At 53.0% G+C, this 70740-nt stretch overlaps 2 protein-coding genes and 1 pseudogene across 2 annotated transcripts; 1 reads left to right on the top strand and 2 right to left on the bottom strand.

The window, feature by feature from the left end:
- Nucleotides 1-14575: 14575 nt before the first annotated feature.
- Nucleotides 14576-15511, bottom strand: LOC141936109 (olfactory receptor 14A16-like). The gene has a single exon (XM_074852835.1). The coding sequence runs from the start codon at nucleotides 15509-15511 to the stop codon at nucleotides 14576-14578; it is 936 nt and encodes a 311-aa protein (XP_074708936.1).
- Nucleotides 15512-37298: 21787 nt separating this feature from the next.
- LOC141936053 (olfactory receptor 14A16-like) lies at nucleotides 37299-38252 on the top strand. The gene has a single exon (XM_074852777.1). It carries the CDS (start codon nucleotides 37299-37301, stop codon nucleotides 38250-38252), a length of 954 nt encoding a protein of 317 aa, XP_074708878.1.
- Nucleotides 38253-54740: 16488 nt separating this feature from the next.
- On the bottom strand, nucleotides 54741-66017 carry LOC141936052 (scavenger receptor cysteine-rich domain-containing protein SCART1-like; annotated as a pseudogene).
- Nucleotides 66018-70740: the final 4723 nt, after the last annotated feature.

The following is a 70740-nucleotide window of genomic DNA, read 5'->3' as shown; positions in this document are numbered from 1 at the left end:
TGAGGGAATCTCAATAAGCATGTTCTGAATGGGTCCGACGGAGTAGCCATCGAAAGGCAGAAGGATTCTTGACCTGTCTCTTTAGCTATAGTTACCCATATGTCTGGTCAGGGAAACACTACTTTTGCTGGATGAGCATTAATCACTGTCGGAACCATCACAAGGCTTAGAATCACAACCTTGATCTCTTTTCCAAGATCGCACCCAGCAAGATGGAGCCCATCTAGTGCCGGTATCGGTAATAACGCAGGCATAGCCTCGACCCGTCATTGTTAGTTCCACAGGTCCTTTCTACTCTCCCTTAGCAATATCTTTGTACTGAGTAAAAGCACCATCTCCACACTGGTTTATACTGGATTTCAGACCCATACTTATGTATTACTACTGGTGGTTCCTCCCTATCACCTGTGAGCCGTAAGTAACTTAACACATACACCGCTTTTGCACGTCATTCTGCAACAGCCAAGACCTCTCCCCCTTTTTGTTTTTGCAAAAGCGCCTTTAAAGTTTTGGTGTGCTCTCTCCACTATGGTTTGCCCCGTAGGGGAATGTGGTATACCTGTGATGTGATGTATACCCCAGAGTTGACAAACAACAAAAAAAAAGAAGACCCAAATTTTTGAGAGGTATAGGCTGGTCCATTATAAGTTTCACGGGTCAGTTGAACTAATCTTCCATATTTTCTGGCTCATTCCACTCTACCGCGATGGTAACTTCTCACAGCTTAGTGCTTTTTCGTAGTTCAGTGTTGCAGCTGTCCGCTGTTTTTGCCCGCTACCTTGGCACAACTCAGCAGTTTCTTATCTATCTTCCAAGGCCTGTTCTTCTTAGCTATTGCTCAGAGGCTGTGTAAAGCTGCATCTGCAAGACTTATTTCGAGACTTCATCAATTAAGGGTTAGGCAAACTCCAAAACACAGCATACTTAAAAAGGTTTCACAGAATGGTAGAAACAATACAGCAGTTACAGTTACCAGAGTAAGGTAATTGCAGTACCCACAACTACGGGATATGAAGAAATACCACAAAAATAAACAGTAAAGAAAATACAGAATAGCAGACTTACTTAATGGAGTACTAACATTCAGATCCGCAATTGCTGGGGAACCCTGGATGCAGCGAGAATTTAGAGTGCCCTTCCTTGCAAACTGGAAATCCTACGCGATGCGTCCATCCGTAGGTGAGGCATCCAACATCGCTGCAAACAGGTCCAGCCTCATATATCTACATCAACAGGCCAAAATAACTGGCAATTTTCTTTGAGCGGAAACATCTGATCTCATCCTCCTGTTGGGTTCCACCCAGAGCCTGGCCACCACTCAAGGCGGAAAACCAAGGGAGTTTCTAATAAGGTTAAACACTTGAGTTCTTAATTCTTAATATTGCTAAACAAAGAAAGCTGAATACATACATTCTTATAGAATTTCATCCTTCATTTTGCTTAATTGATCAATTGAAGAAATCACAAACTGTTGGTATAGGGGCGTCCACAGCACCTGCGGCTGGTTCCTGAGTGTCTACGGCTGCAGCTGGGCTGCGTCTCACACACGCAGAACAATCATACAAAGAGGCCTCTTACACTTATCACTCACACAACATAAAATCACAAACACTACAGAGATCAAAACACCATTAAGAATATATAAAGTCATTGCTAGTTGATTATGTGGTGCGTCCAGAAAATTCCCCCTTGTTTTATAGCGTTCACCATGGTGCAACCACTTCATGCACTGCACCAGCATAGGCTGCAATATTAGAGTGTTGCATTCCTCGGTTGGTTAACTCAATCATATCAGCTACAGATGCTCCATGTGGGAGGGTCGCTAGCAGGCGCTGGGTAGATGGGTTAGCGTTTTCAAAGGCCATTAACTTGAACATCTTTTCTTTCATCTCTAGGGTCATGTCAGATTGTTGTTCTAGGGAGTGATAAAGGCGGTCTACATATTTTGAAAAAGGTTCATTTAGTCCCTGTTTTACTGTTACAAACTTGTCCTGTTTCTTGCCTTCTGTGTCAGGTACAGACAGTAGGGCCTGACAGGCTATTGACTGTGATAGCCGTAACACTTCATTAGAGAGATTGACCTGTAGATCTACTGCGGTGAAGGGCCCTGTACCTAATAGCATTTGTGCTTGGACAAGATGAAGGGGATCACCCTGTGGGCGCGGACGAACCTGTTCTTCATTAGCTAACTTCGACCATGCGCTTTCAAATAACATTTTCTGAGATGGAGTTAAAATAACTGCCGCTATTTGATCAATATCTTTTGGAATTAACAACGATGATGAGAATATATAGTGAATGATTTGTTTGGACAATTGGTGATGAAGACCATTTTGGATTACTGAAGCCCTAGCTTTTTCAAGCAATTTCCAACCTAAGGGATCCCACTCATTGGCGCCAGTAACAGTATTAAAGGAAACTGGAAATGCTTGTACGGTTTCTGGGATAAAAGACCCTTCTATTATAGCATCTTTAAGAATTCCTTTCCATCGGCGTGTAGCTGCAGAGGCACTCTGCACCTGTGAAGAAAAAAGATGCGAAGCTGCAGGGTGAGATGATGAGGGTGCAGTAGCAGACACAGGAACTGAATACTCGAGTGATGGATCAGGAGGAGCAGATGGCTGTGGTCTCGTATTTGACGAAAAGGTATATGGTTTCTGCTCCCTCTTCTCTGCCTGTGATACAGTTAAGTTATCAAGCTTGTCTACAATGTGCAGGAGTAAAGTTTTAATGTCTGCAGAGCCGGCTTGTGAGGCGGGGCTCTCTTCTCCCGAGGGGTTGTTCTGTGAGGGTGGGAGGGGCGGGCACAAATCCTCTGTACCCCCGCCCTCGCCTGGGTCCCGCCCACTACTGGCGTCTTTGGTCTGTTTCGGTTTCTCCTCAGTCGCTTTCCGGTTGGCATCAGACACCCTTCCGGTGCTTCCCGCCCCTGATGACGCAGTTTTGAATTTAGGTCCCGCCGCTCGCCGCGGCCCCGGCGGCACAATCGTTAAGTCAAACGGATTTTTCGGCTCACCCAGCGCGGCACGCGCTGCAAGCGGCATCGAGTCCCCCCCTCCCTCATCACCCCAGGGCGAGGGGGCTGAGGGGGGGGAAGGGGCCGGACCGTCCTTCCGGCCATGGTTGGGGCAGGGTGGTAGCGGCGGCAGCGGCGCCGTGGCTGATATATTAAGATTAGGGGCCGGACCGAGCGCTGCAGCGACATACGCCGCAGCCGTACGCTCACTACTCATCTCCTGTAACGCCTCTCGGATTAATTTCCATAGCACAGTGTAATTGTTAACTTCTCTTGCCGACTTTCCTCCATCACTGACCGAGTCCCATAGCTGTTTCCCTATGGCTTCCCAGGTAGAGGCTTCAAATACAAGCCCTGCACTGGGGATAAGTCCTTTCTCTCGGCTCCACTTTAACAAGCCTTCTAACGCGGACTTCTCATATTTTATCCCTCTCACAGAGAGGATAAGTTGGAGGAGTTTTACTACTGCTTGCTCGTCTCTAGTAAGCGTAGACCCCATTCCTCCCCGGCCGCCGCCTCTCGCGGATCGTTAGCCGCCTCTCGCGGCTCCCTATACTCAGCCGCCTCTCGCTGCTCCTTAAGGGTACAGCGCGCTGATTCTCACCTTCAGACACCGGGGCAGCGTCTGGCTGAATTTCGACCGGCTTTCCCGCGATAATACTTCACCAAGTCCCCTTTGGACTTGTGCTAATTTGATTTTGGTCCCTATTCGGGCGCCAGATGCAGAAGATTGGTGCGGGAGTTAAACGCATGCAAACCATCACACAGTGATTAAGCAATGCCTCTTTAATATGGTGGACAAGCCTTTTATCCTGAAGGTGAGAATCACAAGATACAATCACATGGTACAATTCTTTCTGATTTGACAGGTAGCTTTGCACATGCTCCTTAGGCTCTCTTCTGGTTGGATGAAAACTGCCACATCGACATTGTACAAACTTCTTCTCGTCCCAGGCCATCACCCTGAAGCTGTTTACCTTCCTGGGTTCTTCCTCATTCTTCCAGGGTCAGTCCCTCGTCACATCCTTGCTCATACACAGGATTGCTCACACGTCCATTTTCTTGCAGGGACTCCTTCTGAGTCCCCACAGTGGCACTTGTCTTTGTAGTGGAAAAAATCAGGAGAAAAGAAGAGTGACAGAAAGTGTGTTATGCCAGTGTACTGGGTCTGGCTGAGCCGGAATTGGTTTTCCCCTGTAGCAGCCCTCACGGTGCTGTGTTTTATGTCGGGAGCTGGCAGGGTGTTGATAGCACACTGGTGTTGTGGCTACTGCTGAGTGGTGCTTACACAACACCAAGGCTCTTTCCGACATTTCCCCCCCAGTGGGATGGGGTGGGCAAGATCTTGGGAGGGGACACAACCAGGACAGCTGACCCCAACTGACCAAAGGGATATTCCAGATCGTATGACGTCTGCTCAGTATAAAGCTGGGAAAAAGGAGGAAGGGGGTGGGGTTACCCTTGGTCATCCAAGGCAACCACTATGCATATTGGAGCCCTGCTTCTTGAGAAGGCCCGACATCGCCTGTTAATGAGAAGTAGAGAATAAATCTGGGGTTTTCTTCCTTTTGTTTCCGCATGCAGACCTTTGCTTTGCTTTGCTTATATTAAAACTGCTTTTGTTTTACCCCCAAGGGTTGGGGGTTTTTTAACTATGTTATTTTCTTTCCCCTCTTTGCCCTCTTGAGAAAAAAAGGGGGAAGGGGGGGAGGGTGATAGAGCGACTTGGTGGTTACCTGGCATTTAGCCAAGGTCAAACCATAACAGCGAGGTTGAGACTAGAAATGAGGAGAAAGAAATGTCACACCAAAGGCAGTGCTGTGGTGCAATAGGCCATCCAGAGGGAGTCTGGATCAGCCCATGGCCTTGTGTTTCAAGGAAGAGCCCGGGAGGACAGAGAGCTATCAGTGAGGGTAGTGAGATGTCAGAGTGAGAAGAGGTTTGGGTGTCCACAGTCTTCAATGAAACAGGTGCAGGCATGGGACACCGTAGGACAGACTGTGCTGGAGACAGCTGGGAGCTGTGGCAAGGCTGAAAGCCCACAACAGAACTGACCTATTCATCACCTCGTCTATGGCTGTTGTCTCTGCAAACGAGGCCTGCCAGTAGGTACCTTCACCTTATTCACCAAGACCTCATTCTGTCCTTGCCCCACCCAGGAGAGACGCAGAAGTACTACTCGTACTGTAGTCCTGCCCTTGGCATTGCCCATCCCCACATCACACTGCCCCAGGTAAAGCCCTGAGGAATGTGTGAGGGACAGGATCTCCCTTCCCAGGGGCTGGAGGCCAGGGCTTGGCCTTTTGACTTAAAGTACCACTTCCAGGTTTACTCAGCATCAGACCCACCTTGACATGGTCTTTGCCTACCTGTCATCACTGCCTGCAGTTTTGTGCTCTAACCAGCCCCTGGGGAGGCTTAGTCAGTAATGGTCCTCACTGGGACCCTTTAACACTCCAAGGAACTTTGGAGTTTACATGTGACTTGGACTTCTTTGAGAGGTTTCTTCAGTTTCCTCTCTCGTAATCCTACGGGATTACCCTAACAGATCAGTAGGTCTTTGAGGAACTTCATAAAGTTCCTTCAACTGCTCATTCAGATACAGAAATCTCAAGCTGCTCTTGGCCTGCCTCTCCCCTTCCTCTCTGTCCCTGTCTTGCCTCTGCTGGGATGAGCAGTTTTGCAATGAACGTTTTGTCCCCAGATTGCTGGGGCCAGCTGCTGGCCATTCAGAATCCTGTAACAGGAGTGGCCTCACAATCATCACAATTTGTGGTGCCTTTCCCTGTCTCTCCCCATCCACTCCCTTGACTCCTCATTGCTGCTGGATCCCACGTTCAACAGCCAAACCCAGCCCTGTGGGAGACATCGGCCTGTCAGCCCTGCACAGCCTCTGAATCAAAGCCAGGCTTTGGTGAGAAACAGGCCTTGGGAGAAAGATCAGAAACTGCCGAGCTGTGCCAAGGTGGCAGGGAAAAACAACGGCCAGCTGCAACACTGAGCTGTGGGAAAGTGCTGAGCTGTGAGAAGTTACCGCCGCGTGAACAGCGCGTGAACGAGAGGTGATTGGTCTGCACAGCATGTCTTAGAGTGATCTCATGCTGATAGGAGAAAAGGTTGCCCACATATCACAGTGGGCAGCAGGACAGTGGTGGCCATGACACTGTGGGGCCATGTCACAGTTGGCAGGATGTCAGTGGTGGCCATGTCACAGTGGGGGCCATGTCACAGTGGGCAGCAGGTCAGTGGTGGCCATGTCACTGTGGGGCCGTGTCACAGTGGGCAGTGGGTCAGTGGTGGACTTGTCACTGTGTGGCCATTTCACAGTGGGCAACAGGTCAGTGGTGACCATGTCACTGTGGGGACCATGTCAGAGTGGGCAGCAGGTGAGTGGTGGCCATGTCACTGTGGGTGCCATGTCACAGTGGGCAGCAGGTGAGTGGTGGCCATGTCACTGTGGGTGCCATGTCACAGTGGGTAGTGGGTCAGTGGTGGCCATATCACTGCGGCCATGTCACAGTGGGCAGCAGGTCAGTGGTGGCCATGTCACTGTGGGTGCCATGTCACAGTGGGCAGTGGTCAGTGGTGGCCATGTCATTGTGGGGGCCATGTCACAGTGGGCAGCAGGTCAGTGGTGGCCATGTCACTGTGGTGGCCATGTCACAGTGGGCAGCAGGTCAGTGGCCGCCATGTCACTGTGGGTCCGTGTCACAGTGGGCAGGAGGTGAGTGGTAGCCATGTCACAGTGGGGTCCATGTCACAGTGGGCAGCGTGTCAGTGGTGGCCGTGACACTGTGGGGGCCACGTCACAGTGGGCAGCAGGTCAGTGGTGGCCATGTCACTGTGGGTGCCATGTCACGGTGGGCAGGAGGTCAGTGGTGGCCATGTCACAGTGGGGCTATGTGACAGTGGGCAGCAGGTGAGTGGTGGCCATGTCAGTGTGGGGGCCATGTCACAGTGATTAGCATGTCAGTGGTGGTCATATCACTGTGGGGGCCATGTCACATGGCCACCACTGACCTGCTGCCAACCGTGGCACGGCCCCCACAGTGACATGGCCACCACTGACCCGCTTCCCACTGTGACATGGCCCCCACAGTGACATGGCCACCTCTGACCTGATGCCCACTGTAACTGTCTAATTGCTGATTTGTTAATTATGAAGTTAGAGGTTTGGTGAGAGCATAAGTATGTACTATTGGAAAAATAAACGGCTTTTCTTGATATAACTCTCATAGAGTTGTGCAGGTCCGATATCCTCCCACAACACTGCCCAACCCACCAAGACCTTTCCCACGGGGCTTCTCCCAGCCAGGCAGCCCCCAGCCGGTGCCATTGCCAGGGGGATGTCCTGCAGGGTCACACACTGGCACTTGTCCTTGCTGCATTTCCTGAGCTTCCTGCCAGTATGTGCTCTCCTGCTCCTTTAGCCCTTTCCCTGAGCACTGAGGCCTGGAGACCTTTTCAATGAAGACTCAGGCAAGGATGGCATTGAGTCCCCCAGCCCCACCTGTGTCTGTTGCTGTTCAATCACCCTCCCCATTCAGCACCAGCCCTGCATTTCCCCTGATCATTCTTGCTCTCTAATGAGCCACTGAAACTCATCTTTTTATTCTTGACATTCCTTACCACCACCGGCTCCAGGCAAGCTTTGCCTTCCTAAAACAATGAAGTCAATCTCTATAAATTTCTCCTTTGTAAACTGTCCTTGCTGTCACCTCCTGGCAGCTGCTTCCTGGCCCCTGTCAGAGCCAGCCCTGTCCCTGCACTGACCCAGCCTCCCTGCCCCACACAGGTTTATCGTCAAGGGAAGACCCGTGGTGCAGGGAAAAGTTTCTAGGTCAATCAAAACCACAGTCAGTGGAGAAAGGGAAACATGGGTGGGCTGTTGGTATGTTGTAATCTGTAAGATATGTACCTATAGAGACACACAGACTGTCGGGTACGACTTGAAGGACTCAGACAGAACAGCCTGTACTGCTCCGTTGTTCGAGGGGGACGTACTGGAACTTGTAGGCTACAAACCTTGGGAGGCCTGATAAAGGGAAGAGAAAAGCGCTGAGAAAAGTGCTGATATGGTGAAGAATTGCTAACCTGGGAGTCATGCTTGATAAAGGGCCGAAGACGGTGCAGACAGCAAGGAATTTAGAGTTTTTTACAGGAGTGGCTTAGTTGCTATTAGTCCAATTGTTGAAGGTTAAGTAGCTACCAATTAGCGCGTGCTGATAAGAATTCTGAAGCATAGCAACCAATCAATTTAACACACGCATCTTCTGATTTTCTATAAAAATGAGTGTTACATGTAATAAAGTGGAGAACTTTGCTTGCATCAAGCCTGTCTCCCGTCTCTCAAACGCAGCAACGTCCCGCTCCATTTCCCCTCCTCAGGAAGCTGTGGGACCAGATGGGTTACACCCAAGGGTGCTGAAAGAGTTCGCAGACGTGCTCACCAAGCCGCTTTCCATCATTTACCTGAAGTCATGAGTAACTGAGGAGTTCCCGTTGGACTGGAGGGTGGCAAATGTGACACCCATCTACAGGAGAGGCAGAAAGGAGGATTCTGGAAACTATAGACCTGTCAGTCTGACTTCGGTGCCAGGGAAGGTCATGGAGCAGGTCATCTCGAGTGCCATTAAAAGTCATATAATGGACAACCAGGGGATCAGGCCTAGTCAGCATGGGTTTATGAAAGGCAGGTCCTGCCTGACACATCTGATCACCTTCTATGACAAAATGACCCAGCTATTGGATGAGGGAAAGGCTGTGGATATTGTCTACCTGGATTTTCGAAAAGCATTCGCCACAGTTCCCCATAGAATTCTCATAGAAAAACTGGGAGCCGACAGCCTGGATGAGCGAACGGTCTGCTGGGTCAAGCACTGGCTGGATGGACGGTCCCAGAGAGTGGTGGTCAGTGGAGCTCAATCCAGCTGGCAGCCGGTCACAAGTGGTGTTCCTCAGGGCTCAGTGTTGGGACCATTTCTGTTCAACATCTTTATTGATGATCTCGATAAGGACATAGAGTGTGTCATCAGTAAGTTCGCAGATGACACCAACTTAAGCGGAAGTGTCGATCTGCATGAGGACAGGGAGGCTCTACAGAGAGACTTGGATAGATTGGATCGGTGGCCAACGTCAACAAGATGAGCTTCAAAAGGCCAAGTGCCAGGTCCTGCACTTGGGCCACAACAACCCCCGGCATGGCTACAGGCTTGGGGAGGTGTGGCTGGAGCTGTCTGGAAGAGAAGGATCTGGGGGTTCTAATTGACAAGCAGCTGAACATGAGCCAGCAGTGTGCCCAGGTGGCCAAGAAAGCCAACGGCATCCTGGCTTGGATTAGAAATAGTGTGACCAGCAGAAGCAGGGAGGTGACAGTCCCCCTGTACTCTGCACTGGTGAGGCCACACCTGGAGTGTTGTGTCCAGTTTTGGGCACCTCAATCCGAGAGAGATCTCGAGGTGCTGGAGTGAGTGCAGAGGAGGGCAACGAAGCTGGGGAAGGGCCTGGAGAATAAATCCTGTGAGGAGAGATTGAAGGAGCTGGGACTGTTTAGTGTGAGGAGGAGAAGGCTGAGGGGAGACCTCATCACTCTCTACAGCTCCCTGAAAGGACGTTGTAGAGAGGTTGGTGCTGGTCTCTTCTCACAGGTAATTAGCGATAGAACAAGAGGGAACGTCTTTAAACTGCAACAGGGGAGGTTCAGACTGGACATGAGGAAAAATTTTTTCACAGAAAGAGTGGTCAGAGAGTGGAATAGGCTGCCCAGGGAGGTGGTGGAGTCACCATCCCTGGGTGTGTTTTAAGGGTCATTTAGATGAGATGTTGGCGGATGTGGTGTACGGGAGAACTTTGTAGAGTAGGGCTGATGGTTGGACTCAATGATCCCAAGGGTCTTTTCCAATCTGAATGATTCTATGATTCTATGATTCTAAGTGCTCCCCAGACACACTTCCCTCTGCCCTGCCTACACAGATGGTGGTAAGAGACTTGAGGACCAGGGAGATCTGAGGGCAGATCAGGAGAAGAGGATTGGAAAACCTAGTGTTCCTCAGCCTTTTCAAAGTCTTTGTCATGACATGAGCCATGAGACTCTATTTTTGTCACCTGACTCCTTGTTCTGTAGCGAACTTACAGAAGCCCTTCTGGTTACGCTCCCCATTCCTTGCTATTTCCACCCCCAGCTGAACTTTGGCTTTCCTGCCTCCACCCCTGTACCCCAAGGCCATGTCTGTATCCGCCTCCTGGACAACCTGTTCCTTATTCCACCCCTGTGCAATGCCTTCTGGTGTGTGAATGCTTCAGCCACAAGATCCCTGTCCATCCCCACCAGCATCCAGCTAGGGCCTGCTCAACTCCTAGAACTTCAGACTCAGGTGTTTCTGGGCTTTGATGTTGTTGTCCTCAAAGATCCAAGAGGGCTCCATGGATCTTGGCTCTCCAGGATCCTGCCAAGCAGATGCTGAACCATGTGAAATGTGCTGTGCTGCAGGCCAAGGCTGTCATTCTGCTCTTTGTCTTTTTCCTCTGCCATGGTCACTGCAGCCATGGCTGCCCTCAGCATTCACATCCTCATCCACTTCTGCCTTGTTCATGAGTATCAGAGTGCAGCCCCAGTCAGGTATCACCTGCCTGTGTCCAAAAAGGAAGGGGTGAGGCAGGGGAAAGGTCCCTGTCTGGGTGCTGTCTCTGAGGACACCTCTGTTCCAGCCCCCCAACCAGCTGCAGCAGGCAGGAGGGCAGGCCCCGCTCATGGACACCCTGCTCAGCCCTGTCTGCTCTGGAGCAGACCTGACACCAAGCAGCATCTCCCCTCAGAACCACAGCTGGGACTGCAACTTGGAGGGGGCTCACCTGGAAAGAAGTGCCCAGGAGTGAGCCAATACCCAGACTGTGTGAGGGCTGAGCAGGTGCCTGGACGCCAAGACAATGAAGGAACCAAGGAACTTAAATTTCTATGAGGATGACTTACAGTGGAAGAGGTTGAAGACCCACTGTCAAATGCAAGAGGAGCCTGTACGAGCAAGAGTGGACAGACAACCAAACAATAGTTGTCTAAAACAAGTGGAGAGAAATCCCAGGTGGAGTCCACGTGGCATGGGAATGCACCAGAAGGAGAAACTCCTTGCTGTCCATAAATGCCAGGAGCGTATTTCTGTCACATGTGGCATTCAGCTTCCCTGATTCCCAAAACCTACGAGTAGGAGCTTTAGGGTGCAGACCATGGCCTCTGGGGGTGTTAAAGCTGGATGCAGTGAGGTGCAGGGGTAATGTAGAGCTGTATGAGGCAGTGCCTCCCAGGCTTCTCCTTGCAGTCAGTGGAGTGGAGGATATGATCACCTGACTTGTCTTAGCTAGTCACATAAAACAAAAGAGGATCTGTGCAGCATAAACATCTGCACTTACTGGACAAGAGATCATAGGATAATAACATCACTGAGTAGACCCTTGGGAGGTCTGTGGGAAAACCCTCTGCTCAAAGCAGGGTCAGGTATATGGTGAGACTTGGCTTCTCAGGGCTTGGTCCATCTGGGTCTTGAAAACCTGCAAGGATGGAGGACTTCACAATCTCTCAGGGGGACCAACGCTTGTTCCAATGCTTGGCTAGCCTCATGGTGAAAAATGGGAGGCCCCCCCTGGCTGTGTGGTGCCCCTCAGGCATCCCTTCTCCAGGCTGAAGAAGCCTGTCAGTAGGAGCCCTTTCCCTGAGCAGAGGCCTGCGAGACCTTTTCAGGAAAGACTAAAGCAAAGGCACCGTTGAGTCCCTCATCCCCATCTGTCTTTGCTGCTGTGAAACCCCCTCCCCATTCAGCAGCAACTCGCATGGGCCTTGTTCAGCCTTTTACTGCAAACGCAGTGACTGAAGCTCTTCATTTTGCTCTGGATGTTGCCTGCAGCCCCCCTCAGTTCCAGGGGAACTTTGGCTTTCCTAAACACACGCCCTCAGCTCAGGTCATATTTCTAAATTCCTCCTTCATAGCCTGTCCTTGCTTCCACCTCCTGATTGCTGTGTCATGGCCCCCACGTGTGACCCATCCCTGCACCAGCCGCACTGCCCAACACATGCCCCCACGGCCCCTTCATCAAACACTGCCCAGGACGGGGTGTGTTTGGGGTGGGGAAATGTCCCCCACCAGAGCCCCCATGTCAGACCTCAGCATCCATCCCCACCAACTGTCCTGCTTTCACAGCTCACCAGAGTCTGGCCCCAGCCAGGCTGCAGCCTTTTCACATACAAGGGTTCCCAGACAGCCCTGCTCTGGGTTCTGCCAATTTCTGGGCAAGAAGAGAGGCTGGGGCAGGGCTGGCTCTTCCCCCAACACAGGCACTAAGACCAGCAGGAGGAAGGAAATGGGTACAGAAGAAAAACACTCATAAACTGGAGTGAGTGGGCAGTGCTGGAAATAGCTATTGAGAGAGGCTGGGGGGGATGATAAATGCTCTGGAACACCTTTTTGATCTGTCCTTGTCACCAAAGGCACAGACCAGCCTTTGCTGTCCTGCACCTGTATGTCTCGGCTTCCTTCCATGATATCTGGTTCTGCACCACACACCCACTGCAGCGTGTCCTCTCCCTGCGTGGTCATACAGCTCAGCTAACATTGGTGCTCTCCTCTGCCAGACACTTTCCAGCCCAGTCCAGCCTATCCCCAGCTCTTCTCATCTCCCCTGTCCCCTTCCCATCTCAGCCCCACGGAGAGGCCCAGTCTGGGCTGCAGGGTGCTGCAGAGCTCTGGGCACTCACCCCACAGCCCCAGGCCCTCTGAAGGGCACAGCAGCTGCTGGGGGACGATGGCATGAGGAAATGGAGGTCAGTGAAACTGCGGGACTCCCTGTCTCATGTCCAGATGGTCCTGGACCAAGTCACCAGAGACTGATTGTGCCCCCTCACTGTCGGCCCCTGTCCCCAGGCCAGCAAAAAATTCCAGGTCCAAAGACAGAGCATCCTGTCCCGAGGGGGTGCGTGCAGAAAGAGTTTTCTCTTTTTCATGGATTCTTCCCTGCAGGCACAGAAATGCTCCCTTGCTCTTCTCCAGTGACATCTCTGCTCCCCAGACACCCTTTCCTCACATAAGTGTGTCCATGATGGCCTGACCAGCTGTTCCTGGCTCTGTCCCCGTGCTCCCTGCAGGGCCCCAAGCTGGCAGTGCTGCTCTGCAGAGCAAGGGGACTATGGTGCCCTGGGATCATGGGGTAATCCTCCACTGGCCGTGGTGGTGGGGGTGAGGAGCAGACCCAGGCAGATGGGGTTCACTGCTTCTGAGGCCCTTTCCATCTTCCTGGATAGTTTAAGGACAAAGGACGGGATTGGGCAGGACCATGGGGTGTCTCCAATGGCACAAAAGGCAACGGAGGGCTGCAGTAGATCCAGCCCATGGGCTTTCCCAAAGGTTGTCCTGAACCACTCTCCAGTCTTGTGTGCCTTTGCCTCCTGGCTCCTCACAGCCTCTCCAGAAATTTCAGGGCTGTCATTACAGCGTGGTGTCAGCAGGTTCACCTTTGCCTCCAGGGGACTCTAACTTGGGTAATCACCCACATTATGAGGTTCCACTCACTGCCCCCCTAGACTCACACACTGTCCCTGGAGATCCCCTGAGCTCTCCTGGCAGGTCCTGATTCCTCTCCAGAATGGCATCTGCCATCAGCCCCACTGCAGGTGGGACAGTGCCAGGCAGGTACATCAAAGACCAGTTGCTGTCTGCATGGACATGTGTAACCAAGAAGGGAGGTCTTGGTCCAGCCCTTGGCCCCTAAATAGATCCCACTAGGTCTCTGCGCTTGTCCCTGTGAAACCATTAAGAACCACAAAGCAGCAAATGTCTTTTTGAGGGAGCAGATTCTTGAGTATATTCCCGACACCAGCTTTAGAAGAGGTGTCCAGCCTCCTGGTACTGCCCTGAGGAGCCCCTTTGGTGATGGTGGTGCTGACATGGAGGCCAGCTCTGACACCATGGTTCACATGGCCTGCTCCTGCCTGCAGCAACTGAGGACACAACAGCAACTATGGACACAATGGGACAGTCAAAAACTACATAAGAGCTTGGAAGTGAAACAAATGCAAGGGCACAGCAGGACAGTGTGGAAATGAGGTGACCCCAGCACTGAAAAGGCCACGTCCTGCTGCTGTCCTTGGCCGTGGCTCCAGGGAAACAGCAGCCCCAGCTCACAGGCAGCAGAGAGGCAGTGCCTGCCGAGGCAGCGAGGGGCAGCCCCGAGGGGCACTGAGGCTGCTCCTCCATGGGGCAGCTGGGCCCTTGGCTCCTGAATCCCTTTTGCCTGCTGGGGCTGGGCCCCCAGATCCAGAGGAGATCTAAGCGAATGGAGGAGAGGCAAATGATTATGGTCTGGCTTTTCCAGCTATGCAAAGAGCCTGGTTGCTTCTGTACATTAGGATTTGAAGACAGAAAAAAATTGGTTCTAAGATTAAGAAGAAGTTGTATGAATAATACATGATTACAATAATTATTATGTTTAACAAACACGATCTAAAGAAAAAGAATAACAGAAGATAGGCTGGGACTTTACTGTATTCCCAGGAGTTATATGAGGATGGTTGGCATCTTATTCATGGTGGAGTAATGTGCATTCATATAATTTCCTCAGGGCATCCTTGATATCCTGGTTCCTCATGCTGTAGATGAGGGGGTTCACTGCTGGAGGCACCACTGAGTACAAAAATGACACCACCAGGTCGAGGGATGGGGAGGAGATAGAGGGGGGTTTCAGGTAGGCAACCATGCCAGTGCTGATAAAGAGGGAGACCACAGCCAGGTGAGGGAGGCATGTGGAAAAGGCTTTGTGTCGGCCCTGCTCAGAGGGGATCCTCAGCACAGCCCTGAAGATCTTCACATAGGACACCACAATGAAAACAAAACACCCAAAACCTAAACAGGCACTAACCATGACAAGCCCAAGCTCCCTGAGGTAGGAGTGTGAGCAGGAGAGCTTGAGGATCTGGGGGATTTCACAGAAGAAGTGGTCCACAGCATTACCTTGGCGGAGTGGTAGTGAAAATGTGTTGGCTGTGTGCAGGAGAGAATTGAGGAACCCAGTGCCCCAGGCAGCTGCTGCCATGTGGACACAAGCTCTGCTGCCCAGGAGGGTCCCGTAGTGCAGGGGTTTGCAGATGGCAACGTAGCGGTCGTAGGCCATGATGGTGAGGAGAGAAAACTCTGCTGAGATAAAAAAGAGAAAGAAAAGGACTTGGCCAGCACATCCTGCATAGGAGATGTGCCTGTTGTCCCAGAGGGAATTGTCCATGGCTTTGGGGAGAGTGGTGGAGATGGAGCCCAGGTCGAGGAGGGAGAGGTTGAGGAGGAAGAAGTACATGGGGGTGTGCAGGTGGTGGTCACAGGCGATGGTGGTGATGATGAGGCCGTTGCCCAGGAGGGCAGCCAGGTAGATGCCCAGGAAGAGCCAGAAGTGCAAGAGCTGCAGCTCCCGTGTCTCTGTAAATGCCAGGAGGAGAAACTCAGTTACAAAACTTCTGTTGGACATTTGCTTCCTCTGGGTATGGAGGCCTGTCGAAAAAGAAAAAAGCAGTTCAGGGTACAACTGATTTTTTGTGCAAAACTTCCTTCCAGAAAGACCTTCCTGCAGCTCCCAGGCTGGAGCTCTGGTGTTTGCTGGCTGAGGGGGCAGTGGGGAGCAAGGGATTCTGCTGTGGGCTCTGCAGGAGTCAGTCCTGCTGTGCCCCAACAGGCAGAGAGGAACCCGCAGTCATCGCTGCTTAACTCCACTCCTGAAACCCAAGAGATTTCAGCCTTGTCCCTCCCAGGGCCCCCGGCTGCAGAGCAGAGCTGTGGGGCTTTGCTCTTCTGCCTTTGGCTCCTGTTGCCCTGTCCTACCTGAGGAGTGCGTTCTGAAGGCAGACAGCCTGGACATTGCTGCTGCGCTACAAGTGCTCCATGGAGAGTGCGGGGGTGCAAACGGGCAGAGCCTTAGTGCAGAGTGAGGAGAGCCAGGCTGTCCATCAGACTTGCTCTCAGCTGCCCTGGGCTTGCACCTCTGCAATCTGCAGGAGGCTCACACCCAGCTGTTCCCTTGACAGGAAATTGGATGCTGCTGTTGAGAGCAGAGGAATCCAGGGATAGGCTGTCTGGTAAAAATAGCCAGGTTTATCCCCATCCCATGGTCAGCATTGCCCAGAGACCCAGAGGCTCGAAGGGGGCTTGGGCACCTTGCTGCCATGGACACATCTGCATGGCAGGACCTGCAGGGCCAGTTGCTGAGCTGCAGCTGAAAGCCCCATCCCCAGAGAGCCTGAAAACAGGAGCAGCAGCAGCAGGGGCAGGTGGAGAACCAAGGAGCAATGCCCCAATGCTTCTGCCAAGGGAGGCAAGGCCAGGGAGGGACAGATGGGCACTGGGGAGAGTCTCCTCTGCTGCAGCTCTGGCTGCACAGGAGGCAGCTCCTGCCCTGGAGCCTGTGGCCTGGAAGGCAGAGGGTCTGCTGGGTGGGGGAGAAGACCAGGGGGGCTTGTTAGGTAAAAAGCACTTTCACTGAAGGGTAATAGGGAGGTGCCCAAATACCACCCCCGCCCAGATAGTGCTGTCAGCCTGTTTCATTCCCTGTGAATGACTCTGGTGCCTGGAGCTGTCCCTGCCTGGAGCTGTTTCTCTTTTCCCTTATCTCCTCCCTGTCAGTGCTCACAGCCCCCATCCCACCCGCTGTGTGCTCAGCTCTGCCCTGCAGACCCCTCCTGGCAGCAGGACCATGCCCAGAGGCATTTCTGTGTGTGCAGGGACTCAGGAGAGGCTCAGACATCTGCAAACAAGAAATGGGGTCTTAGAACCTGCTCCAGAAAGGAGAAATAGATTGCCATCTCCCACTGCCCACCCAGTAAAAAAGAGGACACTTACTGTGTTGTGAAGTTTTCTCCTCCAGTGAGCTCTCAGCATCCTGCCACTGCCGTCTGCCTTTCCCCTCTCTGTGCCCGGCTCCTGTGCCCTCAGTGCCTGCAGGCAGTGCCCTCAGCCCTGCTGCGCTTTGCAGAGGAGCTGCTCCTGGGCAGAGCTGTCTCTCTGCAGCGCTGACCACTTGCCCTCAGCTCCCTCTGTCCCAGGAGCCCGGCCCAGCTCCGCAGCAGAGGACCAGCCCAATGCATTTTAATGACCCCTCAGGTGGGTTTGGTGATGAGTCTCTGAACATCAGACACTGAGAAGCTGCTGAAGAAATCTCTGAGGAAGTCAAAGTTAGATTCAAACTGCAAAGTTTCTTGTGGCTTTAATGGGTCCCACTGAGGGACACTGTTGACAAAGCCTCCCCAGGCTCCACTTAGAGCAGAAATGTGGAGGCAGTGATGGCAGGTAGGGAAAAGCAAAGGAAAGGTGGCTCTGATGCTGAGGAAACCTGCATGTGTTTCATGAAGCCAAAGGGCCAAGCCCTGAGCCCATTAACCAAAGGGCCAAGCCATGACTTCCAGCCTCTTGGAAGGCAGATCCTGTCCCTCACCCATTGCTCAGGGCTCTTCCTGGGGCAGTGGGTGATGGAGATGTGCACCTGCCAGGCTCCTGAGTAGGGACAAGGGGGCAATGAGGCCCCAGTGCTGCAGGGGACTGTGCCTCCTCATAGGCATCAGTGGCAGAAACACCAGCTATGGCCAAAGTCAGGAGGAGGTTGACTCAGTTGGGGATTTTCAGCTTTTCTACAACCCTCTGTCACCTCCACCACAGGTGACAGTGCTATGGTGTTGCAGGCAAGGGTACAAACTCTTTCCCTGCAGGCTCTAGTCACCCACCCAGCTGTCCCACCTTGCTCTCACCTGAGCATCTTCCTTCCTTTACTGATATCTCACCATCTTCCCTGGGTCTTTCTTGAAATGTTGGGTCTTGGTTTTTGAAATCTTCCAAAAGCCTTGCACTGATCCAGACTCCTTCTGGGTGATCTGTTACACTGCAGCCCTGGCCTTGGAGCGAATACTTTTTCTCCCTGTGTACAGCCTGGACTTCCCCACCTGCCCTTTCTGGTGTTATTTCATTCTCACACTGGTTTCCAATATGAAGAAAAGCTCCACCATCTCTGAAACCTCTCTTCAAGCACTCTCACGTTACTCCTATTCTGTCCAGAGTCTCCACACCAGTGAGCCCGGAGTGTTCAGCCTCTCTATACTGGTCATGTGCTTGAGGCCTCCAAATGCCATCTTGGGAGATGTCTGGGCACTCTCCGAGGTGTTTGCAGATAAAAATGTAGTGGTCATAGTCCAGGAAAGACAGTGAGGCTTTGTACCATGGACTTTTTACCAAGGAGCTGGGACTGTTTAGTTTGAGGAGGAGAAGGCTGAGGGGAGACCTCATCACTCTCTACAGCTCCCTGAAAGGACGTTGTGGAGAGGTTGGTGCTGGTCTCTTCTCACAGGTAATTAGTGACAGAACAAGAGGAAATGGATTTAAACTCCAACCAGGGAGGTTCACACTGACATTAGGAAAAATTTTTCACAGAAAGAGTGGTCAGACAGTGGAACAGGCTTCCCAGGGAGGGGGTGGAGTCCCCATCCCTGGATGTGTTTAAGGGTCGTTTAGATGAGATGTTGGGGGATGTGGTGTACGGGAGAACTTTGTAGAGTAGGGCTGATGATTGGACTCGATGATCCCAAGGGTCTTTTCCAACCTGAATGATTCTGTGATTCTGTGACTTAGTGACATAACAAGGGGCAAAGGCCTTAAACTGAAAGAGAAAAAATTTATATTTGATATAAAGAAGAAATATTTTATGATGAGTGTGTTGAGATACTGAAACAGGCTGCCTAGGGAAGTTTCAGGGAGGGCGTATCCACAACTTCTCTGGGCAACCTGTGCCCGTGTCTCACCATCCTCACAGTAAAAAATTGATTCCTTATATCTCTTTTAAATCTACCCTATTCCATTTAAATCTGTTAACCCTCATCCCATCCCTACAATCCCTGATAGAGTCCCTCCCCAGCTTTCCTGTAGCCCCCTTGAAGTACTGGGAGGCCACTATAAGTCCTACCTGGAGACTTCTCTTCTAGAGGATGAACACCCCCAGTTCTCTCAGCCTGTCCTCACAGGGGAGGTGCTCCAGCCCTCTGATTATCTTTGTGGCCTCTTCTGGACCCGCTTGGGCAGGTCTGTGTCCTTCTTATGCTGGGAGCCCCAGAGCTGGACACAGCACTGCAGGTGGGGTCTCACAAGAGAGGAGTAGATGGACAGAATCCTGTCCCTTGACCTGCTGGCCACACTTCTCTTGATGCAGCCCAGGGCTCAGTTGGCTTTCTGGGCTGCAAGCACACATTGCTGGCTCACAGTCATTTTTCCATCTGCCAAACCCCCCAAGTCCTTCTGCACAGGGCTCTCAATCCACTCTTTGCCCAGTCTCTATTTGTGCTTAAGATTACCCCAATCCATGTGCAGGACCTTGTACTTGCCCTTGTTGAACTCCGTGAGGTTTGCACAGGCCCACCTCTCCAGCCTGTCCAGGTCCCTCTGGATGGCACATCCCTTCCCTCCAGCGTGTTGACCATACCACACAGCTTGATGTCATTGTCAGACTTGCTGAGGGTGCACTCGATCCCGCTGTCCATGTTGCCAACAAAGATGTAAAACAGTGCCAGTCCCAAGCCCAACCCCTGAGGACACAACTCATCACTGATCACGACTTGGACATTGAGCCACTGACCGCAACCCTTTGAGTGTCACCATTGTAGAAGAATTTTAAATATAACCTCTGGTATATCTGAAATAGATTTTAAGGCCTAGTGAAATGTGTTCAGGACTTAGCGATCTTGTAATATTACCAATGTAACCAGAATGCTGCTCCACAGGCCTGAAAAGTGTTCTTAGTCTGCTTCTTGTATAGTCCCAACCCAAAACTGGTTTAAAACCCAGTCAAGCTAATCACATAGACACAGACTGAACAAAGGATGATTAATTGACTCAACACAGGTGTTTTGCGAGATTAACAGAATTTAGTAGATAGAAAGTGCTTGCGCTACCTAAGCTTTTAATAGAACATCCTGAAGTCTTCCTCACAAGAGAACATCATAAGGCATTGCAGGGTGCTAAATCCCCTCTGCTGGAGAAACTGTGGGGTTCTGGGGGTCTGGTACTGATAAGGCCATGGGGATGGACCCAGAGTGGAAGTTGCGCTTTTTGGAGGAGAGCAGCAGGAACGTGTGGAGCTCTGCCTGGGGATGGAGGATGAGTCAGCTGAGAGCTGAAAGTTCATGGGCAAGACTGTTATAAAAAGCACTAGATTTAAAAGTAGTAGAGATAGAGTGTTAGAAGGTTGTGTGATGTGAAACTCAATCGTAGAAACTAGATGAGCTTTAGGAACCATATGTGTTGGTTATAATATTTATTTAGGTCTTAGGTAACTAAGGAAACTTGTTATGCACCAACAGTGCTGCTTGAAATCCCCTTACCTTCACTATCCTGATTTAGGGATCAAGAAATCAAATGAATAAATGTGATTAATGACAGTAATGAAGATAGATATTCATAAATATATATATATAAAATCAAATCAGTAATCAATACAGTAAAATAAAAGGTCTTTATAAAAAAAATTTTAAAGTAAAAATTGTAATTTAATCATCTTCTATATGTAGTAGTTAGTGGAAAATTTAAATTATGAAATACTTGTAACAGATTAACTTGGAGGTTTAAAAGAGAAGAGAAAAATGAATCTTAGTGGCAGATACTGGCTCAGGTGACCTGCGAGAAGAAAGAATTGTTCTGGACAGAACTGGTACGAGTTAAGCAAGAAGATGGGAATTAGCCAAGTAGAAATCGAGCATGTGCAAGGAAAAGGGTCAACCAGCGAGCACCGTGATGACTATCGGAGACCACCAGAGGGCCCCTGAAGACCACCTAAGATCTTAAGTGCGCATGCGAGAAGGACATTTACATCTATTAATGAGTTCCAGGAAAAGTGTTGAATATGTTAACAATTTCTCAGAATCATGTTGAATACGGATGATTGGTTACTATATATGTTTTTGCTTTGGAGACAATTGTCGCCCACACTTCAGGAGGAGCTCTCCCCTGTGCACTCTGTGCTGAAATAAAGAGTGCTGCTTTCTAAAACTCACATTGAGTCTTAGAGGGTTTTCTCATACCAGCTTTATGGCCACAACACTGTGGTGGGTGGATGTCTGCTGTAGACCCCCTGATGAGGAAGAGGAAGTAGATGAAGAAGCTTCATTCAACGGGAATGAGCCCTGGTCCTCATGGCAGACCAAAACTATCCCGATATTTGCTGAAGGGGCAACATAACAAAGTGAAAGTCATCCAGGAGGTTCTGGAGTTGGCAACATCGTCCTGACAAGTGTGAGAGAGGAGCCAGTGAGGGGAGGTGTCCTGCAGGAAATCATACTTAGGAACAAGGAGGAACTGGTCAGGGATGTAACAGTCAGGAGTGAGAAAGTAGAGCTGAGGCTCCTGAGAGAAGGGAAGAAGACCAAGAGCAGGACTTCAGTAGAGCAGGCTCTGGCCTGCTGAGGAAGCCGCTTGGAAGAATCCCAGGGGATACGACACTGAAGAGAAGAGGGGAGAGCTGTTTGAGCGTCAAGGGTCTCCTCTTCAAGCTCTGGAACAGCACACCCAGACATGCAGGAAGTCAAGCAACATAGAAGGAGGCTGGTATGTATGAGGAAGAAGTTCCTGATAAAAATGAAGCTTGAAGAGGCAGCACAGAGAAGGTGGAAGCTGGCTGCCTTCCAGCCTCAGTGGTTCTGTGACTGTGCTGGAGAGAGATATTTGTGTCTTTGTGTGTTTGTGTGGGGGGGTACTGGAGGGATGAGGAGAACCCAGGGCCAGCTCCTGGACAGTTGGAGAGTCTAAGATTGGCTCCTGGAGAGATCACTACTGGACATGTGTCTATAGAGACACTATAGACTTTTTTTCCACTCCCACAGCCCAGCATACAAACAGTCCAAACCTCGTTTCTCCTTTCTCCACTCACAGTGGTTGTGCTTGGCCTACAGACCTCCCGAGGTCCCTTCCAGGATGGGTGATGGTGCATTTCCTTCCACCACAGCTCTTTCCTTGATGATGATTGGGAGAGCGCTCACGTTCCCCCTGACCATGGAAGGGAGCAGACATAAGTTTGGAGTGATCAGATGTGGCTTTTTGTCCCATTGAAGTCACTGGCACAGGGCTGCTCGGCAGGGAACCTCTGATGCAGGCATCATCATGTCTGAGCTTAACCTTTGCTTTTCTTTTTCCTTCTTTTCCCTCCCATGTTCTTCTCATTGATCACCCTCATACATTCCTCTACAAACAGCCCAACTCTGCTTTTTCCCCACTGCCTCTGGCTTTGCTGGTTTTCTGCCGTCCTGGAGTGTTTCTAAGAGGCCTGTCGTGTTGATTCCTCCCTTGGTCAGTACAAAAGCAGCAACTCCTTCTATTAGCTGTGGTGTCCCGCAGTTTCTTATCCTGTGATCTTGTGTTGATGCCTCACCACAATCGGGGTGAGCCACCTGCACACAAACATGAACAGCTCGCAAGATGGAGCTTCAGTCCAGGATCCTTTGAGAAACTCTGGGACTCAGCAAACTGAAGCTTCTGAAGTTTTTCAAGAAGTGACCAGTCCTGCATCAGGGGGAAGAATAACCTCTATTGATCCCCAGGTGTAAGAAATCAGACAAGGAAGGCAAGAGACCGGTATGGTTGAGTGGAGACCTGCTGGTTAAAGTAAAGGGCAAGAAGGAAATGCACAGGCAGTGGCAGCAGGGAGAGGTACCTGGGACGAGTAAAGAGACACTGCTGGGTTGTGTAGGGATGGTGTCAGGAAGGCCAAGGTGCAGCTGGAGCTGAACTTGGCAAAGGATGCAAAGAATAATAAGAAGGGCTTCTACAGGTACATCAGCCTGAAAAGGAAGATCAAAAAAACTGTATCCTCCTGATGAGCAAAACTGGCAAACTAGTAACAGTGGAGAAGGAGAAGTCTGAGGTACTCAACAATATTACTTTCTAAGTCTTCTCTGGCAGCGTCTCTTCCCACACCTCTCGAGTGGATGGACCACAAGGCAGGGACTGGGGGGGTAAAGTCCCTCCCACTGTAAGAGAAGATCAGGTTCAGGACCACCTGGGGAACTGAACATACATAAGTTTGTGGGACATGACGAGCTCCATCCCAGAGTCCTGAGGGAATTGGCTGATCTAGTTGCCAAGCCACTCTCCATGATATTTGAAAAGTTTTGGCAGTCAGGGGAAATCTCTGGTGCCTGGAAAAAGTGAACCATTGCACCCATTTTTTAGAAAGGTAGAAAGGAGGACCCTGGGAACTAGCAGCCTGTCAGCCTCCCCTCTATTGCTGGAAACATCACAGAAGAGAGTCAGCAGCAGCAAAGGAGGTGCTTTGCCCAATCCTATTTCTATTTTGCCCTGGGCTGTACAGAGTCGGTTCTCCTTGCTGTCATGTCCTTTGACCGCTACGTTGCTCTCTGCCAGCCTTTGTGTTACGCTGCCATCATGAAGCCTCAGCTCTGCATCCACCTGGCTGCTGCTGCTGAGTCATGGGCATCACACTCTCGAGTTACCGTCTGGTCCTCCTCTACCAGCTGACTTGCTGTGGCTCCAACAAGATCCACCATTTCTTTTCTGACAACTGACCCTTATTCAAACTGTCCTGCTCTGACAGCACCCTGCTGTGGAAAATAGACTCTGGTTTAATATCAGTTGGCCTACTGGCTTCCTTATGTTTAACTCTGGCATTTTACATGCGCATCCTTTTCTGTATTCTACACCTTCCAGCAGCCTCTGCGAGGAAAAAAGCTTTTCCTACGTGTTCTTCCCATCTCACCACCTTGGCCATTGCATATGGGAGCTGCATTGCTCTCTACGTGCGTCCTTCAGAAGATGTTTCCTTGGAGACAAACATATTTGTAGCTTTGCTGAACACTGTCCTGTACCCATTCTTAAATCCGCTCATCTACAGACTTAGAAACAAGACGGTGATCCTGGCCCTGAACGAAGCCATTGCCCGTGCGACACTACAGCTTTTCCCCTAATCATGGTGCATTTCTGGACAGCAATTCCAGTGATCTGCTCTCATCTGTTAAATAACACCAGTGCACAGGTGTGTCACCTCCAAATACAGATGCCTCAGGAGATTTCTGTTCTTGTTGGACTGTGTCAGGTGAAGTGAGAAGAAGCTCATCTGCACACACAGAGGTGGCACCAACAATGGCAGGAGGAGTAACTCAGTTACCACCCTGCCCCAGCTGCTCCCAGGCCCATCACAGCAGAGCCACCAGCTCATCAGAAGCCCATCTCCACAAACCGAGAAGAGCCCTGAGGCACAGGGGCAGGTGGGATCCCAATTTACAGGCTCCTGAGGAATGAACGTCTTGTCCCAGCTTTTTCCAGGGCTGCCCTGGGAGAGCCACCAGCCCCCTTGTCCAGGGGTGAAACCCGTCAGGATGAGCCACTGAGAGCAGCTCTGGGTCAGCATTTGGACTGAGGGGATTGTTGCCTAGGGGTGTGGGACACATGATGAGATGCAGGGCAAGAGCATTTTTGGATTGCACAGGACTTATTATGGGATGTTTAGGGGAGAACCCCAACAAGGGCAGCCTGTCCTGTCTTCTCATTACACTTAATTTCTAACAGTTTCTTGTGTAAGGGAATCTCTCTTCTGCGTGAACATGTGAGCATGGGGGTGTGAGTGCAGCAACTGGAGCAGGAGCAGGGGGTCAGACAGCCCATATGTCATTAGTGCCAGCAACTGAGAGATTGGAGTGAGTTAACTTAAGCGTCTGTGTGTGACTGGGGTGGTCTGTGCCAGCATCTGGAACGGGGCTCTGGCCTCGAGGGCTTGTATGTCCAGGTGCCTGCAACAGGGGAGGCTGGTATCCAGGGGCAGCTGCTGAGGAGAGTGAGTGTCCGAGCCCAGCTGCTGGAGGGATCCACCCTGTACAGGAATATAGGATAGGATAGGATAGGATAGGATAGGATAGGATAGGATAAGATAGGATAGGATAGGATAGGATAGGATAGGATAGGATAGGATAGGATAGGATAGGATAGGATAGTTCCGTTGGAACGACCTGCAATGACCATCTACTCCAAATACGGGACCACTTCAGGGTGGACCAAAAGCTAAATCATGTCATTAAGGGCATTGTCCAAATGCCTCTTAGACACTGACAGGCTTGGGGTATCAACCACCTCTCTAGGAAGCCTGTTCCAGTGTTCCACTGCCCTCTTGGTAAAGAAATGTTTCCTGATGCCAAGTTTGTACCTCCCCTGATGCAGCTTTGAACCATTCCCACACGTGCTGTCACTGGATACCATGACAAGAGCTCAGCACCTCCCTCTCCACATCCCCTCCTCAGGAAGCTGCAGAGAGCCATGAGGTCACCCCTAAACATCCTTTTCTCCAAACTAGACAAACACCAAGTCCTCAGCTGCTCCTCACAGGACATTCCTTCCAGCCCTTTCAGCGGTTTTGTTGCCCCCCTCTGGATTCATTCAAGGACTTTAACACCCTTCTTAAATTGTGGGGCCCAGAACTGCAGTTTTCTCCTTCCATTACTCTTTGTTCATTCAGACACCTCTCACCTGTGCTGCTGCTTTGAGCTTCAGGGACTCAAACCTTGCCTGTCTCTCAATAGTCTAATTGTCTCTTTAACCAAATCTTTCATTATGTTTATATCTACCTTTTTGTACCTATGTAGCTAAAATACTATCCCCCAAGATTATCCATTGTTGAAAGACGACCTCATTAGAGATATCGTGTACTTAGGATATGGTTGAGGAGTGTGATTTATTGTTTATAAAACTTGATCGTGCTTCACTGTTTTTTGCTTGCAAATAGGAAAAATTCTTCTGTGCCTGTGTGCAACCAGTTCTCTCAGGAGAGCAGGTGGGAGATGGTGCAATGGAGCTGTAACCTCCCGCTGCAGACTGCAGTGGAGAAGTCGGATGTAAGGAAAAGGGATGTAAATCCCAGCTGGCCAATGACAGAAATGGTGAGGCTGGGGAGGTGAGGAGCAAGGTTGTCCAGACAGTGCCAGACCTCAAGGGGCTGCTTCTGCTACCTGTGCAGAGCTCCTGAGGAGACCCTCTGGATCAATATCAATTGCAGAAGGCTTCTATCACCTCTTCTCTAATCTTAAAAGTAAATAAAAATAACCGTTAAAATAAAAAATAATTTTTATTAGATCCTCTTTGAAATATTCCTGCTTAACTACACTGTGAAATGACTCCAATTAGCTGTACAAGTCCTGAAGACTTGAAGAAAACTAAAGGAAGAGAAATAGCTCGTTAGGGTTTTCTTTATTTTAATGAGCCCCATCGTGTATTTGGCCCTGAGTCCATGAACCTCAGATACTGAGAGGAGACTGAGCAAAGTACTCAAGAAGTCAAAGTCAGCAGCAAAGCTCAAGTACCTTGAAGCACTGATTGGCCCCACTGAGGGCCACTACTGACAAAGCCTCTCCAGGGACTTGTTAGAGCAGATAATTGGAGGCTGTGATTGCAGGTAGGCAAAGGCACCCTGCAGGTGGCTGTAATGCTGAGAAACCCCTTGGTTTGTTTTATGAAGCAGAAAGGCCAAGCCCTGACCCTCAGGCCCTGGGAAGGAGATGCTGCCCCTCATGTGTGGCTCAGGGCTCTTCCTGGGGGTAGTGGGGTGTGAGGGTGAGCAATGCCAAGTGTAGGAAAACTGCACAACACCTCCCGGCTTCCCCAAGCAATGGTGAAGAGTAAATGAAGTCCAGAGCCTCAAAATAATTTTTTTCCTGTTAGGCCTCAGTGACAGAGTCAACTGCCATAGCCATGGGGAGAAAGACCTTGGTCCTGTTGGGCCTTTTAGCCTTGCCACAGCCCTTGGCCATCTCAACTGCAGGCTGTCCTACACTGTCCCATGCCTGCACCTCTTTCCCTCCAGGCTGCAGACACCCATCTTGCTTTCCCACCTAGCTCCTACCTCAGCATTTCCACACCTTCACTGATTTCTCTCCACCCTCACCGCCTGTTCCTTGAAAGACAAAGCCATGGGCTGATCCTGACTCCCTCAGGGTGATCTCTTGCACCAAAATGCTACCATTTGAGTGAGATAGCTTCTTCTTCAAATGCAGTCTGAACCTTCCAAGATACATTTTGTTGAGATTTCCTTCTCTTCCGACTACCAAGAAATGCTCCATCATCTCAGAAACCCCCCTTCAAGCAGTTTCAGGTTATTTGTACAGTGCCCTGAGGCTCCACCTCACCAGGCTAAAGAAGCCCAGGTTTCTCAGCCTCTCCACAAAGTCCCCAAACCCCGTCCTGGCAGATCTGCTCTGGAGCCTCTCCAGTTCCTCCTCATTCCTTCAGAACAGGCAGCCCCACACCCAGACACACTAGTCATGATGTGGCCACCACAGTGCTGATGATCACTCCCTTGTCTGAGTTGGCCACATGCCCCCTAACGCAGCCCCACAGGCAGCTGGCCTTACTCACGGTGACATGCACCTCTGCCTTGTATGGCATCCCTAGTGATGCCCAGGCCCTTCTCCTCGGGGTCACTCCTCTGCCAGTCAGGTCCCCGCATGCCCCATTCTATGAGGTTATTCTGTCCCCAAATGCAGGACTGGCCACTTGGCCTTGTAAAGCTTCATGAGGTTTCTACTGACTGAACCCCAGAGATTTTCAGGCTTCCCCAGGAATGAAGCTCCATTGGGCCAGCTGGTGATGTGTGCCTGCAGATGGCTCACCCTGACATGGGGTGACTTTGACACAATAGGAGCATAAGGAATTGCAGGACATAACAGATAATAACAGGAGGCACCTCTTCAATGATGCTGTTCACCAAGGTACACATTCCCATGGTGACAAGTTCAGAAACACCAAATGAAATTACAAAGGAAGCCAAACCAGGACCAAAGAGGAAAAGGTAAATAGAGATGGGCTATTTGCACTGGAGGGTGCAAGGATGGTCAAGGGGAAGAAATTTTGAGTAGGAAAAAGAGAAGAAAAGGTGAAGCAATGGAAATGATCAGGACTGTTTGGAGGTACCTGCCAAGCATGCCTGCATCAAAAAATTCACAGATCATCTGACCAAACTTTCTCATTGACTTCTGTGGCCACCAGGAACCTGAGTGATTTCCCTCCCATCATGAAGGAAAGATCCATGGTGGATCAAAATGCAGAATCATTCATGCTGGAAGGGACCTGAGGAGATCTCTAGTCCAACTTCCAGCTCAAGGTAGCGTCACCTCTGGGTCGTGGCAGGTTGCTCAGGGCTCCATTCATTTTCAGCTTGAAAAGCTCCAAGGATGGAGATGACACAAGCTCTCTGGGAAATCTGCTCCATGCTTGACCATCTTGATGAGGAGAAAATTTTTCCTCCCTTGTTTCAGCTGATGCCCATTGGCCCTCATCTTTTCACCATGCACAATAGTGAAGAGCCTGGCTGCATTTCCATGAGGACACCCAAGAAGATATGGGAAGGCTCTTATTAGGTCTCCCCAAAGCCGTCTCTTCTCCAGGCTTTGCACCTTTGCAGCAGAGGTGGCCAGTGGCTTTCTGGGCTGCATTAGGAAGAGCACTGCCAGCAGGTTGGTGGAGGTGATCCTTCCTCTCAGCACTGTTACAATTTCTCTTGTTGACTTCCCTCAGGGTTTTCAACCCTGCCACCTTCACTTGCACTGTAGCCACAGCTGCCCTCCACATCTTCCACCAGTCCTGCCCTGTCTTCTTGTGAAAAACAAGTCCAGGAGAGCATTCCCCCATGTTGGGTCGGGGATTATTTTCCACCCTCCCTTCAACCAAGGCCACCTAGCAGAGGTCCATGGTCTTCAAAGTCCCCACTGGTTGCCAGGGCCTAAATTTGTGTCCGTTCTCCAGCTGTCTAAAGGAGACTTCATCCTCCTGCTGTCCTTCATCAGGAGGTTCATTGATCCTGACCAGAAGATCACTGTGCATTGAGGAGTCAGTGATCCTCATAACAGTAAATCTGAGTAGACCCAGGCCTGGGCTGTGCTCCATGTACAGCCTGGGCTTCAGGTCCTGTTGGGCTGAGTGTATCCCTTGGTCATAAGTTAAATTTGATTGTAAAAGATAATCAAACCCTCACCCTTCCACTGGTGATCGGGCCATCTGCATGTCCTGACCTTCATACAAAACTGCAGCAACAAATGCCCGTGTGGACATGCTCTTTTCGACGCAGTAGAAGTGATGACTACAATTGTTTTCCTTGTAAGAAAACACTGAAAGAGCTCACAGGAGCAAAATGAAATAACACTTCAACAGGTGGGATCTGCACAGCTTGCTGCACCAGGATCAAAAGCACGGGTGACGGGATCAGAGTATGGGAACGAGGGCTTTGGAGGGTTAGGTGGTAAAGCCCAGGGTTTTACTGGGGCACACTGGATGCCCTGGAGTGTCCTGGCCATGGGAGGGGAGGGTCTGAGGCCAGCAGAAGTCATGGTACCTACCTTCTTAAATACACCCCGTTAGAAAGACCATGAGACCTCACCGGTCTCTGGGATGTCCCCAGTACCAGCAATGGATGGGAGGATCAAAGTGCCCTCCCCCAGACTGGATGCCCTCCAAGTCCAAACCACTACTTACCACCACGCCATAAGTTCCACTTAATCGAAGAATGCCTAGGGAAGAAGAGCAAAGGGGTGGTCTGGACTGGATCTTGGTGGGGCTGGGGGTGAGACACAGATTTCCCCAGTCCCTGCAGGCCCATGGCTTCCCCCTGGTCTGAGCAGGAAAATCCCTTCTGCTCTGCCTGGCCCCATTCCTCCAAGTATCACCTGGCATACCTGTCCATGCAAGGACTAGGGGTGGGGATGGAGACAAGGAGAGAGTGAGGATGGTGGGGGGAGACCCAAAGACAGGGCACTGGGGTGAATTAGTGGACACCAGGGTACTGGGCTGGGGGTATTGCAGGGACAGGACTGTGTCGAATGCAAGTGAGGATTAAAGGAATTCAAGTGGAGGGGACATGGAGACTTCAAGCACAGTGGCTGGTGGGGTCAGAAGGAAGAGGACCTCAGAGAACAAAAATGACAAGATTGGGAGAGTGTTTGGGAGTGGGGGTTCAAGGAAGGGGATCTGGGGACACTGCTGCAGTGGACAGGATGAAAAGCAAAAGACTGAGGGGAAAGACAGAAAGAAAGGCATTGGGAGGGATCAAAGGGAGGGGATTTGGGGACCCCACATAGGACATGAAAGAGATCCCAGAGATGAGATGTCTGAAGGGACCAAAACAATGGGATGGGGTTGCACAAAAGGGATGGAGGTGGTGTCATCAGGACAAGAAATCTGTGGGGACACTCCCAGGGAAGAGACGGGTCCATCCATTCCAACAGGAACTGAGGCTCTGGGCACAAGAACATTAATTGAGAGGGAAGGGGGGGGAAGAGATGGAATTGTGGAGGGGAGAAAGCTGCATTGCTGGGGGCTGGAGGTGCAGGGGAGCCTGCAGGAGCCCCTGGCTTGGGAAAGGGAGAGGCCAAGGCAAGGGGTTTCATGCTCCCCACTATGATTTGGTTCTGCATGAGAGCTGATGTTATGCAACCAAGACCCATCCCCAGCTTTGAGCACCTCCCCGTGGCACTGGGGACTCACTTGAGCATCTTCTAGGGTGCACAGCAGGATGGGGAAGAGCAGGGCCATGGTGAGCATTGCGACCTTCATCTTCCTCTGCAGTGTGGCGAGTGCTGGGTGAAGCTGGAAAAGGTGAAGGGCAGATTTATCCCTCCCAGGACTCCTCCTCGCGCACCCCCAGCACCCATGCCTAGAGCCCCCAGGGCAAAGCCAGGCTTGGCAGAGACACCAGCCCTGGTAGCAGAGTCACCCCTGCATCCGGCATGGATCCAACCACCTTCCTCGGCATCAGTCCAGCTTCCTGCATGGGGCAGTTGCACATGGAAGGGCCCAGGCACCTTGGGGTGGTGATGGAGGGTGGACAGAGCACCCCTGACAGCTGGACATGTTGTGGGGAACTGTGTCACAGGTTTTACAGAAGCTCAGCTAGATGACATCCATAGGTCTTCCCTTGCCCACTGATGTTGTCACTCCATCTTAGAAGGCCAAAAGGTTGGTCAGGCAAGGTGAAGCCACGCTATCTCAAATCACTTCCGTGTCCTCCAAGTGCCTCAGCACAGCTTCTAGGAGGATCATTTCCATGATTTTCCCAGGCACAGAGGTGAGGCTGACAGGTCGCTAGTTCCCACGGTCCTCCTTTCTATTCTTTTCAAAAAGGGGTGCAATGGTTCCCTTTTTTCAGGCACCGGGGATTTCCCCTGACTGCCAGGACTTCAAATATCCTCGAGAGTGGCTTGGTAACAGTATCAGCCAATTCCCTCAGGACTCTGGGATGCATCTTGTCAGGTCCCACAGACTTATGTATGTTCAGGTTCCCCAGGTGGTCCTGAATCTGACCTTCTCTTACAGTGGGAGGGACTTTGCTCCCCCAGTCCCTGCATTGTGGTCCATCCACTCGAGAGGTGTGGGAAGAGAGGTTGCAGTGAAGACTGAGGATAAAGTCTTGTTAAGTACCTCAGCCTTCTCCCTGCCCCTTATTTCTCATTTTCCAGTCTTGTTCATTGAATTGATACAAGTTTTTTGAACTTCCTTTTCAGGCTGATATACCTGTAGAAGCCCTTTTTCTTATTCTTTGCATCCTTTGACAAGTTCAGCTCCAGCTGTGTCTTGACCTTCCTGACCCCATCCCTACACAACCCAGCAGCATCCCTATACTTGTCCCAGGGTACCTGTCCCTGCTGCCACTGCCTGTGCATTTCCTTCTTGCCCTTTACTTTGACCAACAGGTCTCCACTCAACCATACCAGTCTCTTGCCTTCCTTGTCTGATTTCTTACACCTGGGGATCAATAGAGGTTATTCTTCCCCCCAATGCAGGAATGGCCACTTCTCCTTCTAAAACTTTACCTTTCTGTTGGCCAAAACCCAGACCTTCTCAAAGGCCTCCTGGACTGAAGCTCCATTTTTCTGGCTGTCAATGTTTGTGTGCAGGTGGCTCACCCTGATTGTGGTGAGCCATCAACACAAGATCACAGGATAAGAAACTGCAGGACACCACAGCTAAGAAAAGGAGATGCTGGGTTTGTAGTGACCAAGGGAGGAGTGAACACAACAACCCTCTTAGAAACCCTCTAGGAGGGCAGGAAGCCAGCAAAGTCAGGGGCAGTGGGGAAAGAGCAGAGTTGGGCTCTTTGTAGAGGAATGTATGAGGGTGATCAAAGAGAAGAACTTGGGAGGGAAAAGAAGGAAAAAGAAAAGCAAAGGTTAAGCTCAGACATGATGAAGACTGCATCAGAGGTTCCCTGCCAAGTATTCAATGTCTTCAGTGGAACAAAATTTAAGAGTTGATTGCTACAAACTTACGTCTGCTCCCTTCCATGGTCATGGGGAATGTGAGCGCTCTCCCAATCATCATCAAGGGAAGAGCTGTGGTGGAAGGAAATGCACCATCACCCATCCTGGAAGGGACCTCGGGAGGTCTGTAGGCCAAGCACAACCACTGTCAGTGGAGAAAGGAGAAACGAGGTTTGGACTGTTTGTATGCTGGGCTGTGGGAGTGGGAAACATTGGCCTCTATAGACACGTGTCCAGTAGTGATCTCTCCAGGAGCTGATCTTAGACTCTCCACCTGTCCAGTAGCTGGTCCTGGGATCCCGTCATGCCTTCAGTATCCCCTAACACAGACAAACACACACAAACACGCAGACACATGCATGGAAACAAAAAAATTTATTTCTCCAGCAGAGAGTAATGGAACATCTGAGGCTGGAAGGCAGACAGATTTGAAATTCTCTGTGCCGCCTCTTCATGCTTATTTTTGTCAGGAGCTCCTTTCTCATCCATATGCGTCTTCTCCAGTGTTGCTTCAATTCCTGCCTATCTGGTGGTGCTATTCTGGAGCTTGAACAGGAGATCCTTGACCATCAAATCTTCTCACCTCTTCTCTTGAGTGTCATATCCCATGGGATTCTGCCAAGCAGGTTCCTCAGCAGGCCAAAGCGTGCTCACTGAAGTCCTGCTCTTTTCCTTCTTCTCTTCTCTCAGGAGCCTCAACTCTACGTTCTCACCCCTGAATGTTACATCCCCGACCAGCTCTTCCTTGTTTCTAAGTATGATTGCCTGCAGGACACCTCCCCTCACTGGCTCCTCAGTCACCCTTGTCAGGATGATGTTGTCAATTAACTCCCAAACCCTCCTGGATGGCTTTCACTTTGCTGTGTTGCCGCTTCAGCAAATATTGGGAGAGTTTAGGAGTGCCATGAGGTGCAGGGCTTCTTCCAGTTGAATGCAGAAGGCTTCATCTACTTCCTCTTCCTCATCTGGGGGTCCATAGCAGACATCCACCCACCACAGTGTTGTCCATGACCCTTCAGCTCAGCTGACTCATCCTCCATCCCCAGGCAGAGCTCCACACATTCCTGCTGCTCTCTCCCATAAAGGGAATCTTCCCCTCAGGGTCCAGCCCCATGGCCTTATCAGTACCAGACCCCCAGGACCCTGCAGTTTCTCCAGCAGAGGGGATTTGTAGCGCCCTGCAACTCCTCATGCTGTTCTCTTGTGAGAGACACCCCAGTCAAGATAAGCCAGCTGCACACAAATATTAAAAGCTGAACAAACTTTTCTACAGTCCATAGGAACCTTGACAAAACCTGGGATTTCTCAAACTTGAAGTTTTATGAGGATAAGTGGCTAATCCTACATCATTGGGAGCAGGGGGCGAACAGCCTCATACATCAGGACAGGTTGGGACCTGACAGGCTGAGCAGCAACTCTGAGGAGAAGGGCCTGGGCACTACGAGGGATGCCCTACGAGCCAGGAGAGGATGGACACAATGAACAAGGGCAGCTGCCTACAGGGCTGCATTCGGAGGAGCGTGAGCCACCCAGACACCCTGAGTTACCATCCCCCTCCACTCAGCACTGGTGTGTCCCCACACACATGGGTGACTCCCAGGGTGTGGCTCCCCATTTTGGAGAAGTAGAGAGGACCTGGAGAGTGTTGAGTGAAGGTCTGCCAAAGTGGGTTTTGGGACCTGGTGCCCATGAGCTGTGTGGGGTGACTGAGGGACCTGGAGTTCTTTGGCCCAGCGGTGTGGAGGCTCCAGGCACTATAGGAGTAGCCTGAGAGTCACTGAGGGATGATTTCAGAGATGATGGAGCTTTTCTTTGTAGTGAGATACAGCATGAGAAAGAACTAATGCCACAAAGTGCAGCTGGGGAGGCCCAGACTGGACACAGAGAAATGTTGCTCGAAGGGCAGTGCTGTGGTGTAACAAGTCACCCAGAGGGAGACTGGAGCAGCCCCAGGCTTTTTGTTTCAAGGAGCAGCCAGGGAGGATGGAGAGATCTCAGTAAAGGAAGGGAGATGCTGAGGTGAGAGCAAGGTGTGGTAGCTGGGTGGATGTCTCCAGCCTGCAGAGAAAGAGGTGCAGGTGTGGAACACAATGGGACAGCCTGTGGTGGAGATGATAGAGGAATGAAAAAAGTCTGAAAATCCCCCAGCAGAGCTGAGCTCTTTCTGCCCTTGCCTCTGGCTGTTGTCTCTGCCACTCATGCTGATGAGGAAGCACCTTCCCATTCCAGCACTGGGTCTCAGGGCCTCCCCTTCCCCACCCGAGAGCCTGGGAGGTGTTGGACCATAGTCCTGCCCTTGGCATTGCCCATCCCCACATCACACTGCCCCAGGAAGACATGTTGCCCTGGGAAGGAAGATCCAAGGGCTGGGTATCAGACCTCGGCATTAGGCTTAATGTAACACGTCGAGGTTTACTCAGAATCTGTTCCACCTTGACATCACCGTTTTTTCCCTGTCATCTCTGCCTGGAGTTTTCTGCTGTAACCAGCCCCTGCGGAGGCTTGGTCAGTAATGGTCCTCAGTGGGACCCATTAACACTCCAAGGATCTTTTGCTTTGCATGTGACTTGGATGTCTTCAGAGGGATCTTCAACTTCCTATCGCTGTCTGAGGTTCATGGACTCGGCACCAAACCCACCTGAGGGGTCATTAGAATGCCTTGGGCTGGTCCTCTGCTGCGGAGCTGGGCTGGGCTCCTGGGACAGAGGGAGCTCAGGGCAAGCGGTCAGCACTGCAGAGAGACAGCTCTGCCCAGGAGCAGCTCCTCTGCAAAGCGCAGCAGGGCTGAGGGCACTGCCTGCAGGCACCGAGGGCAGAGGAGCCGGGCACAGAGAGGGGAAAGGCAGACGGCAGTGGCAGGATGCTGAGAGCTCACTGGAGGAGAAATCTTCGCAGCCCTTGACACAGTAAGTCTCTGGGTGCAGGGCAATGCAGCTGCAGGTGGTGGAGGGATCTGGTGAAGCCGGCACAGCCGCCAGGAATGTCCCTGGTGTGTGGAGGAGGAGGCCGTGCTCCAGAGCAGGGCTTCCCTGCTGCACTGTCAGAGGGACATGCCATGGCGGCTGCCTTCTCCCGGGGACGGCTGCAGGGGTGTGCAGGCGCGGGTGCAGCCAGGGGTGCCCAGGGCTGTCCTTGAGAGCAGGGGCTCTGTCCTGCAGCTCAGGGGCTGTGTGCTGGGGCAGGGACTCTGCCACCTGCCAGGATCAGCACTCAGCCTGCCCGGGGAGCTGCCCACGGCTCTGTGGGGAGAAGCTGTGTGGGGAAGGAGAGACCCCGGCAGGGCAGGGTCCTTCTGCTGTGGAGAGGGTGCTGCGTGGTTCCGGGCTGCTCACAGCTCCAGATCACCCCTAGGACATATAGTGAGAGCCTTTTTGAAGAAGTACATCAAGGAAGCGTTTAACTGAAAGGGAAAGAGTCTGTTCTTTGTGTTTTCCCCTGTTCATTGCCTGAGTAGACACAAGGAGATGGGAATTTATTTCTCCATTCTGGAGAAGGCACTGAGTCCCCAGGTCTCCTTAGCAGTTGTTTATACTTCTCCTAAGACTGTGCATACACACAGAGATGTCCCTGGGCAGGGCCCTGCTGCCAGGAGGGATCTCCAGGGCAGAGCTGAGCACACAATGGGTGGGATGGGGGCTGTGAGCACTGACAGGGATGACACTTAGGGACAGACAAACAGCTCCCGAGTGTGACAGCTCCAGGCAGCAGAAACATGGGCAGGATTGTGAGGGAGTTCCTACCAGTAATGCTGTGGGAGGATGGTGACTCTGCCATCCCCTGCAGTGCAGACACCTTCACTGAGCAACTCCCTGGTCTCCTCTCCCACCCAGCAGAGCCCCCCACCATTAATGTCACAGGGACATGGTGATGAGTTGCCCTCCCAGCAGCCTGATAACAGAGGAGGAGAAATGCTTGAGTGCCCAGCGTTGTCTCCCTGTTCTGCCTTCCTTGGCATGAGCACTTTGGCGTGTTCCCCTCTTCTCCCTGCTGCCCTTCTTCTTACTGCTGCACTCACTGGTGTGGAGGGGGAGACCTCAAGCACAGCTCAGACACTGGTGCTGTGGGTTCTCTCATGCCAATGGATCTGAGGAAAGCATCCCAGTCCCCTGCTTTACTCTGGGGCTCCAGCCACCATAGTGGGTGGGGTGGGCAATGACCTGATCCCCCTTCATGACATCACAAATTTTGGTTCTTCGCCTCCTTCCCTTGGCGGTCCTCCTTGGCTGCAGGCTGCCCTCCAGAAGGGCACAGCTGCCCCAAGGCATTCTTTCTCTAGCAACCCCCTGGAGAAGACATGGAAATGCTGCTGGGATGCATGCGGGCAGCTGTAAAGACACCTCTGTGTCCCTGGCTGGGAGGGGAGAGCTGAGATCCTCTGCTCTCAGCAGGGTCCAGTTTCTTTTGCAGGGAACACCTGAGGGCGATTGTCCTCCAGCTCAGATAGGTGCAGGCACAAGGCAGCTGTGGATAGGACTGATGGACACAGTGGCTGCCCTCACTCTGCATGAAGAGACAAGCCCTTTTTCTTTAAGGACTCACAAGATTCCACCATTGAGTGAAGCAGAAATGCCAAGGATCTCTGCCTTAAAAACACTCCTCAGGTGGGATGGGGCCACTAGAACAGACTAAACATAAGAAATCCCTACAGCTCTGCTCTGCAGTTGGGTGAATAGGGGTGATAAATATTAATAAGTCTTTGTTATCAGAAGGGGATTTGATCTGAGATGACCCCATGTTCCTATTTGCCTGCTCTTGTAGCATAGCGCTAACTCCTCCAGAGCCCACAGCAGAGACACCTGCTCCCTTGGATACCCTCAGCCAGCTGGAAGCAGAGCTCATGAGGTGGAACTGCCAAAGGTTTTGTGGAAGAGGTGAATCAGTTTGGAAGGATTCTGCAAGAAGTGGAGTATCTTTTGTTCAGAGAAATCTGCCCTAACTTCTCACTGATTTTTTCCAACATGTACAGGTCCTGATGTCCAGTAGAAACAAATGTCCAACAGCAGCTCCATCACTGAGTTCCTCCTCCTGGCATTCGCAGACACACGGGAGCTGCAGCTCTTGCACTTCTGGCTCTTCCTGGGCATCTACCTGGCTGCCCTCCTGGGCAACGGCCTCATCATCACCGCCATCGCCTGTGACCACCACCTGCACACACCCATGTACTTCTTCCTCCTCAACCTCTCCCTCCTCGACCTGGGCTCCATCTCCACCACTCTCCCCAAAGCCATGGACGATTCCCTCTGGGACAACAGGAACATCTCCTACTTGGGATGTGCTGCACAGCTCTTCTTCTTCTATTTCTTTGCTACAGCAGAGTATTTCCTTCTCACCATCATGTCCTACGACCGCTACGTTGCCATCTGCAAACCCCTGCACTACGGGACCCTCCTGCGCAGCAGAGCTTGTGTCCACATGGCAGCAGCTGCCTGGGGCACTGGGTTTCTCTGGGCTGTGCTGCACACTGTGAACACATTTTCACTTCCACTCTGCCAAGGCAACACCCTGGACCAGTTCTTCTGTGAAATCCCCCAGATACTCAAGCTCTCCTGCTCACACTCCTACCTCAGGGAAGTTGTGCTTCTTGTGGTCAATGCCTGTTTAGCATTTGGATGTTTTGTTTTCATTGTGGTGTCCTATGTGCAGATCTTCAGGGTGGTGCTGAGGATCCCCTCTGAGCAGGGACGGCACAAAGCCTTTTCCACGTGCCTCCCTCACCTGGCTGTAGTCTCACTGTTTATCAGCACTGCCATGTTTACCTACCTGAAACCCCACTCCATCTCCTCCCCATTCCTGGACCTGGTGCTGTCATTTCTGTACTCAGTGGCGCCTCCAGCTGTGAACCCCCTCATCTACAGCATGAGGAACCAGGAGATCAAGGATGTCCTGAAGAAACTGATAACTAGATGTTATTCTGATGCAATAAATTGCTCATCTTCTTTGTAAAAATTATAATATAACTCTGTACAGGCCCAGCCTTTTGTCTGTTCTTTCTGTTGTTGGTGGTGATATTTTACTTCTAATGCTGTTGTCATCCCCTTTCTAATTCATTGTCTGCTTTTCTTTTCTGACTAATTGACTGGGTATAATGAGGAGTCATGATGTGTGTTTTAATATAATAAAGGGCCTGCAGTGACTTTTTTTTCTTCTGAAATCTTTTCTCTGAGATTTTATGGACCTGCAGGGACAATTCCTGTGTGCAGATGTGGATGGGAAGAGAGTCCCAGCATGGCAGCCCTGCCATGAGCACTTTGTCTTCCAGAGATGTTCTCTTTTCAATTCCACACTCTCTTTCTGATCCCTTCAGTTTGGTGTAAGGCCTGATTGCTCTGGCAGCTTGATCACACTCCTGCTGCGTGGCAGTCCTGAGACTGCAGGCAGGGACAGGCAATGGGCACTTCTGTGACAGAGCTGGCCTCCATAAGAGCGGTTCCATAATGAAAGAGGATCTGCTAAGGGCACTGCCTGAAGGCTGAGGTCTTCTTCCAAACCTGATCTCAAGAACATGCCCAAGAAAGTGGCCCGCAGATGAAAACACCACTGAACAGGTGCACAGTGTGATTTGCAGGGTGGGAGCACACAGCAGTGTCCTCGCACAGCCAGACCTCCTGGGAGACACTTGAAGGACCAGGGTCTGGACTGTACCCGCACTCACTGGACACACTGGGGAAGCTGCCTGTGCTGGTTTGGCTGGGAGAGAGTTAATTTTCTTCCTCGTAGCTGGTATGGGGCTGTGGTTTGGATTTGTGCTATAAACAGTGTTGATAACGCAGGGCTATTTTCGTTATTGCTGAGCAGGGCTTACACAGAGTCAAGGCCTTTTCTGCTCCTCACCCCACCCCACCAGTGAGCAGGCTGGGGGCTCACAAGGAGCTGGGAGGGGAACACAGCTGGGACAGCTGACCCCGACTGACCAAAGGGATATACTATACCTTTTGACATCACGCTCAATAATATAAAGCTGGGGGAAGAAGGATGAACGTTTAGAGTTATGGCATTTTCCTTCCCAAGTCACCGTTACATATTGTGGAGCCCACATGTCCTGGAGATGGCTGAGGCCCTGCCTGCAAATGGAAAGAAGTGAATGAATTCTGTGTTTTCCTTTGTTTACCTGTGTGGCTTTTTCTTTACCTATTAAACTGTCTTTATCTCAACCTGCAAGTTTTCTCAGTTCTACCTTTGTGATTCTGTCCCCCATTGGAGCCAGGGGAGTGAGTGAGTGGCTCTGTGGGGCTCAGATGCCGGCTGGGGTTAAACCATGACACTGACCCAGGGAAATCATCACACTCTAGCTCTTCCCAAACACCATTTGCAGCACTGGCCTCTCACCCCACACTGGGGAGGAACTTTTTCCCTCCATGGAGGTACATAAATAAGTAGCTCAGAAGTCCATGTTTGCATTGTGAGGAGGAGATGTAAGCATGTACATCATGTCTGTGAAGTGAGAGAGCATGAATGCCATCAGCTATACCTGGGGGTGCCATGATGGTGTGTGGGACAAACAATGTCATGAGGTCACTTCTCATTGAGACTAACATCACCTGGGAAACCACCTGAATGCAGCAATGGAAGGTGTTTCCTTGAACCAAGGGCCCTGAGTCCATTCCTCATGCCATGGGGCATCTCACACGAATGCAGAGCGAGATGATCACCACAGGGATGCGGGGTCAGCCAGCCTCTGGCAGTGGCAGCAGGAGGCCAGAGAGACACTACGACTCCTTCAATGCACTGCCTCTGCATGTGCAAGGGAAGGACTCGTGTCTCTGAATGCTCCTGTGTGTATGATGAGTGCATGAGGCCAGCTGAGATGTGGACACCTGACAGAGCCCTGAGACTTCCCTGTGTGACTCCAGGAACAACCCCCACTCTCCCAGTGAGACTCATCTCAGCTGCCTTGAACAAGCTCATTGCAAGTGCTCCTGTTCACTATGTCACCCTCGCCTGTGATTCTGGACTGAGCCCTCAAAAATATCAGAGGAATCAGAGATGTTCTGGGGTCCATGGAAAAGGCAGACGTCAAACCCATCTTCAAGTGCAGGAACGAGAATGGGAGAATTATAGGGGGAGAGTTATAAGCTGATCACCTTCTCTCCATCCCTGGGAAGGTGGTAGGGTACATCCTCCTGCAGCCATCTCCAGGTAGTTGAAGGACAAAAAAGGGATTTCTGAACCAAAACAGGTAGGGGACAGAAGGGCATGTTGTGCACATGGAATTTTGCAAGGCCTTTGACATGGTGTCCCGTGGTGTCCTTATAGCCAGGTTGGGGCTACGTGGGCTGAAGAAGTAGATGTTAGGGTGAGTGGAATGTTGTCTGGGTGATCAAGCCCAAATGTCATCAGTGGTACAAAGTCCTGAGTGCAGCCGGTCACTAGTGGCATCCCTCACTGAGCGTCACCTGGGCCAACACATTGAACATCTTTCCTATCCCCCTGTATGATGTGACAGAGCGCACTTTCAGCTCCTTTGTGGGTGATGCAAAGCTGGACAGAGGCCTGGAACAACCTCACCTGGTTCACCCTGCCTTCAACTTGAAAGTCAGACAAGAGGTTGTTCAGGGCTCTCTTCAAACCTGAGTTACTCTGTGATTCCATGAATCTTTCCCTTGACGAGGTTTCTGATGACAGAATAGGCTGAGGAAGAAGGAAATAAAAAAAGAGGCAGAAGAGGAGCTATAAAATGTGCAAACATAAGTACAGCAGTTCCTGTGAAGAATGTTTCTCCACTCAGACCGTTAGTAAGAAATATATTTGATAGATGTTAATAAACGAACAGATTTTGATCTGGTCAGGTTCTGGGCCATGAGGAGGGTGATGGATGCGTATGGTCTTATGAGGTCAGTTGTGTCTCAGAATCTCACAATTCAGTAGGAAGCGTGTGGCTGTGAAGGGGACCGTGAGGTCAGTTCTGTCTCTGGAGGTGACAGCCCAGCAGCAGGTACACGGCTGGGAAAGTGCCTCTGTCGAAGTACCCATAGGCCTTACCCAGGAGAAGGGCTTGGACATGGGCTGTCATGTCCATTCCCCCTGAGCACATGTGGGACAGCAGCAGGCACATGGCTTGGTCACGTCCATCCGAGAAGCTGAAAGGCCAGCAGCGGTCATGTGGTTTAGAAGATCCTGGTGGGGTTCCTGCTCTCTGGGCAGGTGAAAGGCCACAGGAAGGCCTTTGGGTTGGGTTCCCTGCTGGAAGGGCGGTTTCTGAGGTGGTAGAGCTTTCCTTGGTAGTGGGAAACATCAGTGAAGGTCGGGAAATGGTGGGGTGGGAGCAAGGCGGGGAAGGGAGATGGGTGCTCCAGCCTGCAGGGAGAGAGGGGCAGGAGTGGGACAGGGTAGAACAGCCTGCGGTGGGGATGGCAAAGGGCACTGGCAAGGCTGGAAGGTGCCAACAGAACCCAGGTCTTTGTCCCCTCGTGTCACCAATGAGTGTTTTAGATCACTTAAAGTATCATGGGGAAAGGTATTAGCAAAAAGTGATTTTAATGTGAATTTGTAACAGTGTGACTTAATGAAATTTGATGGCAAGTTTCACTCTATTACTTACTACATGGAAGAAACACAGAAAGGAAAATTGCGGTAGAGTCGTGTTAGAATGATTTACACAGAGACCGAAGATGAAAAGGGCAAGGGAGACCGTCCCATTACGTCATGAGTTTCAGATCAGGCCCCCTTAATTTCTAAACTCCTCCTCAGAGAGGAGTCTATGTGCAGCTAGATCCAATCTTATCCCCAGACTCGGTTAAGGGTTTATGTCTAATGGAATTAATATCAAGAGTAAGGAAAATATCTTGTTGAATTTTTACACTAATTTGTTGGGTAATGAGTGATTATATATCCCACAAAATTTTGAGGTAGCAGAAAGTTAAGATGCATTAACACTGTGAAGATAAACCACAAGATTAGGTTGAATGATTTTTGGCAATGCTTAATCACTGGCTGATGTAATAAAATTAATTATAATCAACATCATAAGTTTCCTGAATCAAATAGACACATACAAAAACATACATACAGAGAGGTATAGAGTCTGACGTGTGATAGTAAATTACTGGTACCAAATAATCACTGAAACGTCATTTCATCATTTTTCAGCAGAGAATTTTTGAACCCTTTCTCTTTGTCTGTGTCTATCAGCAGATGATCTTGCAAATCTTCATGAAATCTGTTCTATGAAATCCTCATAAAATCTGCCCTAAGAGGCATCCCAGCTCAGAGGGTGATACTGGGGCACAGCCTGTTGTGATCCCGTAGAGCTCAAAGGGTCACACTTAGGGTCACTATTTATAGGATCACGAGATGATTGACTTTGGTCAGTATTTTTTTCAGTTTGGTCACAATACTTCTCAGATAACTCTGGTACCTCCCAGAGCAGGCTACAAGATGGTCTTCAGGGGTCCTTCCAATCCAAACGATTCTATGATCCTATGGACACCCTTGTTCCTCACCTCGCCAATATTGTTTTTTCTCTCATTGGCCCCCTGGGACTTGCATCACTTTTCTTTACACCCGACTTCTCCACTGAAGCCCACACCTGACTGTGACAGCTTCTTTGCAGCAATTTCTACCTGCTTTCTTTAGAGAACTGGAGGTAATCAGGCACAGAAGGGTTTTTTGGAAATTGGGAGAAAGAAAAAATAAAAAGCACATCACACTGGGGTCTTTACTCACTCCCTTAAGGATAGTCAGGGAACAGACCAACCATTTTCACAGTGTGCCTGGATACATATTGTCTTCAACCACAACATCCTACAAGGACAATAATATCAAAGCTCAATTGAAGCTTGAACAGGAATTCAAAAGCACCAACATGAGCTTTTGGTACATTGGGAACAGCTGAAGAAGATACAGAGATACTGTGGGACCACTGCTGAGTTTAGAAAGAGCAGGTGTAGGTAGATCTGAGATGGTCTGTGTCCTCTTTGCCTCAGTTACCACCAGCGAGGTCTCCCAGGCCTTTGTGTTTTCAGTCAGGACTCAGGACAGGAAAAACCAGCGGTGGGTGGGGATCAAGGCAGGGGTGACTTGAGCAAACTACACCCTTATCAGTCCATGGGAGCAGTGGAGCTGCACCCAAGGGTGCTGAGAGAGGTTTTCACCAGGACATGCTGGTCTGTTAGGATCCCAGTAAGAGAGGCACTCAGACTCTGTGAGGCATCATTTAAAATGCTGTTCGTTAGTGCTAACACCATAAGGAGAGAATCGTAGAGCTAATCTTATGTCCCTCGAGATGGTGGGAACCCCAGGGGAAGTAGCATTGAATGGGCTTCCAACCTACAAGCAGCATGCCATGCAGACCCCATGTGTCGATGAGAGTCTCCTGGTTTGGACATTCAAGCTACTCTGGGACGTTCTTAGAAGGAAACAACATCATTTATCATTTCTGCAGTCAAACAGGAACAACGTTCTCATGAGAACTTCTTGCTGCACTGTTGGGTACAGGCACAGCCAGGCAGGTGGCATAAGGAGCAGTAGAGAGTGGGAGCTGCCTGCAGGCTCCTCTGTGACAAAGAGCTGCTGAGGTTGTCCTGTGGCCAAGGGATCCGTGCAGCACAGCACAGGCGTGAAGACCGCGCTGTACATGCAGCAGCACAGAGCAGCACAGCACTGACTGCTCAGGTTTCCCTGGGAGAAGGCTGGGCTCCACCCTGGTGCCCCAGCTGAGGTGCTGCGGCCCAAATGTGCACTGCCAGGAAGGGCTGTAGGTCCATTGCTTGTCCTTGGACCATGATCTTTTTGGATTAAATGAGTAGCATAGCATAGCATGGCGTAAGATAGAACAGAACAGAACAGAATAATTCAGCTGGAAGGGACCTACAGTGACCACCTAGTCCAACTGCCTGACCACTTCAGGCTGACCATAAATTAAAACATGTTATTAAGGGCATTCTCCAATGATGGAATGTGGACACTGACCACTTCTAGGAAGCCCTTTCCAGTGTTTGACAATCTGCTCGGTATGCAAATCTCTCCTAATGTCAGGACCAAACATCCCGTGATGCAGCTTTGAACTATTCACATCCGTCTTGTCCCTGGGTCCAAGGAGAATAGATCAGCACGTTCCGCTCCATTTCCCCTCCTCAGGAAGCTGTGGGACCGGATGGGTTACACCCAAGGGCGCTGAAAGTGTTGGCAACTGGGCTTGCCAAGCCGCTTTCCATGATTTACCTGAAGTCATGGCTAACTGGGGAGGTCCCGTTGGACTGGAGGGTGGCAAATGTGACACCCATCTACAAGAGAGGCAGAAAGGAGGATCCAGGAAACTATAGAGCTGTCAGTCTGACCTCGGTGCCAGGGAAGGTCATGGAGCAGGTCATCTCGAGTGCCATTAAAAGTTATATAATGGACAACCAGGGGATCAGGCCTAGTCAGCATGGGTTTATGAAAGGCAGGTCCGGCCTGACAAACCTCATCTCCTTCTATGAGAAGATGACCCAACTATTGGACGAGGAAAAAGCTGTGGATGTTGTCTACCTGGATTTTCTAAAAGCATTTGACACAGTTCCCCATAGAATTCTCACAGAAAAACTGCCCATGGCCTGGATGAGCGAACGGTCTGCTGGGTCAAGCACTGGCTGGATGGACGGTCCCAGAGAGTGGTGGTCGGTGGAGCTCCATCCAGCTGGCGGCCGGTCACAAGTGGTGTTCCTCAGGGCTCAGTGTTGGGACCTTTACTCTTCAACATCTTTATTGATGATCTCGATAAGGACACAGAGTGTATCATCAGTAAGTTCGCAGATGACACCAAGTGAAGCGGGAGAGTCGATCTGCACGAGGACAGGGAGGCTCTACAGAGAGACTTGGATAGATTGGATCGGTGGCCAACGTCAACAAGATGAGCTTCAAAAGGCCAAGTGCCAGGTCCTGCACTTGGGCCACAACAACCCCCTGTATGGCTCCAGGCTCGGGGAGGTGTGGCTGGAGCTGTCTGGAAGAGAAAGATCTGGGGGTTCTAATTGACAAGCAACTGAACATGAGCCAGCTGTGTGTCTAGGTGGCCAAGAACCCACTTCAGTGCTGCATGTTCATTGGGGTTAAAACAAACGAAAACAAACAGAAAAACAAGCATACACGCTAGGGTAGTCCTTCGGAGAGAGAGCTTCCAAGTGGCAAAGCAGATTGAACACAGAAATATTGAGAGCCAAGTTCACATTTCTAGCAAGGGAAAATGTTCCAGGTCAGTAATTAAACTCTTTTGCCCATCCTGCCTGGACATCCACAACAGTTGTGTCACACCATGGGCATTGTCAGAGGGAAGATGGAGGTGGTGTGAACTGAAATCCTTCTGGCTCAAATGGAAGCTCAAAGCCTGAGCTGGCAGGATGACACTGACTGCAGTCAGACACCAGTTACATGAGACGACTGTGAGTCCAGACCTAGCTGGCAGGTTTTCTCACACAGCTCCCTGAGGAGGGCAGGGTGTCAGGGAGAGGAGAGCACGCTTCAGTTTCCCAGATCCCCGGAAAGTGCCCAAACCATCCTTCCCTTGGCCTCTGCCATCCCATTGCATGAGATGCAGACTTGGTGGGGATTTAGTCAAGAATCCTTAAATAAGACTTCAGGTGTTTGTTTGGTTTCCCTGAGATAACCAGTAGCGACAAAAAAGCATTAATGTCCCAAAACAAAGACATCTGCCATGTAGCCTTCTGCATCAGTGGTAGCCTCTCTGGGCAATGCCAAATGAATCAGCATTTGCAATACACGCTGTGCTACCCCATCCTCAAGGACAAACCTGAAGAAGTTCAGATGAAGGGTAGTCTTGAAAAAGTCACCCTTTGTGTCCCTACGTGGCGTGGACACTGCTGATTTCCCTCTCCAGAGGGTGGCAGAGGCTGGATCCCCTTCTCAGGACAGACTCCTTGCCAGGAAGCCACAGGCACGGGGTTAGCTCACTTGGTTCTTACTGGCTCTTCACTCAGCATCCATTGTGATGTAGGTGGTGCTTTCCTGTCACTCCCTTTTCTACACAGAGGAGCGTAAGAAGTCAAATGTTTTGTCAGAGACGTTCATAAAAGCCCTGTTACAGCCAAGAAGTCTCACCATGAGCTCTGGAGGCAGCAAGGAAGATCATAAAAAGCACCAGGAAGATCCAGGAAGCTTGAGGCCTCTTCTGAAGAGTTAGTTGCCCTGAGCAGCAGTGATCGGCCATGTGTAGGTGTGGGAGAGTGGTTCTCTCACTGGGGGATGTCAGTGAGAAACAATGAGATGTCTGATGGCTTTAGTAAATCCTTACAGCCATGTCAGAGCCCAGGAATGGAAAGCAGGTGGTGTCTGCAGGTGGAAGAGGAGGAGGATTGCCCTAGAAATACGGCAGGAAGGAAGGAAGGCCCCTCCTGTGCAAATCCGGGATGGTACAGACATTTCCATCTTGTGTGCATGCCTCAGCCTGGCAGAGGGGGAATGCCTGCTGCTGGGGGTGGCTGTGCTCAGTCATCCACATGAGCTGACCTTGCTCTCCTCCCCTCCTTCACTCCCCACCCTTGGACTGACCTCAGGAGACATCCATGAGCCTGGAGGATGAACAAGCCCATTGAAGTCCCATCACTGCAGGGGAAGAGGAAGGGTTTGTGAGAGACATGGGCCTGCAGGGACAGAGCAGCGTGTGCACAGCAGTGAGTGTGTTAAAGGCAGGGAAAGACCTGGAATAGCTGAAATGACATAGGTTTAATTTTTATTCCGAAGCAACAGAAGAAGGAGGATGTGCACTTCAGTGCTGGGATGTGGAGCTAAATAGAGGATTGTAACATGTCTGGGGCTTGGAAACCTAGAGTGGTAAATGAGAGTTAACAAGGCTTTGGAAGTCACTAAATGGGTTGGGGGGAACACATTGGCCTTAACAAATGTGCGGAAATCCACCGCTTTGTCTTGGCAGTGAGGAAGCAGGCCCAGGCATAGGACAGGGTAGCTGTGGTGGAGATGGCCATGGGCCTTGGTGGGGCTTTGATACCCCAACAGAACTGAGACTCTTGTCCTCTGGGCTCTGGCTTCTGTCTCTTCCACTGAGCCCCATGAAACTCCAGGTCCTTAGAGCTCCAGCACCTCACTGCCTCCTCACCCACCCTCCACAGAGCCTGGGAGGTGTCCTGCTGCTGACCTGCACATGGCATCATGCACGACCACATCAAGTTGTCCCCAGGAAAGGCTTTGAGCCATCCAAGAAGGAAAGGAGCCCCACCCCATGGGGACGGCGGTCAGGGCTTGGCCATTCTGCTTGGTGAAACAAATAAAGGGCTTTCACAGTGACCTCCACATTTAAATGTCTTCCTGTACCAAGTGTAGCTGACTTCCTGCTTCACCAGCCCCCAGGGACAGGAACCTTGTCTGCTGATTCCCTCCATGGTCTCTTCGGTGACAGACTTCAGCAGGGCCTGCGAACACCCTCAGAAACCTGGAGGTTTGCTTCTGACTTACACTTGTCTAGAGACTTGTTTGTCTTTGAGGATCTGCAGTTCAGGAACTCAGCACCAGAGGCCTCATTAACATGCAAAACACCCTACAGAGCAAAGCCTGACCATAATTTTCTTCTAGTTTTCAATTCTTATGTGGTTTATGTGATTTGTTAGAGAGCTTTCAGGAGTTGAGTCAAAGTGAAAAGGTGTCAAAGCCAAGGGACCAGGTAAATAAAATGCTTGATTTTGAATAGCCAGTTCTGCATAAACCCAAAGGTATTTGGGTTGCAGGAATGTCTTCAAGTAGGGTCTGCACCATCTAGACACATGTGGATGGACCGGTACAGCCACCCGCAGCAGGGGACATCCCCATCTCCTAGGCTGAGGCATGCAGTCCCGATGCAAATGTCTGCAGTGCCCACCTGTGACAGGCCTCCAGACAGAGTGTGACTCATTCTGCATGACCCTCTAAGCCTGTATCAGCTCATTTTGCATCCACTACCCTTCCCTGCAACTGTCAAGACTATGGGAGCTTCTATGTGTTCCCTACACCCAGGAGCAAGGTTTGTAAATTCCTCCTTTGCAGCTTCACCTGCTTCCACCTCCTCCGTGCTGCTTTTCTGTCCTCAGTCAGTTCAGTCCGTCCTCAGTCGGTCCTCAGTCAGCTCAGACAAGCAGCCTCATGAGGTGGTTGCTTCTTTCCCAGGGTATTTGGAGAGAGATCTTGTCCTCAGAGGGCTCTTTCCTGGCAGGTCTATCAGATTTCCTGAGCTCCTTCTGCCTTCAGAGCTGCTTCCCATGGCACCGCTTGGATCATCTCCCAGGTACATCACAGACTCCTCCTCTGGAGTCCACTGGCTTGTGCTCTGCTGTTGGCCTTCCTCACTGCCCTTTGGTGCCTGGGACCCCACTATTTCATGGTCACAACAGCCAAAGGTGACACAGATTATCCTAGCCCTGACAACTTCCTTGTTGGTCAGGACCAGGTCCAGCATCGCCCCTGTTGGCCCACCTGGCAGATCAGCTAAGAAGTCGTCCCAAGAGCCCCCCGGCTGTAGCCACTGTGTTGATTTGCCTGGCCAGTGAATGCCAGGGCACTTACAGTCCCCCACAGGAACCTGCTCATTAACCTGGAGACTTCCTCGGGTTGCTGACAGAAGACTTCTTCTGCCCGCTGTTCCTGCTCAAGTAGTTTATACCTGCCAAGACTGACTTCTCCTCTCATCCTCACTCACACAATCTAACTCAACCTCTTGTCCATCTCGTAGAGGAGCTCCATATAGCTGAGCTGCTCCTTCACACATGGGACATCCTCCCATCCTCATCCTCCCTGCCACTCCCTCCAGCAGAGCCTGTATCCGTCCACTGCAGGAAGCAATGGAAACTCAGCAAGCCGTCCCACCACATCTCATTTAATCCAAAAATGTCCCGGCGCTGTGACAAGCCATGGGGCTCCTCCTGCCAGTGCACATTTGGGCCGCAGCACCTCAGCTGTGGCACCGTAGTGGAGCGCAGCCTTCTCCCAGGGAAACCTGAGCACAGATCCTGACCAGAAGACCATTCTCCATCAAGCAGTTGGTGCTGTACGTACAGCATGGCCTTGCCTGTACCTCACAGTGCAGCAACAAGTTCTCATGAGAACATCAGTTCTGTTTGACCATAGACATGAGAAAGAGTTGTTTCCTCGTATGAACATCCTGTTGTAACTTGAATGGCCAAAACAGGGGAATCTCTTCTATGGTTGCAATGATTCTGCATTCAGGTCGAAGGCCCGTTCACACCACCTGGGGTTCCCACCATCTAAGGGGACATAAGATCTCCTCCCCTTATAGTGCCAGACCTAACGACAGCATTTTAAAAGGTGTGTCACAGAGTCTGATTGCCTTTCTTACTGAGATCACAGCAGACCAGCACCTCCTGGGAAAAAAGCACTCTCTCAGCACCCTTGGGTGCAGCCCCATGGACTGGTAAGGGTGCAGTTTGCTCAAGTCACCCTGCTTTGATCCCCATCCACAGCTGGTTGTTCTCCAGAGTCCTGCCACAAAGCTCAAAGGCCTGGGACCTGTCACGGCACTGTGGGGAGAAGCTGTGGGGGGAAGGAGAGACCCCTGGCAGGGCAGGGTCCTTCTGCTGTGGAGAGGGTGCTGGATGGGTCAGGGCTGCTCACTGCTCCAGATCACCCCCAGGGAATTTCAAGGGGACTTTTCAAGAGAAAGGTCAAGATGGAGACTACCTAAAAGGGGAGGAGTGTTTGCTTTGAGTTTTGTCCTCTTGGTTCTCTGGGTGGGCACTGGGAGAGTGGAATTTATTTCTCCTTTCTGGAGCAGGCACTAAGACCCCAGTTCTCATTAGCACTTGACAGAGTTTTTCCTGAGCCGCTGCACACACAGAGATGCCCCTGGGCAGGGCCCGGCTGCCAGGAGGGGTCTGCAGGGCAGAACTGAGCACACAGCGGGTGGAATGGGGGCTGTGAACACTGACAGGGAGGAGACGTGGGGACAGAGAAGCAGCTCCTGGCTGTGACAGCTCCAGGCAGCAGAGACATGGGCAGGGACACACAGGGAGCTGCTCCCACAAATGCCATGAGAAGGGGATTTGGGCACCTCCCTGCCATCCCCTGCAGCACAAAGACCTTTAAGGAGCACCTCCCTTGTCTCCTCTCCCACCCAGCACAGCCTTTGCCCCCAAGGTTGTGGGATTTCATGCTGAGTCTTCTTGGCATCCTGACCTGCAGTGAGGAGAAACCCCTGAGTTTCTGTCTGTCTGTCCCTGTCCTTCCTCCCTTGGCAGGAATGTTGGGGCATTTCTCTGTGTTTCCCCTCCTGTCCCTGCTGCCTGTGTCCCCATCTTGCCTGGGGGCTCTGGGCATGGCAGTGTGTCACTTAAGTACACCCCATCTTCAGGGCTTTGACTCTTTCCCTGGGGTCCTGCTGGGCTGCAGGCTGCCCTCCAGAAGGGCACAGCTCTCCCATGGTCTCTGCGCCCCATGGAGAATACAACTCGGTGTTAAGGCCATGGCAATACGGCTCATCATCTGTCTGTGGGCAGCTGCAATGAGCCCTGCGTGTCCCTGCCTGGGAGCGGGGACCTGAGATCTTCCTCAGGTAGGGTGAGATGGCACCAGACAGAGATCATAAAAAGGACCTGACAAAGGTCTCCCTGAAAGGGTCAAGGCAATTGAGGGGTTTCCATGAGAACTGGGATAGGTTTGGTTCAGAGAACTCTGCCCTAACTTCTCCCTGCCTTTACCTGCTTGCTCAGATATCCATACACAGAGGCATCAAATGTCCAACGGCAGCTCCATCACTGAGTTCCTCCTCCTGGCATTCACAGACACGCGGGAGCTGCAGCTCTTGCACTTCTGGCTCTTCCTGGGCATCTACCTGGCTGCCCTCCTGGGCAACGGCCTCATCATCACCGCCATCGCCTGTGACCACCACCTGCACACCCCCATGTACTTCTTCCTCCTCAACCTCTCCCTCCTCGACCTGGGCTGCATCTCCACCACTGTTGTGGTTTTACTCGCTAGGACAAGAAAAAACCCCATCATTTTAATTCCAACACTAACTAAAACAACACTTAATAAAACAGATTTCTCTAACTCCTCCTCCCGCCATGACGCAGAGGGGCAGGGATGGGGGTTGTGGTCAATCCATCACCCGTTGTCTCTGCTGCTCTTCACTCCTCAGGGGGAGGACTCCTCGCACCCTTCCCCCGCTCCAGTGTGGGGTCCCTCTCATGGGAGAGTCCTCCATGAACCTTCTCTGACATGAGTCCTTCCCATGAGATGCATTCTTCCAGAGGTGCTCCAGCGTGGGTCACCCCTACGTGTTGCGGTCCTCCCAAAGCTGAACTACAACAGAGTCCCAGGTTCCTTCAAGCACAGCCACCTTCTCCGGTGGGGGGTTCTCTCCGGGCTGCAGGTGGGTTTCTGCTCCACCTGGACCTCCATGGGTGGCAGGGGGGTGGCCCTACCGTCTCACCATGGGCTGCAGAGGTGTTCACAGAGGTGTTCTCCTCACAACTCCTCCTCACAACTCCAACTCCTCCTTCCAGGTTCCCCTTCTTCAATCACAGAGGGGCAGCCACCGTCATTAATTGGCTCAGCCCTGGCCAGAGGTGGCTCCAGCTTGGAGCTGGAGGAGCTTTGAGAAGCTTCTCACAGGGGCCAACACTGTAGTCCCCTCCTTTGCTGCCAAAAACCCAACACACAACCCCAGCACAAGGAGCTGAGAGTTTGCAGATGACACCAAACTGAGTCAGGGGGCTGGTGTATACACTGGTGAGCTGCCTTCTGGAGGAACCTCAACAGGTTGACAGAGTGGGCCAACAAGAACCTACTAGATTTCAGAGAGGAGAAATGTCAAGTCTTGCCCTGGGCTGGCCTAACCCTGGGAACAGCCCCACATGGGATGCAGCCCAGCAGAAAAGGCCTTGGGGGTCATGGTGGACAACAAGCTGCACGTGAGTTGGTGGTGAACCCTGGCAGGCAAGAAGGTCAAGAGCGTCCTGGCTGGATGAAGAGGAGCATGGCCAGGAGATGAAGGAGAAAGATTCTCCCCTTCCATCTAGCGCTCGTTAGACCACATGGAAAGTTCTGCACCGAGTCTGGGGTCTCCTGCCCCCAGTACAGGGAAGACGTTGGTCAACAGGAGCAAGTTCATTGAAGGGGCACCAACACATTGGTGTGTGTGTGGTCATCGGGGGGCTGGAGAACTTCCCACTTGAGGAAAGGCTGAGGGAACACTATGGAGATGAGAAGGCTTTGGTGAACCTTGTAGAAGCATCTCAAAACCTGTCAGGTGGTTGAGAACATCGAGGCAGGTTCTTCGTCATGATGCATGATAGGAAAATGAAAAACAAGGGATGAAAGTTGAAAGAACATTCAGGTGGGAGATGTGGACCCTGAGGTCCATGAAGTCATAACCAAGAGGTCACTTCACGCTGGAAGAGGTTGCCCTGAGAGGTTGTGCAATCCAGATCCATGTAGGGTTTCAAGCCTTCTTTCCCCCTAAACATGGTCTCCCACCATTGACCAAACCACTCCTGCTCAGGCAAGAATGAAGCACCAGCACAAGCTCGGCCTCCCTTGGGCCTTCTCTTCCCTGGGAGAGAAGTCTTCTACCAACCCCACACTTCTTCCACCCTCAGTCTTTGCAGCTGCCCATACCTGGCCTGCCCACTTGCCTTCGTCACCATCACCTTTGTCATGAAGGCCCAACACAGATCTTGGCACTCCCACTGTAAGCTGGCACCCACCCCACCCCTGGAGCACATCTGGACATGGAGGCAGGGAGACGCCTGGGCACAGCTTTTTCCTGGGTGTGTCCCCAAGGAGCTCTCCTCATGGGTGTCAGCCTGTGGCCTGGCAGGGGTGGCACAGGGACAAGAGCTGTGGGGCAGGGCTGAAGGAGCTCAGCTGGGAGAGCGTTAGACAGAGATCTAAAGGTCCCTGGTTCAACCCCAGGCTTCAGCAATGATTTTCTCCCTTAGATTTCTGCAGAGCCCATCTGCCTTCTTCCATCCTGCCCTGGCCCTCCTTTCTCCTTCACCTCTTGGCAGAGCACTGCCTGTGTGCTGTAACTGCAGATCTAGAGGCTAGAAGGAGCCTTCCTCCAGCACCACCAGCCCCCAGCCTCCCCCTGGGCAGGACTCTTTGTACACAGATACACAGCACAGGGGGACACCCCTGGGGACCCACATGAACATCCCTCTGCATCGCTCCTCCCTCCTGCAAGGGCACAGGTCGGGACAGAAGTGCCAGCAGTGGTTCCCCTGGGGTCCAGCATGGAAGGTCACCACACTGTGACTTCCAAACAGCTCCAGCTCAACCACCGAATGTCATTTTTACTCTCCAAATTTAGCTCCCTCTGCATTTTCTGTACATCACTTCTGTGTTCTCTGTCCTCTCAGCACCAGACCCAGGGCTCACAGCACAACTGTCCCAGCTGTCCCCAGTTTCCATCCCCAAATATCTTCACACACTAGACTGGACTGTCCGGACCCGCTGCAGCCCCTCACAGCCATCACGCCCTGCCCAGAGAAGAAAGAGCTGCTCATGAGCTCCAGCAAGCTGCTGGGCTCCCCTCTTGCTGCTACAGAAGCCTTCTGGCCCATCAGGAACACGGTGACAACTGTGACCCAGGAGGTCGTCCCCTGTCTCCAGCCTGAACATCTCCCCAGTCATCAAGGATTCCAGAAGTTCATGGTGACTCTGGTCTGGTTTTGATTGTCCCAAACCCTCTCTGCCAGGCAGGGGCTCAGCAGGGAGAGACCTATGGCACTGGGCAACACAATTGCCCCAGGTTGGCCACCATGAATACACCATCCACGCATGTGGTCAAGTGATCAGCCTTGGAGTTTACAGCTGACCATGCTCACCCACCCGGCCACAGAGCCCAGCCAGGGCTGTCCCAGGCACTGCTTTGCTGTCAGGACAGTCACAGAATCTCAGAATCATCTCGGTTGGAAAAGCCTTTGAAGATCCTCCAGTCCAACCATGAACCTCACACTGACCGTTCCCAACTCCACCAGATCCCTCAGCGCTGGGTCAACCCAACTCTTCAACCCCTCCAGGGATGGGGACTCCCCCCCTGCCCTGGGCAGCCCATTCCAACACCCAACAACCCCTTCTGCAAAGAAATACTTCCTAAGAGCCAGTCTAACCCTGCTCTGGCACAGCTTGAGGCCATTCCCTCTTGTCCTGGCGTTTGTTCCTTGGCTCAAGAGACTCATCCCCCCTCTCTGCACCCTCTTTACAGGGAGTTGTAGAGGGCGCTGAGGTCTCCCCTCAGCCTCCTCTTCTCCAGACTAAACCCCCCTAGTTCCCTCAGCCGCTCCCCACCAGACCTGTGCTCCAGACCCTGTACCAGCTCCGTTGTCCTTCTTTGGACACGCTGGAGTCATTCAATGGCCTTTTTGGAGTGAGGGAGAAAGTGGGTCCCAGTGACTGGGGAAGGGTCATAGGGTTTCTACCCCCATGTTACCCCACTACACACCCAGGGGTGCCATCACAGTCTGGGGACACCTCATCCTAGGGAGGGAATTTCTCTCACCCTGTTGCACTGCTCCTGCTGTGGAGTTCGGGATAGATGTGGCACAGAGGGGTGTTGGCCTGGGGGGCAGAGGAGGCTCAGGGGCTTTCTCCTCTTCATCAACCAGCCCTGACTTCCCCTGTCTCAGGAGGATTCAAGTGCTGTTTTCTGCAAAGGGTCCCTGGGCACTGGGCAGACACCGGGACTGTAATGTCATAAACACATCATGGGAGGAGAGGGTCTCTCCTGCTGGCAGATGTCACAGGGATGGAGCTCAGGACAGGTTCTCCTTCCACCACCATCACCACCGGCTTCAGCAGAGACTCAGTTCAGGGGACCTGGAGATGTTGAGGTCAGGCACAGCCCTGCCAAGGTGGGACTGGTGGAACTGGTGCCCAGCCTCTTGTTCCTGGGGTGTTTGGTATCTCTGTCCACCCTGTGCTGGTGGGATTGGAGAGGCACATGCCTGTCCACAGCCCTGCACAGGCAGCGAGGGCCAGGAGATGGTGCCTCAGCTGGTCCCCCAGCAGAAACACTGGCAACCAAAATGGAGGGTGCCCAGCCCCTGGGCACAGTGAGCCCAGACTCAGAGAAACAAGGCTGCTCTCCCGTGGGCTTTCCACAGCTGAGCTCTGCCCAGCATGGGGCAGCAGTACTGAGGGTTGGGGTCTCACCATGACCCCCTCAGGTAGGTCTTCAGGAGCTGCAGGAGCACCCCCAGCTCTGGGGCACAGTGACAATCCTGCTTGGCTGCAGAGAATGGACCCATCCAGCTGGGCCAGACTGTTCAGGTGCTCAAATGCCATGAAACGGGTTCCTTCTGCTCAGGGGTGCTGCCCCCTCCAGCACACCCAAGTCTGAGGCTTCTTTCCCCAGGGAGGAAGAGGCAAACCTCTACCAGGTGCCAGAGTAAGGGAGGAATATTATCCCTGCAGGAGGGCAGAGCTGGCGAGGTGGTGAGACAGGCCAGGCACTGGGCTCTTCTCCCCAGTCCCCACCTGGGACACCTTGAGTCTGCAGATCAGTGCCCACACTACCCATAGGCTCTCACCATCCTGTGTCCAGAAGATAACACTCCCTTCTTCTTTACTTTTTCTCTGAGATGCAGGGCTGGAGCTTATCCCAGTGGGAGTTTTCCAGGCGATGGAGGCTGCGTTTGCAATGCCCATGTATGTCACCCATCAGCGTGGGGGTCTTTCCCTGGGAACGCTGCTCTCTCATGGGGGCTGCCAGCAGGAAGGCTTGGCTCCTCCCAGATCCCCCCAGGGTCACCCCAGGGGTGGAGGAGCTCCCAGCAGGGAATGGGGCAACACTGCAATAGGAGAGGATGTTGGCAACATCTGCCTCCTCCCTGCTTTTCCTCCAGGGCCAAATCCTGTATTTGCAACGCTACAGAGCTGCAGCTACTCCTCACAGGGAATCCTGCCACAAACACCCAACACACCTTCCAGACCTCAGCTGAGAAGCCCACTGGGGAAGAGCTGGGGGGATGTGGAGACCCACCAGTGGGAGAAGGCTGGGCAGTTTGGCAGTTTGAGTGCCAGGTGTCAAACCCTTCTCCCCACCTGGCATAAGAGGGTGCTGGGGCAGGTGAAATCCCAGCTGAGGGAGAGGGACCCTGGCTCAACTCTCAGCAGCAACTGGTTCAGTGGAGGGACACAAAATCTCCACTGCCATGGAAATGTGCCTACATGAACATCCTCCTGTATGGACCCTTATCCAGGCCAGGGGCTGGACCACGGCGTTTGGCTGTAGCACACATCCTGTGGGGCTGCTTTCTCCATCTCCCTGGCCCTCTAACAGCGCTGAGGGAAAGGTGCCCTCAGCCTCGCTGCTCCCAGCCCTCCTGTACCTGTCCACCAGTCCTGCCCCACACACAACCCAAACTGTCATCCCTGGCAAGGCAGCAGGAGGACAGGGTGGGAGCTGGAGGGGAGCAGGAGGAGGGGGCTCAGGGATGCCACAGGAACAGCAGGAACAGCCCATGGAGACGGGTCCTGGTAGAGCATGAGGAGAGGGAATCCCAGCCCTCTGTGTCCCAGAAAGTGTCTCTGCACCCTGTGCTGTGGCACTGGGGAGCAGAGCTGCCTCCTAAGCATTGGGGGAGGTAATCTGCAGGCCACGATCCTGCATGGGGCTGGCTGGGGTGTTCAGGGCTCTGTGTTCACCTTAGGACTCACTTCTGTGAGACAAAAGCCCAAGGTTTACCCTGACATGGCAGCTCTGTCATGGCCTCTGCACTGTGGGACCAGCGTGACCCAGGCAGGGCCTGGGAGAAAGAGCAGCCTCCCTCAGGTGAGGAGATGGGTGCTCCCACTGGGGTGCATCAGAGAGCCATTTTGAGCAGAAACTGCCTGTGGCCAGCAGGATGGAAATGCCTCTGTCACTGAGATTATTCCCCAGGGACTACGGGCCCCACAGCCTGACCCCGAGCCTGCTGTCCCTGAGACGTGCCCCTTCCCTACCACTGTGTCTTTATTCTCTGCTGCCATGATCAGACTCAGGGAGATGCCCTGACACCTGGCAGTCAAGGACCAGCTCTGGGTCAAAGCCCTCAGAGACTTTTAATAAGAACAAATAAGGATGCACAGCATAAAAATGGGAATAAAAATGGAGAAACTCCAGGGGGATTCTGCTGCCCATGGGTCAAGGGAGTCGGTTCCTTGGTGGTCATGGCTGCACCCAGCTGCACAGCCCTCTCCTCCCTCCTGGCTGCATGCAGCTGCAGGGCAGGGATGGACTCTCCTGGCCTGGGGCTCAGGGACTGTTGTGCACCAAGCTACAGTGTCACAGCCATTGTGTCCTCATGGGGATGTGCCACAGACACCTCTTCAGCATCATCATAGCCCATGCTCCCCGGGGACAGGGACGAGGTGTCTCCTTCAGCTCCAGGGATCTCAGCAATTCTCTGGGAGTGCGGGCTGCCCCCTGCAAGCAGCAAGGCCGGACGTTTCAGGTCACCCCATGGGGTCTGTACACCATCATCCTCCCTGCTCCTCACCACGTTCAGCTCCTTCTCCCACCCCCAGGCCTTTCAAGGAAAACTCCCAGGGTAGGTTTCCCCTTCCCAGGAGATTTGGGTGTCAGTACAGTAGTGACCTGGGGGGCCACCAGGGATGGCACCCTAGGAACAGGCAGCGCTGTCTTTCCCTCTCACCTCTGGGTACATCCCTGGAGCCTGCTCCCTCCTCTGGCATCCTGGGCATTTCCCACTCTCCCTGCCCAGGCACAGCATCCTCCCCCAAATCAGAAACATCCCTGGCATCATCATAGCCATCTGCTGGGTCACCTCCGGGCAGAACAAGGACATCTGAAAGGAGACGGGAGCGGGTGACAGTGAGAAGGTACGTCCTGCAGAACAGAGGATGGGAGGATGCGCAGGGACACAGGGCTGAGGCACAGGTTGGCAGCACCACAGGAGATGCCCACGTCCTCCCCTTCTCTGATGGTGACACCAAGTGACTCTTCTGTCCATCACATATTTGCAGGGAGATCAACCCCTTCCTGCCTCCATTACCTGGTGCTGATCCCAGACCATCCTCCTCCTCGCTGACCCCAGGGTAGGGCTGCAGCTGGGTCAGCGACTGCTCTGAAGAGGAGCCTGGAGCGAAGCACAGCAGGTGTTATGGAGCAAGCCCCACTGACCTGGCTCATGGTCAGCACTGCTGGGGAAGGGGGACCCACAGAGTTTGGGCTGCATGGGGAGGAGTGTTGGGAATTCACCCTGCTCCTCCGGGACAAACCCTGTTTCAAAGGTGCTCCCAGAGCTGCCCAAGGACAGCCCCTTCCCTCAATTCTCGGGTGCCACATGGGGTGCAGGGGCGGGAAGAGAGGGGCTGTCCAGCTGGGACAGTCAAATCTTGACTGGGAGAAAGCTCCTCTCTTGGGCCCAGGACCTGGATGCTCCCCCCACAGACCCCACAGCTCCAGCACTGCAGAGACCATGGACTAGGGGGATTCAGGGGATCAGCTCCTGTTGGGATCAGGGGAAAGGGTCCTGCAGATGTGCCTTCAGGGAGGACCCACACCCACCTGGGTGACCAAACCTGGCCTGCTTCTCCCACACTGGGCTGTAACCAATCTCCTCATACACGGCCTCGGGGAAGGGCTCCTGAGTTCTCCTGGAGCCTGGGGACAGAAGCAGGGCTGGCACAGGGACAGGCAGAGGGGCAGTGGGATCACATTGTGCTCCCCCAAACCTGTTCCTTGGGCCAGCCCATGACTGCTCCAACAGCACAGCCCCACTGCACTGCCCAGACATGGCTGCCACATCTCCTGTGAGAGCAGCATCACTGGGGAGATTCTCTGGGGCAGTCTCACCTTGCATCATCCCTATGGAGACAGCGCACATGCCCCTCTGGCCCCTGGGTCATGCCCCCCTTATCTCACCCTGGAGTAGCTCCCACATTTCCTCTCCACCTGGAGCTTGCCCCTGTCTGCCCCACAGGTCCATAGTAGGGCCCCTGTCCTGGGGGTGGGCAGGGCTGGGCAGAGGAACAGCCTCGGTGCCTGACATTACGGTGATGGAACCTATTGCCCTGCCCTCTTCTTAGCATCTCCTTTGCCTCGGAGCCCCCTCCAGCACTACCTAGAGCACTGTCAGCCTTGGCCGCCCCTACTCTGCCATTTCTCTCCTCGCCCCATCGCTAGCTCCCCCCACCTCTGGACTCTCTCCATCCATTGCTGCTGGTGGCCCACAGACAGGCACTCAGTGGGGCAGCACATGTGAAGGTGGCAGCCCACAGTCTCATCCTCCCACTCTGCCTGTGCCCCTCACTGATGACCTTTGCTGGCACCCCCCACAGCACCCCACAGCCCTTCCAGGAAGTATCTCCCCCTGGCATCTCCAGGGAAGGACTCACCTCTGTGCCCAGCCCTGGTGCTCAGCACTTGCCCAGCCAGGATGGCCAGAAGCAGGCAGAGAAGGGCCCCCAGGATGATGCAGATGATGACGGGCACTGAGACACTCCCACTGCTGATCTGACGGCCTCGGGTGGGAACTGCAGGGGAGAGAACATGGAAGGGGCAACACCAGGCCTGAGAGAGGTGGAGGCAGTGCCAGCCCTGACCCCATCACAAAAGGCAGCAGGGGCTGGAGGGCCCTGGGGGTGAGTGATAGGGAAGCTTCTATCCTGCTGACTAAATTACAACTGACCTTCCCACCACCCCAGTGCCTTCTCCAGAGAGTTTCATACCCCAGCAAGAAGCCCCTTCAATCCAGCTGTGAGTCACAGCCTGGCCCTGGGGATAACCAGCCCCACGGGGAGGATAATTTACCTGCTCGGGGTGGGGATGTTGTCATCCTGGGTGTAGCTGCAGAGGAGGAAAAGGAGAGCTGGGATGAGACAGTGGGTGTGCAGGTACTGGGGAGCCTCCTCCCCAGCACACCATGGGGGTGTCTGTAGATGTCTCTGACACACCCCACCAAAATTGTCCCTCCTGTAGTGTCCGAAAGGGAGGTCAGGCCAGGGCCCAGTGCCTCTGCTCTCGGAGGCAGGCAGGATGGCACAGGCAGCCCAGGGGATAACCCCAGTTCAACTGAGGCTGCCCCGTGCCTGGCACCAGGCTCCTGCACTCTGCAGGAATATTCTTGCTCTTGAGAGGTCAGGGGCCATGCCAGGACCACGTGGACAAAAGGTCTTCCCCAGCTCCCTGCCAATACCTGACCGAGATGTCCCAGCCCTGCCACTCACCTGAACAGCGCACGGCAGCGTCTTCCTTATGCCGGCAAGCACCGCCATCCCCAGGTCGGGCCCAGCAGTCCTGCAGGGACGGCTCCATCCCCTGGCACTCCACCTGCTCCAACCAGATGGGGCCCATCCCCCTCCCAAATGCAGCCTCATGCAGGGCAGACACCGCAGGGCCACAGCCCAGCTGCCTGCACGCCACCTCGGCATCCTGCATGTCCCATGAGTCGTCACACACCGTCCCCCAGGAGCCACGGTACCAGACCTCCACTCTGCCTGAGCACCCATCCTCTCCGCCCACAGTACGAATCTTCTCCCTGGCTGGAGAAGGCAAAGACCTCCCATGGCTCCAGGACAGCAGACAGAGCCCTGCCAGACACAGAAGGGCAGATCCCTACCTGTGCAGCTCATGGAGTTGGGGCATGGGGCCAAAGGGGCCGGGGGCGTTTCTGGGTGTCCCGCTGAAAAAGGAAACACTGTGGTGAAGGGACTGGTTTGGGGGATCATGAAGAAGAGAGTAGGGTTGAGCTCTGCTTGTGCCTCCCTGTACCATCTTGGTCATGGCAGCAACCCTGGTCACTCAGGGGACACAAGCAGGACTGTGGGGGTACCCTGACTGCTCAGCCCCAAAAGGTCCCTGGTTCAAAGTGCAGCACTAGCTTGTCTGTGGAGGGGAGGCTCTTCTGAAACCTGTCTGGTCTCTTCTGAGACCTCACCTGAAGATGCCTCTGCCTCTCCCAGGTGCTGTTGGCAACCTGGGTGGCAACTGCTGCTGGATGTGTGTGGCCATGGTCATGTTTATGTCACTAGCATCAGAAGTGTCTGACATGAAAAGGAAAAGCCCCTCCAAGCTCTTTCTCTGTGTTTGGCCATGACCAGCAGGGAGCAAGAGCTGGGGTGACAAGGGTGCCCGGGTGGCTCAGAGTTACCGTTGCAGGTGATGTTGGTCTCCTCTTGCAGGTTTTCACATGACTGTGGGTTCCACGGACTGGAGGGACACTGCCAGAAGGAGCTGGTTCTCTCCCCACACTGCACGCGATCCAGCCAGGCAGGGCCAGACACCCTGCCATAGGTCAGGGGTTTCTCCAGGGACCCTCCGTCCCCACAGCCCAGCTCCTTGCACACCAGCGTCACCGTGGCGAGAGTCATCGAGTTTGAGCAAACACTCCCCCATGTCCCATTGTAGAAAACCTGCAGGCGCCCGGAGCAGCCGTCACTGTTCTCCAGCCTCAGGGCTGCGAACTCTGGGAGGAAAAATCCCCAAAGGGGGAACAGGCTGCCCTGAGGCTGTGGGAGCCAGGACACCTCTGCATCACTCAGGCCCTCAGCCGGGCAGGGGCAGGGCCAACACATCCCCCTTGCACCCAGGGACAGAGACAAGTCCCTGATGGACAGACACCCCTGCCCTTCCCGTTAACCCTCAGGAAAGGTTGAAGTACCCAGGGATCCCCAGGGGGACTGAAGGTACCCATGCATGGATGTCCTCAGGACAGTCTCAGGCAGGAGCTCAGAGGCAGCCAGGGACAGCCTCAGCCATGCCCGGCTCTCCCCGCGTCCTGGCCCCCCCAGGAACCAGGCTCCCACCACAGCTCCTGGCACAGACCTGAGCAGATGACTCCCACGTCCTCTTTGTGCCCGCAGTCGTGCTGCCCCCAGGGCCCAGCCGGGCAGTCCCAGAGAGCAGCTTCAGCCCCGGAGCAGTTCACACCATCCAGCCAGATCTGCCCGGAGCCTTCCCCGAACCGAGCAGAGCCGGCTGCCTCCACTGCCCCTCCGCAGCCCAGCTGTTGGCAGACGACGGCGGCATCAGCCAGGTCCCAGCCATCATCGCAGACGGTCCCCCAGATGCCCTGGTAGTAGATCTCCACTCTCCCTGCGCAACGCCCGGCCCCGTTCACCAGCCGCAGCCACCGGCTCCCTGCAGCGGGTACAACCCCCAGTTGCTGCCAGGGACTGCCTGCCCACACAGACCGTCACCTGGGGGGCCTGCGCAGTGCCACTCACCCTCACAAATGACTCCCACGTCCTCCGCAACCCCTGCCGCCAGCACGCTCTCAGGCAGGGAGGTGTTGCAGAGGCTCAGGTTGGCCTCATGCCCTGCGCACCGGACCCCTCGCAGCCCCACGGGGCCCATCCCTCGCTCAGGCTTTGGGGGGTTGTAGGCTGTCCCAGCCTCCCCACACCACAGCTGCCGGCACACCACACTGGCCTCCTGCACGTCCCACTGGTCATCCAAGACTCTGCCCCACACCCCATCCTGGAAGATCTCCACTCGTCCGTCACACCGGCTCCCTCTGCCCACCAGCCGCAGGGATCCAAAGATGGCTGAGCCTGGGGAGAGCAGAGACACCACAGCCATGGGCGGCACTGGAAGCATGGCACCCTTCAGGGAGCGGGGCGAGGGGGAATTTCACCACCAAACTGGACAAGATTGAGCCTTGTGCTAAGGAGAAGCGAGGGCAAAGCCTAGACGCTTCCTGCAGCTGAAACCCGGGTCTGCTGCTGCTGGGGGAACAGGCAGCTCCTGCTGGGTGGTGGGATGAGGCTCTGCAGGGCTCTCTGTGGGAAGGGATGTGGGTGTCTGCAGCCAGAGGGATGGGACAGAGCCCTGCAGCCCTGTCCAGGGCTCCTTGCACAGTACGAGAACAAAGGAGCCCAGGCCTGGTGGTGGTGCTGGGTCCTAAGCCACTGCCCTGGGGGCAGATGCTTGCCTCTGTTCAATCCTCAGCTCTCCCAAAGTGGAGAGCTCACTCTGAGCAGGGAAAGCCCTCCAGATGGCTCCTGGGGAAGCCAGGGTTTCTCCAGGGAGAAAGTCAGCCTGGTTGGCCATGGGACCCCTGCTTTGGGTGGCCATGTTGAACACAAATGATAAATAGAGTTAATGTAGCATTTTTCTGGCACTCACCTGAGCAAATGACTGCAGCAGTGTTCCCTTGGGAGCACGGTGAGGCCCCCAGGGTGGTCACCGGGCACTGGTACAGGTGGGCTTCTGTCCCATCACAGTGGAATGAGTCTCTCCAGATAGGGCCAGTCTCTCCCCCAAAATGCTCTTCTCCAGGAATGGACTCAGCAAACCCGCAGTTGAGTTGACGACAGAGAACATGGGCATCCGAGAGATCCCAGTGGGAGGCACAGAGGGTCCCCCAGGTCCCCAGCACCTGGACCTCCACCCTCCCCGCACACACTGTGCTGCCATTCACCAGCCTGAACCCTGTGTACTCTGGAGACAGAGGAGGAGGAAAGAGGGTGGATTTGTGCTTTGTACCCACAGTAGCTGGCACAGAGGCCAGAGGGAAAACATGCCCTTGTTCTATATCAAAGGAATATTTCTTTTCATACTACAGAAAACTCCATCCACACCTCCTGTCCACATACCAGGCCCACACATCCCTCCCTGAGTCCTTACGTGTGCAGGTGACAACAGCGCTGTTTGCGTGGGCGCAGGGCTGGTTCCTGGGGGATCTCCTGGGGCAGGAGGTGAGGAGGGATTCATTCCCCACACACTGCAGCTCTCAATCCCAGATGGGACCCACCCCTTCTCCAAAGTGACTTCCTTCAGGGATGGGCAGGGCTGCGCCGCACTGCAACTCCCTGCAGACCACGTCAGCAGCTTTGGGACCAAAGTGGGAAGCACAGACAGTTTTCCACTGGTCCCCATCATGGATCTCCACACGTCCCGAGCAGCGGCTCTTCCCTTCCACGAGACGGACAAATCCTGAAAAAACCCAAAACAGTTGGGAGTTCCCACAGCCCTCTGGCAGTTACATTCCCACATCCCACACCACCTCCAACCAAGCCCTGACCAAATCGCCCACTGCACATCCCAGAGGAAGCTGCCGGGGGAGTGCTGGTGTCACAAACACATCCAAGCCTCCTTGCACCCCTTTGCTACACCATCACAGCACTCAGGGCTATGCGTCTATTGCAGACCCACCGCAGACCCTGCAAACCACGTTGGTGCCTTTGGGACCAAAGTGTGAGTCACAGACAGTTTTCCAAAAATCCTCATCATGGATCACTCTACGTCCTCAGGAGGGGCTGTCCCCTTAGAGCAGTTGGACAGATTCTGGTCTAACCAAAGACCCCTGAGAGTTCCCACAGCCCTCTGGCAATACCCTGACTACATCTCGTCTGATCTCCAAGGTGGCCACGGGCAAAAAGCTCTACAGCATCCCCAGCTGCTCTCAGGGGTTGCTGATGGCACAAACACATCAGCCCCCACCCTGCTGCTCCTCAGAAATCAGCACAGCACTTGTGGGCTTGCTTCTCTCCCAGCATCCACAGCCACAGGAATGTCTCGGACAAAGTGCTGCTGCCCCAGAGACCTTGGGCTGCCCAAGGTACTGGTCCCTGGGCACTGCTGCACCCAGAGCGCTTGGGGTTCAGGGAAACGCGCCCAGGTGCTGTTGGCTGCTGCAGCTTGCTCTGCCCCACTGAGCTCAGGGCCAGGCATGAGGAACCCCTTGGTGCCACGAGAAGTGCACCCTGTTCCCATGGGGGTCTCGGGCTGTTGGGGCACTGCTGGGGGATTGGACGTGTCACAGGGCAAAAGTACGGTGAGGCTGTACCCGCGGTCGGTGGCTGTGCCACCACCCTGCTCAGGCACCTACCCGGGAAAGAGGTTCACAGCCACGGCCAGAGTGCACTGCTGGGCACGCCCCACCCAGTGGTCAGGCAGAAGGTAGCAGAGAGGGCAGAAGAGCAGCCGTGGGCTTACACGAGTTCCCGGTGCAAGGGCAGGTGCAGAGGAGAGCCAGGAATTGCTGACAAATCCCCCGTGGCACCGAGCAACCAGGGGCTGGGGCAGGCAGGAGTGGCTGGGCAGCAGGTCAGCACTGCCTGGACAAGGCCATGTCCCCATGGGCAGGCTCTCATGGGACTACCCTGGGAGAAGAATGAGGTGCCACGTGCCACCCTGCTCTTCTGCCCAAGCCCAGCGCTATTCCTCTCTGAGCAATATCTTTGTTTCAGCGAAGGGCTTCGTGTCTACTGGAGGGGAAAACCCAACAGTAGCTATCCATCTCATGCCTTTCCCCAGGACTGTGGGTGGCCACATGAGTCACTTTTGGTGCCTCTGGCATGGGGGCATCTGGCCCTCTGCACGGCCAGACAGGTTCTGGGTGAACAGGAGGAGAAAGATGCGAATCAACAAGACAGTGCAGGACAGGGATGGAGGGTTCATGTGCGGCACCTCAGGGGCCAGGTGCAGTAAGGGCACCCTTGGGCAGGTTCCCACTGGCCTTTCCCCAGGAACTGGGGACACCAGTAATGACAGTTCCAGCTCAGCAGTGCAAACGGCCACACTGGGCAATGCCCTGGTGTCTGACTCTTGCTCCCTGAGGGCACAGCCAGGTTCCTTGCACAATCCCAGCCCCAGAGGTGGGCAATAGGATTTCCCCTTACCTGAACATACCACTCCGGCGTCCTCATCATGTTCACAGTTATTTTCTCCCCATCCTCTGTGTGTGCAGTCAGACAGGGCAGTTTCGGTGCCATTGCAGCCAACATCATCCATCCAAATGGGGCCAGATCCTTGCCCAAAGTGTCCGTACCGAGGAGCTCCAACAGCAGATCCACAGCCCAGCTGTTTACAAACCACTGCTGCATCGTGCATGTCCCAGTCGTCATCACACACGGTTCCCCACTGGCCCAGTTGTTTCACCTCCACTCTCCCAGCGCAGCGACTGCCGCCATCTGCCAGCCTCACCTCCGTAGCACCTTCAAACACCAACATGAGCACCAAGCTCCAGCACTGTGGGCCTGAGGCAACCCCCTGCCAGGGTAGAGTCAGAGGTACCAGGGTGGGAGCCCACTCCCATCCAGGCTGTCCCCAGGGTAGTTCAGGTGTTCCTTCTGTCCTCATGGGCTGTGCAAGGCTGGGGGTGCCCAGCTCTGGCCCTGCTGCATCATTGACCATCCCACCACCCAAGACATCTTTTTGCAACCCAATGGCTACCTCTCTCCTGCCCATGGCCACCTGCACCCTGCCCAGCTCTGCACTGGGCACCTGTTCCTCCCCAGCAACCCCTGAACAGCCCCGTGTACCCAGGCCCTCAGCTTCCCATGCAAGCTGCTTGCCCCAGCACCATCCAAACCCATCCCCATGCCCAGGGCTTTCCATTTTCCCACTGAGACGATCCAGAAGTTCCCCGCCCCCACATCCCCTCCTTACCCCTGATGTCAGCCCAGATCCTGCAATGGGTCTGGCCCCCCAGGCAGGATGTCCCTCTACAGTAGATGCTCTAGTCCCCTTCTCTCGGTGTGGTACAAACTGTCCCTGTGGGCTCAGGGCTCCCCTGGAACAAGGGGGCAGGGAGCAGCACACAAACCCTTCGGGGAATCCGAGAGATTGGCATTGGTCTTGGGGGGTCTCTGGGTGCTGCCAACACCAGCGAGGCCACCACCGGCTCCAGAGGCACAGTGCTAGGGAATGGGGGTCCCAAAAGGGTACCCCAGGACAGGGTGTCTATGAATCCAGCCAGACACAAGCTGCCCTAAACACTGGAACCTTGGAGAAGGAGATGATACTCTCTCCCACCCAGGTGGGCACAGTGTCCAGGGACTTGAGCACCTTCTGCCACTTGTCTCAGTAGCACCTACAAAGAATCCCCATTCCCTGACAGATCCCTGTCACCACGCTGGTACCCGCTGGCCCTGTGCTGTGGGACAAGGGAGATGGCACTTACCCCTACACAGCTGTACCCAGAGGAGCAACCACAGCATCTGAGGGGACAGGAGTCCCTCTGTGCCCATCCTGAGCCTCCTGCCCTGCCAGCACGTCCCTGCTGCGCCACACTCCCTGCCACAGCTCCTGGGGACTCGTGGGGACAATGATGACGGGAGGGCAATATATCTCTGCAGATGCCAGCCCAGCTACAGGAGGAGCCAATCAAAGCAGCAGCCCCTTTTTAGACATTATCGGGAGCTATCTCCCCTTCGACACAGCCCAGCCCTCCAATGAACTTCTCCAGTGCCATTCATGACCATATATGAGGGATAGCTCCGCTGCAGGTGTCACGTCACTGTGGCGGTGGGACGTCACAGGACAGGGTCAGTTGTAGTGGGGGAAATGGGTTTTTCATGCCTTGAACCCTGCTGTGTGGACCAGGAGCACTGAGCATCTCCTATACCGGGCACAACCAAGAGTCCAAGGCGTTAGTGTCCAGCTATCTCCATGCCATGGGAACCACAGGGCTGGGACTGCACCAGGGGCTGTGTCAGGAACGGAAGGAAACATCCCCTGCCCCTGCTTCAGTCCCCTCTGTGCTGGGAGCAGCAGGTGGGAAAGGGCCTTAGCCCAGGCCAGAGCCCCATCCCAGGAGCACTGACTCACCCATCACTCCCTCGAGAGCCCCGTGGAAGGTCCCTTCAAATGAGATGGAGCTGGACCTGGGACATGTCCCTGTCCTGGCAGCAGACACACAGCTCAGACATGTCCCTGACTCTCAGCATGTCACCGAGGGGGCCGTTATTCCCCACGGGTGGCTTAGGAGCTGCAGCCTGCAGGTGCACAAACCACAGCCCACGTGGCCTCGCAGCGTTCCCTGCGCTCCCCCCGCAGTGCCCGGGCAGGAAGTCTGTGGTTTCCTCCTGGCGCCGAGCCCAGGCACATCCCTGTGATGCCCCCGAGCCACCCCCAACCTGACAGCTCCAGCCAGGGCCTCAGGGGCTGCTCCTTAGACCTTGCAGACACGCGGCCAGGCAGGTCCCAGCCCCTGTGACGTCCCTCTGATGCACAAGGCCACTCTGCGCTGAGCCCCACGGCCACGGGGTGCCATCAGTGACGTGACCTCACACCCTCCTACGGCCACCGCTGTGTGCTCATAAGTTACACTGACAGTGACCTCACACCCTCCTACTGTCACTGCTGTGTGTGCATGAGTCACACTGTGACACATGTGTGTGGTGTATGGACTTCTGCTGGTGATGGTTCTTCCAAAAAGCCATATTTGGGCACGGTCTGAATATCATTTTAGTGACATCAGAAGCACCTACACAAGCTATGTGCCAGATCCTGGCCTATCAGCTGCTCAGGCACCAGTGGCATCACAAGCTCACACACAGCCATGGGCCTACTCCTGGCCTATCAGCTCTACTCAGGCAGCAGAGACATTATAAGCACCTCCACATGCCATGGGCCTACTCCAGGCCTATGAGCTACTCAGGCATGAGTGACCTCATCAGCACAGACACAAGCCATGGGTCAGCTTCTGCCCTATCAGCTACTCAGGCACAGTGACCTCAAAACAACCTACATGTACTTGTGATTTAATCCCAGACAGCAGCTCAGCCCCACACAGTCCCTCACTCATTATTTCACTAAATACAAAGTTAATTCTACCCCAGCCAAAACCAGTACAATGCCAGATGCCTGCTCCTGCCCTGTCAGCTACTCAGGCACCAGTGACCTCACAAGTACATATACACCCATTGCCATGTTCCCGCTGTTGACGTACTCAGTCTCTGGTGACCTCACATGCCCCTGTAGAGGCCATGCACCTGGTCCTGGCTAATCAGCTATTCAGCCAAGAGTGACATCACAAGCATACACCCAATGCATTTGTCTCCCTCTTGCCTATCAGCTACAGACACCAGTGACCTGACCACCACACATCCCTCCACTTGTTATGTGCTTGCCTACGAGATATGAAAGCACAAGTGACCTCACAAGCTCTGACACAAGTCATGTGCATGCGCTTGGCCTATCAGCTACTCAGGCACCAGCAATGTCACAAGCACTTACACAAGCCATGTGCCAGCTCCCAGCCAGTGACCTACTCAGGCACCAGTGACCACACGAGCACGTACCAACCTAGTTGCTGTGTGTTCATATGGTGGGGTAACCCCGTGTGGCAGCCCCCACCCAGTCACTTGCTCACTCCCCACCAGCAGGATGGGGGAGGAAACTGGAAGGAGAAAAGTGAGGGAAAACATCTCATGGGTCGAGATAAAGACAGCTTAGTAAGTGAAGCAGTAACCATGCAGAGCAGGAGATCAATGTCCGGCCAAGCTTTGAGCAAAGGATACTTTGAAGAACAACCCCACTCCCCCAGTGTTATTGCTGACCATGACATCATTTGGTGTGGAGTATCGATTTGGTTAGTTGGGGTCAGCTATCCTGGCTTTGTCCCCTTCCAGCCTCTTGCCGCCCCCAGCCTCCTCCCTGCCAGGGCAGAGGGAGAAATAGAGAAGGCCTTGACACTGTGCAAGCACTGCTCAGCAATAGCTACAATGTTGGGGTGTTATCAAAGCTGTTTTGGGCACCAGGGCAAAGCACAGCACCACAGGGGCTGCTGAGAAGAAAATTAACTCCATCCCAGTCAGACCCAGTGCAATCCCCATCCCTTATTCCATACCATGTGCATCCTGCTCGGGTCCTACTGCATTCAATACATTTACATCCACCACCACCCCCTTCCCCATCCCTTGACATGACACACACAGAGCAGACTGGGTTTGGCTGGTGTGGCTCAGGTGGACATGGATAAGTCCCAGCACACGTCTGACTCCTCCCCTCACTCAGTCAGTCAGAGCTTTTTGAAATATTCAGTCAGATTATCAACCTAAGGACAAGGAAATGTATAGAGCACCAGCCTGCACCCCACAGTGGTCTTACAGGCAGCTGTGAGACCCCCCACAGCCATAGCAAAAGGCAATTCCCCACCAGCACCATACCTCTCTGTTTGGAGTTATCAGGCCCATTTAGGTTTAGCGTTAGAATTAAGTTTAGGGTTGTGGTTAGGGTTAGGGCCTTTGGGATAGGGTTAGGGCCATTGGGGTTAGAGTTAGGGCCTGTAGGGTTAGGGTTAAATTTAGTGCTAGCATGAGGGTTTAGGGTTAGGTTTTAGAGTTAGGGTTACAGTTAGGGTTAGGGTTTGGGTTAGGGTTAAGTTTAGGGTTAGATGTCAGGGTTAGTGTTAGGGTTACTGTTAGGGTTAGGGTTAGGTTTAGGGGTAGGTGTTAGGGTTATGGTTAGGGGTTAGGGTTAGGTTTAGGGGTATGGGTAAGGGTAGGGATTAGGGTTAAGTTTAGGGTTAGGGTTAGGGGGTAGGGTTAGGTGTAGGACCATTTGTTAGAGTTAAAGTTAGCGTCAGGGTTTACAGTTATGTTTAGGGTTATGGTTATGGTTAGCGTTAGGGTTAGGGTTTGGATTAGGGTTAGGGTCAGGGTTAGGGATTAGGGTTAGGGTTAGGGATTAGGGTTAGGGTTACAGTTAAGGCTAGGGTTCATGTTAGGGTTACAATTAATGTTAGGGTTAGGGGTTAGGGGTTAGGGTTAAGGTTAGGGTTAGGACCATTTGTTAGGTTCAAGTTAGGAATGCCAAACAGAT

The sequence above is a fragment of the Strix uralensis genome, chromosome 31 (assembly GCF_047716275.1).
Source record: "Strix uralensis isolate ZFMK-TIS-50842 chromosome 31, bStrUra1, whole genome shotgun sequence".
NCBI lineage: Eukaryota > Metazoa > Chordata > Aves > Strigiformes > Strigidae > Strix > Strix uralensis.
The sequence above is the reverse complement of the archived record's forward strand: the minus strand, read 5'-3'. Positions and strand labels throughout refer to the sequence as shown.

Bases quoted from the DNA above. Each gene is read 5' to 3' on its own strand.
- LOC141936109 (XM_074852835.1), bottom strand. From the start codon at position 15,511: ATGTCCAACAGAAGTTTTGTAACTGAGTTTCTCCTCCTGGCATTTACA.
- LOC141936053 (XM_074852777.1), top strand. From the start codon at position 37,299: ATGTCCAACAGCAGCTCCATCACTGAGTTCCTCCTCCTGGCATTCGCA.